The 72,089-nt window shown below is 39.8% G+C and overlaps 2 protein-coding genes across 2 annotated transcripts; both read left to right on the top strand.

Annotated features, from left to right (window-relative positions):
• Positions 1-14,089: 14,089 nt before the first annotated feature.
• pi15a (peptidase inhibitor 15a) lies at positions 14,090-22,190 on the top strand. The gene is made up of 6 exons (XM_041814396.1): positions 14,090-14,217; positions 14,350-14,656; positions 15,506-15,624; positions 18,940-19,072; positions 19,159-19,274; positions 20,997-22,190. Exons 2-6 carry the CDS (start codon positions 14,396-14,398, stop codon positions 21,130-21,132), a joined length of 765 nt encoding a protein of 254 aa, XP_041670330.1. The 5' UTR covers positions 14,090-14,217; positions 14,350-14,395; the 3' UTR covers positions 21,133-22,190.
• A 20,608-nt stretch (positions 22,191-42,798) lies between these two features.
• Positions 42,799-71,303, top strand: crispld1a (cysteine-rich secretory protein LCCL domain containing 1a). Its single transcript, XM_041814337.1, has 15 exons — positions 42,799-43,047; positions 43,573-43,932; positions 55,192-55,310; positions 58,769-58,901; positions 59,005-59,120; positions 61,290-61,390; positions 61,478-61,663; positions 62,320-62,380; positions 62,463-62,529; positions 62,688-62,818; positions 66,589-66,632; positions 66,719-66,791; positions 66,881-66,956; positions 67,070-67,203; positions 70,505-71,303. The coding sequence occupies exons 2-15, from the start codon at positions 43,675-43,677 to the stop codon at positions 70,554-70,556; spliced, it is 1,551 nt and encodes a 516-aa protein (XP_041670271.1). The 5' UTR covers positions 42,799-43,047; positions 43,573-43,674; the 3' UTR covers positions 70,557-71,303.
• The last annotated feature ends 786 nt before the right edge of the window (positions 71,304-72,089 follow it).

Raw genomic sequence — 72,089 nt, 5'->3', positions numbered from 1 at the left:
TAAAATCTAAAAAAATCTTGTTATCTGCTTTAAATGATGCATATTTTAGAAATACTGTCATACTTTGTGAAATTGATCAACATCTTCAGGTAGACTTCATCTTAATAGATGCTACATGGCAAACTGGAGACTGTTAGCTTAGCCTTGTTTAAAGTCTAAATACTAGTTTGTAATGATTTAGCCAGCTAGCTCCAGAGAGCTACAGACATCCTACATCCATATACACATGGGCACTGTCATTTATAAACACAGGTGTGCTGCCTATGATTTTTTTTAATTTTTATTTTTTAAATTTGGGTGTTCTTCATTAAGACTGAACTCCGAAAGATGTACATCCTAAACACTAAAATAACTTTCATTTTCTAGAATAAATGTCCTATTTTGAGAGAGACAATATGTTTAAAACTGGTGGTTTATTCTGGCCTCATGCTGCATCGTGTTCCTAAAATGCTTTGCATGTGTTCACAAAAAGCACAGGACAGAATATGTTGGCAATTCAAAAACAGATTTTTCTACTGACGTATGAAATTCATCTACAGAAATGAAACACTAGTTTACTGTTACCTTCACCTTATGGGGTTTGGTTTCAATGAAAAAAACACCTTTATTGAAAAGAAAAAAAAAAAACAACAGGCAACAGACGTGGACGGAGTACAGTGCCCCGCAGGATCACCACTTGTACATCCTGACTTGGGTGTGCTCAGAGGGACCAAAGATTACAGATTAAAGGTCACAAATAATGTAAAATACATTTTTTTAGGAGTTTCAAACAAAAATATGTGCCCCTGGCCTGTCCACAATCCCACCAAGAATCAGACCCCCCCCCCCCCCCCACACACACACCTGTCAGAAAATGTGTGCTGAAACAAGCTGTTCTCAGATTCTCCCCTTATGATGTCATGTGGGGAGTTAGCTCCGCCCCCAGGTTTGGTTGGCCCTCCCTGCTTGGAAGAAAGTTCCATCCTCCTCTCCTGCTTCTCCTCTTTGCTGCCACCTGAGAAGAGGGTCAGAAGAGCCACATCCATTTCCTGATAGGGGCGTGGTCAGAGGCGGGGTCACACAGCTCATTAACATTTAAAAAAGAGGGGTTTTTAGACATGCAAAAAAATCCAACACTGGAGTGTTTTTTCAGCAACAACATTCACAGGCATGTTTTGGGGACCTCTGAGACCAATACAAACTTGTCTTAAAGGGGTCAAATATGTGACCTTTAAAATGAAAAATTACAGACGGCTATGTGTACATGAGTTAAATTATGTCTGATGTCTCAGCCAGTTTGGTATCAGAATAATGGTGTCAGTCTTAAATAATTTATCTGAGAGAAAAGGATGAACAGATTCCACAGTTGTTTTACTTTTCCTCTAAGCAAAAAATGTTGAAAAAAACACGTTATAAAAGAACTAAAAGCTGAGTATACACCAAACTGTTGCATCAAATGCTGATTATGCTGAAAACATGCAGTCAGGAAAAAAAAAAAAACCTCCTGGCATAGAAATAAAAATGTGTCAGAGCTTTTGAGAAATCTATGTATAGGTTGTTTGGGGTTTTGGCAGCTCACTCCTGAGTCCCAGGTGATATTTTTTGTTACCTGCTGTCATGAAGATACATCATAAAACGTCTCAGCCCTAACTTTAGCTTCTGCTGGATTTTTCATGTTTGCCTGTCTCTCTCTCAGCTGACATCTGAACCGCTTGAGAAATGTCTGTGTGTGACCGCAGCCCCGTCTCTGTCCAGTCTTACAAGGCCCAAGCATCAAAGATGGTTGTAAATGTCTTATAGATGGGTGAGAATATCTGGGGGCAAAGGAATGTAGCATGTCAAAAATAGATACACAGGCTGAGCGACTTATTCCTGAAGAAAAGGCCCCTCCTCTATAATCCCTCAAGCTTTTCCCACACTCGTTGGGTGTTTAATTGTGTATGTTCTGCTGGCGTTATGTTTGTCAAGATTGCACTTAACAGGGGTCTAACTACACTAACGGTGCAGAACTTTAGCTTGCAAGCTAACTCGTATTCTTCTCTAATCTGCTTTTTCTGGTTTTAAATGTAGCTGAATCTGGCTTTAAGTGTCATTTACTCTGGGCTTTTTTAACTGTGTTTACTGTCTGTTTCCTTCCTGTGACTGAGGTTCGAGACAAAGTCAACTTAGCTTTCACTGCACAGCCAAACAACAGACAGCGTTGTATCTAGACAACAACAGGAGGGAAACATCCCATCTGGAGCAGATTCTCCACGGTCATGTTTGTGGAGGTCACTGTTCAGTAAAGGCTGCACAGCTTGGGGTTATACTGGGTGATCTTTCAGCAATAAGCACAGTACTTACAGTTTCTAACTGCTATAGTAGCCTCTCTCCTGACTGATTCTATTAAAAAAAAGCTTCTCTTCCAGTGATATTATGTTAGCGCCTTGCTGTACATAAAGTCAAAACACAGCAGGAATTTAATTTTGAATTAAATTGAAGCTCAGCGAGGGCGCTCTTTGATCAAAGCACTCCTGTATTTATTGACTTAATTACTGTGCTTGTCTTTGGACAAAGGTGGAATAATAATCTACTCCTGAACTTCTGACAGGGACACGGGGTTGAAGCTTTCTCACGCAGGTCTCTGCACTGTCAACAAGCCGTCGCCCTGTTGTAAGTTATCAGACTGTTAAACATACAGTATTTACTATGTGGCTGCATATTCAGCTGATACAATGCTTCACAGCTGTGTGGAAGAAAGCAGCTTGGACAGCTTGAAGCCTGAGACTGGGCTTCGAACCAAGGTAAACCACTCCTGAATGTCACTTCTTTAATTTGCACCCCTGCCAACAATAACTGGCTCATGACATCACAACTCCACAACCCCGAAGCGGCCTCAAATTACTCTCCTATCAACAATAAAATGTAATATTCAGCTTCAATCTGCTTTTGCAGTGTATTCATTTTATAATTTCCTTATTAGAATTATTTGCACTTTGATTGCAAAGAGCTTGATGGATTCTACATCCTGGGACAGTGGATATGAAGCAGACATGGGTTGGTTTAGCTTAAGGTGGAAAATAACGTAGATTTCAGGCCTGATTCCACTCCTCCAACCAAGTATAGGTCTGATTATTGGAGGATTATCTCTCCAGATGTTTCTGTGGTTAGAGGTGTAATAAGACCGATCTTTCCTTCTACTCAGAAGCAGTGTTAGTTTTTGTTGACTAAAAATGTTAGTCGAATAACTTCACAGAAGAAGAGACTAAGGCCAGCTAAAAACAGACCTTTAGTGAAAAAACTCTGGCAAAAGTAGGTTTACTTGGGGAGTAGGTGGCCTAGTGGTTAAAGGCGCTCCCCATGTACGCGGGCGGTTTGAATCCGGCCTGAGGCCCTTCACTGCATGTCTCTCCCCGACTCTTGACCTGTTTCTGACTCTATCCACTGTCCTCCTCTATCTAATAAAGGCTCAAAAATATCCAAGAATAAATCTTTTAAAAAAAAAGTGGGTTTACTTTTCATTACAGAGACTAAAACAAGACTAAAATGTTAGTGCTGGACTGTTGGACGATGAAAATACATATTTCTTCACTGTGCATCTTATCTGTGAAAGAAAAAAAAAAAAGAAACTAGAGAACATTCAGGTTTTAAATTAATATTATTTTACAAAAGAACTAAGTTAGTTTTTGACCCAAAGTAAAACTTAAAGTAAATATGTTTTTGTTTCTGACTGAAACTGGACCAATTTTCTTTGTCCACTATGACTAGCATTATTATGGAAGCCCATTTTCTCCACTGAAGACAGAAAAATATGGAGTCAGGCAATTAAAAAAAAAAAAAAAGAATCCAGAATCATAACTGTGAGATTAAAAAGACATACGTATAGCTAAAAAGTCAAAACTATGATTAAAAAGTTCATAATAATGAGATAAAAGCCGAAATGATGAAAAAGATGAATTGATGACATCAAAAATTAAAAATAATGAGCTTAAAAATTGTAATAATGATAAAAGATCACAATAATGAGATAAAGGCTGAAATTATGATTAAAAAGTCAAAATTTTGAGATAATAAAGTTAAAATTTTTGAGATAAAAAGTCAGAATTATGATAAAAGTCATAGTTATGAGCTAAAATGTTGAATTTATTGGATTAAGAATCATAATTGTGAGCTAAAAGTCAAATTATGAGATAAAAGTCATAATTACGAGCTAATTGTTTGAATTTATTAGACTAAAGTCCTAATTAAGAGCAAAAAATTCAAAATTATGAGATAAAAGTCATAATTACAGGCTAAAAATTCAAAATTATGATAAAAGTTAATTATGAGATAGTCAAACTAATAAGCTAAAAAGTCATAATTAAGGATAAAATGTCCTAACTAAGAGCTAAAAATGTGAATTTATTAGGTTTAAAGTCCTAATTACAAGCTAAATATTCAAATTATGAGATAAAAGTTAATTATGAGAGGAAACGTCAAACTCATAAGCTAAAAAGTCCAAATTAAGAGATAAAAAGTTATAATTAAGAGCTACAAATGTGAATTTATTGAATTTGAAGTCCTAATTACCAATTACGAGATTAAAAGTCAAAATTATGAGCTAAAAAGTCATAATTAAGAGCTAAAAATTCAAAATCGTGAGATTAAAAGTCAAAATAATGATAAAAATTCCAAATTATGATAAAAAATCATAATAATAAGTTAAAATCCTGAAATTATGCAATAAAAAGATTAATTTATGAGATAAAAAGTCCTTGTTATGAGATTAAAATTAAAATTATAAGCTAAAAAGTCAAAGTCAAAATGAAGTTCTGATTAATTTACTTTTACTTTTTGAGATAAAAAGTTGAAATTATGAGCTAGGAAGCCATATTTATTAGATGAAAAACAAAATTTGAGATGATTTAGTCAAATTTATGAGATAAAAAGTCGAAATTATGAAATAAAAAGATGAAATTATTATAAAAAGTCATAATTATGAGCTAAAACACAAAGGTCAGCAGAGCATACTCTCTGATAGCTAATAAGAAAGCAGCTGAATGAATAAGGAGGCACAACAAACCCGGCCATGAAATCTAGAGTTAGATGGTCGTCAGACATGGAGGGACAACTTTGTGGCAACAACACCAGTGTTTATAAAACATTTCCAATAAAGCATAGCACATCACTACTGCAGTGGATTTAGAAAGCTAACAGCTAGCCACATTTAGCTTCTTTACTCAAAAGCCACATTTATTCATGCAGGATTTCCAGTTTTGATGTTAGTTAGTATGTTGTTGTTGTGCAGTGTTGGTCAGTGTAAACAATACACTTTAGGAACAAAACTGTTAAATCTGTCATTGTTCGTTGTTGTGTGTTTGATCTCTCACATTTATTAATCATTTAAAATCTTTTACCATGTGGCAGGCTTTGAGTAAAAGACTCAAAACATTGAAAGAGGGCAATATTTATTCAGTTTTATAGCAGTTAAATTTACCAATTAGCTTTGGGCATGAAGCTGCTAATCCTGTTTCTGCCCATTTTTGGCTAACCACTGAGGTCCACATGGGTCTGTATGTGACTGAGTGAGTGAGTGATGCTACTCTCAGAGCCATACATGCAGAGTTACCGTATGGGCGGGGTTTAGTTGTACTGAAAGCCATCAGTAATGTTACCTGCACTGCAGTGAATACCTTGGATATGTCTTTAGCATTTCTGAGCAGGTTTCTGTATGAAATCAAGAATAAAAACAAACCTATAAGCTTTTCATGTTGGGAAAGAAGTCTTTTCTGCTGACCTGCTTCAACATGAGTACGTGATTGGGGGGGAAAGGGTTAATTGTTGAGTGAATGCTTGTATACAATGGCTTCTAATGGAGCGTTAGCTCAAAACTAGCCACAGTGGCAATTTGGTTAAAACTGGACGTTTCTTCATTAAAACAAACGTGGAGAGCAACACTGAAAGCCTCCCATGCCAGAAAAGGTGTTTTTGCTCTACTCCCAGTCTGCTTCGGTGCGTGTTTACCGTAGCTACGTTAGCTGCATTCGAATGTTAAGCTTTTTCCTGTAAGCAGACTTTTCATTCAGCTGTCTTGTAATTAGGTTTTGCAGGTCAGGTTTGATTTTTTGGTATCCTAACTCTTACCTTAAAGGGATACTTCAACATTTTGACAAATTCACCCATTGCCATAATCCCTGTAGTCTTAGTAATAGCTTTGTTACATTTAGTTGTCGGTGCAAGCTGTTTCTAGATCAGCGGGCCTGAGATGGGAGCTGCTCTGCCAACACAATGGAGTCATGGTAATTCTGGCTTTCCCTCATCAAACTCATCAAATACACAATCCAACAACTCCAAAACGCTCTCATGGATAAGTTGTGACCTGCACATTCACCACGCTATGAAATATTCACGGTACATTACGAGACGAAGTTGTTTAAGAGGAAAATTCAAAGCCGGAACTACACTCCAGACACGGCTGCTGGGCGGAGTGATTTCAAAAGCGGTAAAAGTGATTTACTCAAGAAAGTAGTTCCGAGTATTTGCTTGCGGGAAAGCTGGAATTACCATAAGACTCCATAGTGTTGGCAGAGCAGCTCCCATCTCAGCCCCGCCGATCTAAAAATAGCTTGCACCGAAAACTAAATGTAACAAACCTATTACTAAAACTAAAGAGATTATGGCAGTGGGCAAATTTGCCAAAATGTTGAAGTATCCCTTTAACCCTTAACCTAACGCTTACTAGAAGCTTAATCAAATATTATTTTGAAAGTTTTAGAGTGTATTTCCGTTCTGACAGAGGCAGCATCTCACAGTAGTGTCTGCAAATGGGACATCTGAGAGCTGCGGTCTGCTGCCAGACTGTCTTGCAGTTTTTTTTCTTTGGTTTCATATTTCAGCTGCTCTATAAGACGGCTAATGACAGCTATTAATCTAAACCCGTTTCCAATACATCAATATTCTCATCTCTGTCCTCTATAACTCTTAGCAAAAAGCCTATAAGTATGTTTCCTGAATAAAGCAGACTAATATTTTAAAGTTTGGGATCAATTCGAGTCATAAAAGAGCTCTTTTTCATCAATCTTTTCACATGCTGCTGATCTTAGTGACTTTCCCATGCATGGTGGATCCTGCCAGCACCATAACAATAGCCCTGGGTGGAGTGCACAGCTGAGCTGGAGTCTACAGCATGTGCTTTGATTGCTGGAATACTGGACTGAGTCAGAAGCTTTCCTGAAGAGATTGTGTTACTTATTTCTTTAGGCCTTACACTCCACTCCAGTCCTGCATCACAAACTATCCAATAACACTTTATTGCTTACACCTCAATAATTATTTTGTGTATTTGTTGCACGAAAGCACTGGACGCACAGAACAAGTCAAGACCGTCTGAATCTTTCTGCAATCATGTTTTGAGTTATTCTGCCTTGCTTGGATGCGTTCACAAACATAACTTATGCAGCACTTGCTCTGTCTGTTTATGGTCTGCAGGCTATCCCTCTCTCTTGCTTTCCCTCTCATTCTCTCTGCTGTACTGGCATCGATACTGGGCTTTGAGAGGCCTCCTGAGAGGGGGGAATCATGGAGGAAACTTGGAACAATATATTGTAGGTAAATAAATGCTCTGTCAGAAACAGCAGGCTTTTCCAAAACACACATGAGGCCCTTCAGAGCAGCATTTGCCCCAAGAAATGCCCTAATTACCCCTCTGATAATGTGATAATAATGCTCCGAGCTCTTTGGAAGTCACTGGGTTCACTGTGCAAACAAGTACCAGCACTCTGAGACTGAGGGAATATCATCTGGGGCCTTGAGGAGACTGCACGTGAAGAAACTGTGTGTGAGAGGGGAGTCGAGGGGTGCATACAGTGCAAGTACAGTACTCGTTTTAATCCAGCTTTTCTGCAGATCTAAACATTTGACTCCCTTGTTTAGTCTCATATTGGAACTGTCTATCCAAATAAAAGTGAAAATAGTATAAAATGCTGTTAAACAGGTGTATAATAAGATAATCTGATGATATGGACTATAACATGGCTATAAACACGGGGATAGGATCTCAGCATGGTGTCGATCAGATCTTTGGCTGAGAGATGGTTGCTGGCTGAATGGCCCAGCTATTGATACCAGATGAGAGGATGAGTCAAAATAGTGAGCAGATGTGATGGAGGATAGTAGTTATGGAAAAAAAGAAGCAAGATAGCTTCATACTGTATGTCAAAGTATAGAGTATAGTTAAAAGCTTACGGGGCGAAATTTAGATTTGTGTTGATTTTGGTGCCCCCTGTGGACATTGCAACCTCTGATTGTTAGTCCTGTAAATATTTAAGTAGATTTTTTCACCCTATTACCCCATTACTCTTTTTTTATACATACCTATTTTGCAACTCACAATGAATCCTTGACATGGTGTTGTATTTAAAATCAAATTTAAAGCGTACGTCTAATGTTTTCGAAATATGTATATCAAATTTCCCCGAAACAGTCGGGCTGCAGATACCACACTTTTGCAGACCACTCTGTGAGACGGCACCTTTGCCAGGATGGAAATATATTCCAAAACTTTCAAAATAATATTAGGTTAAACTTCTGGTTAGGGTTGAGGTAAAGGTTAGGATACCAAAAGTTAACAGCCAAAAACCTGACCTACAAACCCAATCACAAAATATTTAATAAAGCTAACGGAACGATCTGCTCACAGGAAAACGCTCGTCTCCCATGAGAACACGCTAACCCAGAGATAGCACAGGGTGCTGTTTTAGAGGACGTTACACGAACAATGGCTAGCTTTAGCCTTGTTAGCTTAAGCTAAAGCTAACATAGCTACACAAGCCTCATAAGCAATGATATTAAATAAGCCAATATAACTAAGTTAGCTTTAGCATCACAGGCTTCAGCAAACATAGCTAAAGCTATTGAAGCTAAGAAGATAATAGCTGAAATAGCTCACATAGCTGCTTTGTGAGCTTACCTTTAAGTACATTAGCTATGTAGCTTTGTTATCTACAGCTAACTTTAACAACAGAAGATTTAGCAACATGAGTTTTAGCAAACGTAGCTAAAGCTAATGTAGCTATGTGGATAACATCTTCAAAGGTTACATAGCTGCTTTGTGAGCTAAGCTTTAAGTAAATTAGCTATGTGGCTTTGCTATCTTCAGATAACTTTAGCAACATAAGCTTCAGCAAACATAGCTAAAGCTAATGTAGTGATGTGGATAACATCTTTGTAGCTTACCTTGTTGCTTTGTAGGCTAAGTAGATAGCATCTGAATAGTTTACATAGCTGCTTTGTGATCTTATCTTTAGCTACATTAGCTATGTAATTTTGTTTTCTACAGCCTGTTTTAGCAACATAAGCTTTAGCAAACATAGCTAAAGCTAATGTAGCTATGTGGATAACATCTTCATATGTGGCCGCGCTCCAGGTTAGGCCAAATTATTTTACTTATGTTTTGGAAAGCATTTAAAGTTATCCCAAACACACATTCACCTTAAGACACATGTGAGACAGCAAATTGGCAGTAAGTAAATCAGTCAGACAAGTTTGACGCTTGATAAGTGTGGTTTATTTGGAAGGTTTCTTTTAAAATAGTAACAAGTCAGTCTTACTTGTAGAAAAAAATATAAGATTTATTATTGACTCTCTATAAAATGCGCACTTGTTAAAACACCACAAACTGTCTTAATTAGATAAAGATTTAAACCAAACAAATCGCTGAGCTGAATATTGCAGACAAAGGGTGTATCGACTCGCTAGTGACTGGGGAGGAGACTATCTACCACACACACACACACACGCTGGTGCCCAAACCCTACACACACTCACACTGCAACCAAAAAGAAAGAAAACATGCCTAGTGAGAGAAATCAAAAAGTGCCAAAAACCACTCACACATAATTAAAGGAAAGTGAGGTGCAGGTGGTGAGGCCTATCCCCGCCGGCAGCCCCAACGCGCTCGGTGACGGACACCCCTCGGTCTGCAATACTCCGTGAACCCAGGGGAAAACAGAAGAAAAACAAAGTTAACAATAATGTACAAAGAAAGGGAAACAATCATCCTAACATAACAACAACACGCTACTCTAAGAAACCAAAACAAAACGGATTATACACTTAACCCAAATAATGCATACTAAAGATAAACACCAAAATAAACTAACAAAATAAAGTGCTAAAACAAAACCCTAAAACAAAGCCCTAAAGCAAAGCAGCAGTGGCAGTAAATCTACAAAGAGATTCATTTAAAATGTTAACAAGATGCTGCCAAATACATATCAAAATGCCCATCATATGCTGACTTAAGAAAACAGTTTATATACCTTAGAAGCGCAGCAGTAATGATTCAACCGTCCATGTCAACGCTACAGTGCAGGATCTGTGACAAAAAAAAAAAACAACCTAAGATGGTGTAAAACAATTGTGCCATGTGCATCAAGAGCCTTTGCTTACCCACACATCTCAGTCAGCCTACACTAACAGCACCACATCCAGGAATCAGCCCAGTAGCAAGGGGATCAAACAAAAGAAGCAGCCTCCCGCGTGCCAAAGCGGAGCTGCTTATATAGTAGGATACCTGTTCACAAATTGAGGAAGTGGGCGGCGCCGCCAAAGCGAAGACCTACCCATGTGACCTAAACTACAGGAGCTGAAAAGGAACAAAAAGGCCGCCGGCTACACATAGGTTACATAGCTGCTTTGTAGGCTAAGTAGGGTACATCTGATTAGCTTACATAGCTGCTTAGTGAGCTTAGCTTTAGCTACATTAGCTATATAGCTTCATTATCTACATAGCTTCATTATCTACAGTTTATTTTAGCAACATTAGCTTTGGCAAACATAGCTAAAGCTGATGTAGCTATGTGAATAGTATCTTCACAGGTTACATAGCTGCTTTGTGAGCTTAGCTTTAGCTACATTAACTATGTAGCTTTGTTATCTACAGATAACTTTAGCAACATGAGCTTCAACAACATAAGCTTAAGCAAACATAGCTAAAGCTAATGTAGCTATGTGGATAACATCTTCATAGCTTACATTGCTGCTTTGTGAGTTTAGCTTTAGCTACGTTAGCTATATAGCTTTGTTATCTACACAGCTTTGTTATCTACAGTTTATTTTAGCAACATGAACTTTAGCAACATGTGCCTAAGCTAATGTAGCTATGTGAATAGTATCTTCATAGTTACATAGTTGCTTTGAAGGCTAAGTAGGGTACATCTGATTAGCTTACATAGCTGCTTAGTGAGCTTAGTTTCAACTGCATTAGCTACCTAGCTTTGTTATCTACAGCTAACTTTAGCAACATGAGTTTCAGCAACATGACCTTTAGCAACATGAGCTTCAGCAAACGTACCTAAAGCTAATGTAGCGATATGGAAAACATCTTCGTAGCTTATATAGCTGCTTTGTAGGCTTAGTAGATAGCATCTGAATAGCTTACATCGCTGCTTTGTGAGCTTATCTTTAGCTACATTGGCTATGTAGCTTTGTTTTCTACAGCCTGTTTTAGCAACATGAGCCTTAGCAAACACAGTTAAAGCTAATGTAGCTATGTGGATAACATCTTTATAGGTTACACAGCTGCTTTGTAGGCTAAGTAGGTTACATCTGATTAGCTTACATAGCTGCTTAGTGAGCTTAGCTTCAACTGCATTAGCTGTGTAGCTTTGTTATCTACAGTTAACTTTTAGCATGACTTTTAGCAAATGTTTAGCTCACGCAGCTATTGGAGCTACATTAGCTATGCTTACTCCGTTACAATGTTTTCATGGAGGATGAGCTTGTTTCTTGTTTCCTGTTTTATTAAACGCTTTGAAATTTGGTTTTGCAGGTAAGATTTTTCCCTTTAAACTTTTGGTATCCTGTTTCCTTAACCCTTACCATAGCCCAGGGCTATTCAGTTACAAATACAGCAGGGCAAAATTTTAAAATAAAGAAATGTAGCTGGGCCGGACATGTTCGGCGCCCAGTAAGCAGCTGGTAATGTCGAATTTGGAACCACTACAGATCAATCTGATGAAAAATATTCACTTTTTATTCACAGTCTCCCTTTTGAATTTGGCAAAATGACAAAATCACCTCAAAAAGTGCATTAAAAACACAACAACAGAGCTGTAATCGAACATAACCTGAGGTAGTAGAAATGTTTCTTCACTTGAATAAAAGTAAAATAAATAGAATAAATAAAATAATATTCTCTAAATAATAGTTTTGGTCACATCTTACCCATCTTTATCTTAAACTTTATAACTTTTTACTAAATTTGCACAGTTGTAGCTACGGTTGAAAAGGACATGTTTTATACTCGGAATCTGGTGCTACTTCTGTCAGCTTTAATACAAGGCAGTGCATTGCAGGTAGACTGTTGCTAGGCTACGCAGAGTGTTGCATTTATGGTCTAAAATACTGTGGGAATTTATGAAAACTTGTGAAAGGTTGCATCTCTGGCATGACCAGACTGGGCCACTTGGGGGTTGGCTCCGGGCCGCATGTGGCCCCCGGGCCTCCAATTGAATAGGCCTGCCATAACCCTAAATGACAATTTGATCAGATTTTATTTCTAACATGTTTGGGTGTAGTCCTCTCTGACATTAATGACATTTAAGATGAAACCGTCTGTGAGGTTGGCGGTCAGAGATGAAGTGTCTGCAGCCAGACTATGTCGTTTGCTGTAGTGGTATCCCTGATAAAAGGCATTTGTCTTATTTTAGAGGTTTGCAACCCACAGTGAATCTTTGACAGGGACATTTTTATTTAGTTTTGACAGTGAGCTGTCATTTGGTCTGATGCCTCCCCCTCTGCAGCGGTGACAGACATCAGATCACCCTATAGACATAGTCTGTCCCATTACTGATCGCTTTTTATGCTTTAGCTCATAAAGAGGTGTCAGTAGTAGTTCCAGTTTGTTTCATAATCTGATCAAATCTTCTCACAGGAGCTTTAAATTCAAAATAGCTCTCAATGTACATGAAGAGAAGCAGACATACACTTACATAAGGGCTGTATAAAATATTTCTTCAGAGTAATAATGAATCAACAGTGAAACTTGGAGACAGTGAGAGAACCTGCAGGATAAGGCTGCCACCCTCAGAGCCATCTTGGTTCTATAAATTCAAATTCAGGAATCAACGAGGAAAATGTAATCCTACTTAGTGTCCTGGCATCAAGAAAATCCTTGGATCAAATCTAGGAAGTAAAAATATGCAACTAATCTGTCATGATTTATCCCTGAACTTTGACAACTTTCCACCGCAGAGGAACCTGAGGTGGAAATGAGAAAAGGCAGCAGTGGAGAGTGTGAGCTACAATGTATGGATGGAGTGAAAGGAGGAGAAAATTTCCTGAGTGATATATCCCTTCCCCTGACCCAAGCACCTGAAAAGTCCATCAATTCCAAGAAGAGGCTTTGGGAAAGCACCATTTGTGTCGGCAAGGAAAGAGGGGTTAGAAAAAAGGCTCCTGCGTCACGTTTCTTTGATTTGTTCACCAGCTGCCAATGAAAATGATGACCTGCAGGAGGGTTTTTTTTTCTCTCTCTTGGCTCTGCATGTGCTCAAGCAAAACCACAGCTGAAGCCACACACTGAACAAGTGTAATCTTTATAGTATAATAGATACAAGGAAGGAGGCTGAGAGGACACACGGACCAAGCTCTCATGCTGATTTCACTCATAAAGCTCCTGGCTTCTATCCACACATGGGTTTATTTTGTGGCTGTTCTGACCAGTGACCAATGTGGGAAGTGCAGATTTTATCACATGCATATGGAGCTGCTTTGACAGCTTAATTGTTTGGAGTGATTAATCAATTTAATTCAGACCATATTATGAAATGTGGGGCCCAAACTTGTAAAGTAAAATAGAATAAATAGTAATTTAATATGCTTCATCCTCCTTGGTGTACTTTATTAATCACATTTTATCCTTCCACATCCTGCAGCTGCTCCAAACCAAAGCAGATGTCATGATGAAATTGGACAAGGTTTTGCCGGGAAAGGGTGAGCAGAAACCAAACATGATCGTCACCCAAATCCAAGTAGTGCTTAAGGTGACAAGGAGGGGCTGTGCCTCTACCTCTGAGGCACGCGCACTTCCTGCATCGTCCGCTGCAATATATAAACCCGCAAGACAAGCTGCTCCCGGTGCACTCTCTACGTTTGCAAAGCGCAAAAAACTCATCCCTCGCAGCCCTCCCTCCTTCTCTCCCACCAAAACATTACAGAGGCTTCAGAGGTGATACAGCCACGGGAACGCAGGGGCGACGTATCGCTGCGCAAGAGAAGGTAGGACTAAAGTTGAATGAATGCAACCTTTATTTCTGCAGAGTTTTGGGAATGTACGCTGCCTCACTTTTACGCACCAGAGCGGCTCCATTTACGCTTTTCTCTTCTTCTTTTTTTTTTTCTTTTTTGCAGGTCAATCGAAAACGAGGGATATTCTGTCTGAAATTTCAAAGCAATCATGAAACCTCAGTATTTCGCGGTAGATCTAATACTTCTGTGCATATCTTGCGGAGCAAGTGCACTGGCAACGAGTATTCCCGCTGTGCCGGCCAATTTCACCAGTGCTGGCGCGGCGCACAGCCATGGAACAGACACCACAAGTGTTTCTAAAACCAGGAGGAAGCGTTATATCAGCCAGAATGACATGCTCGCTATACTTGATTACCATAACAAAGTGAGAGGGAAGGTGTTCCCGCCTGCATCGAATATGGAATACATGGTGAGTGGACGCTATCAGCTCATTTCTGCACATTTTTCCTGAAGTACACGCTATTTCTGCAGCCACGTGCTCTATTCTTGCACTATTTTTGGTAATCTGGCATGTTGTGTAGATGCACGCTGTACCACCGAGATAGCTGCATGCGTCAAGTTAAATGATTTGTTGTGTGTGACGTTAATATTGCACTAATAGATCTAAGTTAGAGAGGAAGTAAAGTGACAAATGTCTCCAAGCTTCTTGACACCTTCAGCTGTTCAGCACATTTCACAGCAACAGACCACCAAAGAAGTCACTTCTAAAGGGAGAGGGGTCATGTATGGCACTGGTAGCCTTCTGGGAGTGTAATATGGAAGTCCCCTTAAAGCTTCATGTGAGAAATACTGGCTAAAATCTGCCCAAACATGTCTCAGTCTAACTTTCAGTTTCTTCCATAGTCAGCTCTGAATGAATGATTTCCATTTGCAATTGGCTCATTTCTAGCTGCTCATGCATTAAGATACAGCAGAGGAGTCTGTTCTTAAAAATATGACAGTATAGCACACAGATAGCAGGAAGTATCACAGCCTATTTCCAGTACAAAATGAGGCTTTCTCCTATCATGCTGTTCTTAAAGCTCTCCAGCTCTCTGTCAACTCAGTTACATGGGATACTGGGCAACTAACTTTCTTCACTTATGTAACTCTTTTGATGGATGACCGTTGCCATGGTAACCGCTGTAACAGCGCTATGAGGTCAGAAAGTGCCGCCTCTTATCTGACATCTCTCCGCTGAATGAAAATCTGCGGTTGTGGCGAAGTTTTTCCATCAGTTACGTAATGACTTCACGCGTCTCTTTCTGTGTGTGTTTAGGTGTGGGACGACACTCTGGCTAAGACGGCCGAGGACTGGGCTCATGCCTGCCTGTGGGAGCACGGGCCGCCTCACCTCCTTCGCTTCCTTGGTCAGAACCTCTCTGTCAGGACAGGACGGTAAGTGACCTTTGAGCTTCCTTGCCCCCTCCCCCTCCTCCTCCCCTGACATCTGCTGCTCCTCTCAGGGACGACTCTCTCTCTCTCCCTCTCTCTCTCGCTTGCTCTCAGCAGTCATGGTCGTTGCCTTGCAGCCCCCTTCTTCTTCGCTCTCCTGAAGGTTTTTTGCACTGTGACCCGGTGACTGCTTGAGGAATGCTCCTATGACCTCTCGGATAAACACGACTTGTGTTTGCAGCCATGACCCATGAGGACAAAGGCGCATCCCTTCAGAGGGTCTTGACTTTCCATTTGGAGACACAGGGCGGCTTCACGTGTGCGAACACTTTTAGCTTTTATTGAGGGACAACATTAGACTCAGGGAGAAAATGTCTTAACCTGGCATTTCCCTGTGACCTACCAGTAATACAAGTCCGCTGTCTGCAGAAAAGAATGAAAATACGAGACAAAAATTCAAACAGTAATAGTTAATTGAGTTTATTCAGCTAAATTAATCATTAAATGAGCCTCACATACTTGTGTGTAAAATTGTAAGAAATCAGTATGAAGTTATCGTACATACAGTAGAGGTCCTTTAAAGCTCCTGTGAGGAACCTTTTGGGATTTGGCGACCCCTGCGGGCAAAGTGGTGCCTGTACATATTTACAGGACTCCTTCGCACTTAAAAACAAAATCAAATCAAAACTTTGTAAGGCCTTTGTATGACCTGAATAGAGAAAATGAATACCACTTTTTGCAGAAAAAGGTAAAAAATGAATGGCATGCAAGATTTTTCAGTACACGGGACTGGGGTTGAATTTGTTGATTTAAAACACTATTTATGAAATGTAAATCGGCGAGGGACAATGAAATTTTCTGGTCATGAACGCCAAAATTTGATGATTTTTGGCACAGTATATGGCTCTATTCAATCTGTATAGTAATATTTTCATCACACAATTTAGCAGGTTTACTTGGCTGACTTTAAACACTGCAAAAAAGAAGCATTAAATTGAATAAATTTCGACAGAAAACAAAGACAGGATAAAAATATGTCTTAGTTTAAGTTCCTTCTAACATTAAAGACCCCTCATCGGTAAAAATCTGACATATTTAAGACCATGCAAGGTCTTTCAAGGATCTGCAGGAACGCTGATTTAGGCCTTGTTCACACGGAGATGAAAACGATATATTTCTGCTTTGTTTTAAAATGATTTCCATAAACACTAACCTGGCACACCAGATGGATGTGTGAAACACATCCATCTGGTAAACCACTCATACACAGCTTTTTTGAAAGCGCAGGGGCTTTCAAAAAATAAACTCGGAGGGCAATTGGATGAACTTTCTGTCTGTCACATCTTTACAGACCAATCAGAGCAACAAAACATGTGACGTAGCCGCTACCAAGGAGTAAACTCCATGGAGAACTCCATAACGTGAACCATGGCGACTGTAGACATGTCGGTACACGACTTTTGTCATTCTTGATAAGAAAACAACTCAATGCTAATCTTTTTTCTTCTTTTAACAAAGAAATGTCATCAAGTTCTGATAAAACTGGCTCTTTAGCAGCATCCACGCTAATGTCTTCCGCCACAGTTGCACCAGCCTCTAGTCGCTACTTGCTTATGCCACGACTCCGCCGCGCCCGAAAGTACTGCCCCTGGACACTGATTGGTCCTGTCACTTTCTAACCAGGCTCAAACGGTTCAGATGGGAGTTTTGCAAGATGGATTCACCAGTGAGAAACACGGAAATGGGAGAATCCATCTGCTTTGCAAGGTTACATAAACACGGGATCGTTTCAGGAAATATCCACGTAAGCACGGAGCCACTAAAACAACTAAAAACACTGTAGGATATACGCCAAGCCTGTAAGTGGCGCTGTAAGGCTGCCACGGAAATGCACCAAAAAGAGAAGAAGATTGTGGGGCATGTGTATGAAGCTTTTGCTTTTTTCCAAGGTGGATTTAAGAACATCTGGTGTCTGCTGTTCTCGGTGGTGGTAAAGGAGCATCAGATTTTGCTGTAAAAGCCATAATGAGCTCAGTAGCTTCTGCAGCACAAACACAGCCCTGTAATCCGCCATCGTTGTTTTGACTGGACCCGCGCATGTGGCTTAAGTTGGCTATGCTATGTATGATGGAATAGTTTGAAGAAAGATGCGGTTGGCTGTCCACACAGAGAAAAAAGGATAGGCGCTTATAGATTTGTTCACTTTGGGACAAAAAGTAGCATTTACGGCCTCAATAACCACAGTTTGCGTGAATGACACCCTGATGCAACCAAAAACTTTTGCATGTACTCCTGAATTGTCTCCTCGTGGACGGGGCCTTAGATGTGTGCTATAACATAAAATCTCATCTTGCTTTTTTAAAATGTCAAGTATATAATTCAAATGGTCACTAATTTAAACATATTCAAAGTGTTCATGCAACTTACCTTAAATGAATACCTGTTTTATTTAAGGAAGAAAGCAATATTATCTTGAGAGACAACTAACAACGATTAAAGCAAGTGAGATGTGTGAGGAACAATCTACTTTATTTAACACTGTCTATAAAAAAAAAAAAAAACGGCTATTGTTAGCCTTTTTATAGCACTTTCCATCATGTGTTACCATCAGGCTAACAACCTAAGATTGGGATTATTCTTGTTGCATCTAAGAAAACAAGTCAGAGCATTACTTTGAATTTATGTGAGTTATTCCAAGTTTTACTTTTAATGTGCATCCCATTAATCACTTAATGTGATGCCTACCCTTTGACACTGGTTTTAAACACTGGTAAAAGAAGCAAAGAATCAGTATGCTAATTGTGTCTTTTGTTTTTGTACGTCATAAGGAGACATCAGTATAAATTTGGGCCTGTTTCATATCTTTTTAAAAACTCCTCGGAGGAGCTGTAAACCCTGAAATGTGCGTTAAAAATAGTGAACTGTCCACAACCACCAGGTTCAATGCAAGTCAGCATTCTGCTCTCCAGAGCATGTTTGGATATCTTACAAGTAAAATCATGACACACGAGTTCATTCAGTGTTAAGTATTCAAGTTGTTGCCTTTCTGGCTGCAAACTCTGGTTTGTGGTCAGTTTGTCAGTTGTGATGAAACTGAAGCAGATGTTTAGTTTGATGGCCCAGTCCAAAATGTGATGTCAGCATTTTTCCTTTACCAGGGCTGAACTTTTAGAAGCACTGAAAAAGAGCTGGAGAATGTAATCAAGGAGAATATATAAATCGATTGTTAGAAGGAGCAATTATGGGAATAAGTGGAAGCTGCATCAGAAGCGCTCAGTGCAATGAAGTTTACGCTGCATGCTCATGTTCTGTTCACAGATATCGATCCATTCTCCAGCTGGTGAAGCCGTGGTACGACGAGGTCAAAGATTATTCTTTTCCATACCCCCGTGACTGCAACCCTCGGTGCCCACTCAGGTGCTACGGTCCCATGTGTACCCACTACACACAGGTACACATGCTTCATCAGTACCCCATGTAATCATGTTTAATTGGTGTAACAGTGGTGTTAATATGTGCTGATCTGTCTTTTGGCAGATGGTGTGGGCAACTTCCAACAAAGTAGGCTGTGCGGTTCACACATGCCACAACATGAACGTATGGGGTGCAGTGTGGAAACGGGCGACGTATTTAGTGTGCAACTACTCACCCAAGTAAGTCAGCTCCCTTCACTCAGCCAATGTATGATTTCATTCAGAAAATCTCATCAAGTGTTACTTACATGCTGTGAGTAAGCCCTCTAATTCTCATGAACTTAGTAACCCGATGATGATAGGGCGACCACGGGCTTAATCCCGACACAGGCGGCTCTGTTCCGTGCTGAGCTGTGAAATGCCACCCGTGTCGCTGAGAGTCAGATAACCTCGATACAAGCCTGTGAACCGGTACTGCATTAGTATAGCTCTGCAGGGCCACGTAACGGATGAAAAATTCTCAAAAAATTCACAAGAATTAAAAGCTTGTTTGGACTTGTGACTGACTTGTGACCTAGGTTTCTTTAATCCAAGAGGTTTCAGACATATGTTAGTGTAATCCATTCAGAGCAGAGATGACTTGCTTTAGCTGGCTTACAATTTTCAGACCATTTATTTAATTCTTTATACTTTGCCATAACTTTAAAACACACACACTGAAGTTGATCACAAATTAGAGATTTAATTTGTAGCCTGGGGCTATTTAGTGGCTGTGCTTAATATAAGACGATTCTCATCTGCAGGTAAAGCTTACCTTGTTGTCATCAAATTGTAGATATTGAATTTATAAAATCTTCTTAAACTTAAAGAGCTCTGGCGTAAAAGGAAGGATACTGGATCAGGGGCAGGTCCAAACCTTTTTGATTGAGGTCGCCCAGCTAGGACTAGGCTTTGTCCCACTTATGCTTCTTTTACATATGAACATAGATATGTACATTTTGAAACATCCATCCATCCATTTTCTGTACAGCTTTTCCATTGGGGGTCGGGGGGGGGGGGCGCATGGACTGACAGACAACCAGGCACACTCACATTCACACCTACAGCCAACTTAGAGTCACCAGGTAATCTAATGAGCATGGTTTTGGTGGTAGGAGGAAGCCAGAGAACCTGGAGAGAATCAACGCATGCACAGGGAGAACATGCAAACTCCGCGCAGAAAGGCTCTGACCAGAAAGCAAACCAGGAGCGTTGTCATATGGCCTGGCCATACATTGGATCCGCCACTGCATCAGAAAAGCAGTGTTAATTTCATTGACTACAGTTATAACTAAAAATGTTCATCAACAGCATTTTTTTTTTCATGACAAAAACTAGACCAAGACTAACAAAAATAGATCTGTGATGACTAAAACTGACAAAAACTAAGTTTAGTTTTTGTCAAGATGACTAAAACTAGACCAAAATGTAATGTAGCTTTTGTTGGACATTCAAAATCTGTGATATTTCTCCGCTGTGGGTAAATCTGTCAGAAAACAATTTATCTGCAGCTATTCTGCCTCTCAGCTGTAGAAAGCAGGGACCTCAGGTTAGACAGGATGCAGAAAACACATTACCATGATTTGGTACCAAGAAAATAAATCCTTGGACTAAAAGTAAAGGACTGTGAGGACTTTTTATGGGCTAAAACTAGACTGAAACTGAAAGACATTTGATCTAAAAAGTAAGACTAACACTGAAAATAAAAATAGCTGCCAAAATTAACAGAAAAGATTAAGAACTTCTAAACAGCGGGTAAACTGACATTGATTAAAGAGGTTAGTCCTTTAAGGAAACATTTTCATGAGTATAAATTACCTATGCCTTGATGAACCCACATTTATCCTTTCTTTGCCAAACAGAAATGCCTCATTGTTTTATGAACAAATGTCCACTAACACCCTTTGCGTTTCTGTCTTCCAGGGGTAACTGGATCGGCGAGGCCCCCTACAAAGTAGGCGTCCCCTGCTCCGCCTGCCCTCCCAGCTACGGGGGCTCCTGCAGCAACAACATGTGCTTCCCTGCTCTTAAGACAAACTACCTGCACTGGTTCAAATAAACACAGGTTTCCTTTTTAACATAAGCTGACACCCTACAGTACCACAGAGACAGAACTTCAGTCCTTTAAGGATTTGCACAACAGTCGTGGACCACACTATTTTGTATATATGGGCTTATTTAAAGACACAAACTTGCATTTGAAGGCAGCGTACGATTTAGCATTGATGACTTGTAAATAAACTGTAAGTCTGTGTCGTTTTTACCTGAATTGCTATGAATATTTTCAGTGATTGGATATAATTTATGTGTAGAGTGGGTCCTTAAACACAGAATATATATTGTATGTGGTGCTGCATTTTCACTGTTTACTGGTGACATTATGGTAATTAAGGTCAGAACAAGATCATAGCTGCTCATACCTGCTCACTTTGGTGCTATGGGCATCACACCTTCATGTTGTGTGCTCTGCCTCCACAGGAATGTTGTGATGTTGAGATCAAAGCTTTTGACCTCACAGGCTTAAAACCTACACTGCTGGGGTCAGCGTTGTAGGAACTTTGCATGAAACTAACTTCAGCTTTTTTGCAATTTTTATTTTGCAAGTTTAGCTGGCAGGACTGCACTTAATGCAAACTTCAACTATCTGACAGATAAAAAACACCTCAATCAGACTGGGCGGTTGTGATTTAAAAGCTTTTATTTATGCCTTTGTTGTCAAAAGCCTGTGATATCTCAACATTCACACTGTTTAATCTGCACTGATATGGTTTTCTTTCATTACAAACATGATACTTGGAAGAATTTCAGATTTTTTACTCATGCTTCATACTTTAGAGAGCACATACAATAAGCTTGACCCCTGTATATTTTTTTAATCACATGTATACATGCTATATTGGTATTGTACATACCAATATATTGTCGTATTGGACAAATCCATTGTTTATATTTTGTTAAGATCACTGATGTAGTTTGGTTGTGGGATCTTGGCACTCAAGTGCACCTTAATTGTTTTTATTTGCCACAATTATTGGGAATTGTTTTTTTGTACATGTAAATAATCATTATACCTTGTCCATCCTAAAACAAGTATATTGTAAGTTATTGGTTTTTATATGAGGAAAATATTTAATTGTTATTTTTTATTGTTTTGTAAAAGGATTGTAAATACATCAAAATGATTAAAAAGTGCTGTATACAGTTCAGTTGTTCAATTTTTATTTCATAGACATTAAATTGGTGCATTTCTGTGATTGCTGTGGTTGCATGGCAAAACAAATCGAGTGACTGCACATTTTTACAAGGAAAAAGTATGTATATTTTTCTCAGATTGATAGGATGTCTCAGTATCATCAGTCACAGAGAATGTACTATCATCAGCATAAAGAGTATCCAAAAAAATGACGCCACTGATGCAGACTTCAGTCAGAAATTAGGCAGTGGACTCACTGATGAAACTTTTTTTAGAGGTCACATATTATGCAAAATACACTTTTTCAGGCTTTTCTAACAAAAATATGTGCCCCTGGTTTTTCCACAATCCCCCCAAGAATCATAAATATCCATCCCGTTCCCCCCTCTCTTTCTCCACCTTTCAGAAAATGTGTGCTGAAACAAGCCGTTCTTAGATTTTCCCCTAATGATGTCATCTGGGGAGTCAGCACCGCCCCCAGGTTTGGTTGGAAGAAAGTTCCGGCCTCCTCTCCTGATCAAGAGGAGGATCCAGGAGAGCCACATCCTTTTTCTGACAGGGGCGGAGTCAGACGGTTCATTAACATTTAAAGCCACAGACACAGAAATGGTTTGTTCTGATCAGGGCTGGGCTGAAACAGGCGTGCTGAAATTTTTTGTCAGCAACAAACTCCACAGGCATGTTTTGGGGCCCTCTGAGAACAAAATTAACTTGTCTTAAAGGGATAATATGTTACCTTGTAGAATTTTGTTTATGCCAATTTAACTGGCTTCTGTTGACAAAGCAATACCTTTTATTTCTTCATCGAATGACAGGAGTCTTTTCAAAAAATCCTATTCTAATTTTTACAGAGAAGCATTTAATTTACTGAAGGCACATGCCAAGGTACTGCCTACTATGTACTCAATACTGTATACTGCGTACAAAAACCACCCTTGGCATGCTGTTCACGCCAGACACTCGTCTGCTTGGCAGAATTTTCAGTCACAGCAAATCAGCACCAAGCTAACTCAACTACTGGGCTGTATGTAGAATTTAACAATATACTGTGCAGTACTCTCAGAAAGATTTCAGACCGCCTTCACTTTTTTAAATTTTATGTTGCCGCCTCATGTTACAGTTGAAAACATTCATTTTTATTCCTATTAATCTACGCTCAGTACCCCATAATGACAAAGTGAAAACAGATTTTTTCATTTTTGGGGGGAAATTATGAAAAAAAAAACTGTAATGTCAAATGACATAAGTGTTTAGGCCCTTTGCAAAACACTTTAATTTGGCTCAGATCCCTCTCATTTCTCTGGATCTTAGCTGAGAGGTTTCTACACTTTTTACCAGAGTCCATCTGTGGTAAATTAAATTGATTGGACATGATTTGGAAAGGTACACGTGTCTCTACTGAAGGCATCATAGTTGGTAATGCATATCAGAGCAAAAACTAAGCCATGCAGTCACAGAAAGTGCCTGCACAGCTCAGAGACAGCTGAGCTCTGCAGGCAGTTCAAAAACCCTGAAAAACAGCCCCATACCATTATCCCCCCTCCACCAAACTTCACAGTTGGCACAATGCAGCCAGGCAGAGAAGAGTGATTCATCACGCCACAGAACCTGTTTCCACTGCTAGACAGTTGGTGTGCTTTACACCACTCCATCTGATGCTTGGCGTTGGACTTGGTGAGGCTTGCATGCAGCTGCTTGGCCATGGAAACCCATTCCATGAAGATGCTGCTGCATGGTTTGTGTTTACACTGATGCCAGTAGAAGCTCAGAACTCTTCAGCTATGGAATCAGCAGAGCGTTGGTGTCATTTATGCACCGTGTGCCGAAGCAGTCGTTGACCTCCGTGCTGTGATTTTATGTGGTCTTTGCATTATTCCTGAGTTGCTGTTGTTCCTAAACACTTCCACTTTCTAATATTATCACTCGACATGATTGTGGAATATCCACCAGGTAGAAAATTTCACAAACTGTCTTATTGCAAAGGTGGTATCCATCACAGTACCACTGTTGAAGCCATTAAACTTTTCAGAATGACCCACTTTGTATCATAAATGTTTGAAAATAGTCTGCATGGCTGTTTGATTTTACACCCCTGTGGCAACAGGGCTGGTTGAAACACCTGAATTCAATAATGCACAGGTGAAGTCAAATACTTTATGCCTTGACAATAAAGCGTTCATCTAACTGCTCAGTTCCACCTATCCAGCCCTTATGTTTTTGCCACTCAAATCAGAATCTGATTCTGAACCAGAAACCCTGCCCATTTCCTATCAATCTGCCACTGATTTTTATTTTTTCCATTTAAGTGAGCTAGCTTAGCACACCCCAACCTTAGCCTATGAAAAAGCAAAAACAGGAGCACCCACCAAACATTAAAGAGAAAAATTGGTGCATGACCACAAAGGTCAAACTAGAAGCAGGAAAGGTCAGCACTCAAAATGTCCTTTTTCCATTTATTTAGTCATAACAGGCCACACCGGACGCGTTTCGACACGTAGGTCTTCTACAGCGCTGAAGAAGACCTACGCGTCCGGTGTGGCCTGTTATGCCTAAATAAATGGAAAAAGGACATTTTGAGTGCTGACCTTTCCTGCTTCAACATTAGCCTATACCAGGGGTCATCAAGTACTTTTGCATAAGGGCCAGATCTAGCCTTGAAAGAGACTCTGGGGACCGGACTTTTAAACAAACAAAAATTCAATGAATATTTTGGTCTAACATATCATTGTATTAATATTTGTATTTTCTTTCAAAACGCAGACAATTTTTAACATTGCCAGTGAGATCTATCCCTATTATCTATAATGCAGAAGGCCACAAGGCCTGTCCACATAGTTTTTTGACACTTTTTAACCCCTTTTCACTACTGCATTCAAGCATTTCTAAGTTTTTTTTACCATTCCTAACCAGTTTTTGATCATTTTTGCAACTTTTAAACCAATTTTTGCCACTTTTTGTCCATTTGACCACTGTGTAACCCCTTTCTTGCAACTTTTCTGTCAATTACTGCACCTGTGTGTTACTCTTTTTAACCCCTTTTCACTACTTTGCCAAGCTTTTTTTGTTATATTTTTTGCCACTTTAGCCCATTTTTGATCATTTTTGCCCCTTTTTGCCTGTGCCCCTCTTTCATCCATTTTTACAACTTTTCATCTATTTTGCCACTTTATAACACCTTTTCATTACTTTTTTAAGTTTTTCCATTTTTAACTAATTTTTGATACTTTCTGCCCCCTTTTGCCTCTTTACCAGTTTTTGAACATCTTTCCACCACTTTTTGCCCCTTTGTGCCACTCCACAACCAATTTTGACACTTATAACCCATTTCTGCCTCTCTCTCACACCCCTTTTAAAAAATATATACTTATAACAGCTGACAAGTGAATTTCTGTAAAACCAGATCAAATATTTAGTCATTCTAAAACTATTTTGATATTAATTGTTTTTGGGGTGGATTTAAAGCTGCAGACATTTAAAGCCTAAAGATACTCTTAAAACGCGAACATCTTGTTTTTCTCTTTTTCTGAATTGAATGATCTTCTGGGGGCCGGACAGGAAGCTTTGGGGGCCTGATATGGCCCCCGGGCCACCAGTTGATGATCAGTGGACTATGGCTTAATAATATGAAGACACAACTAGCTAGCAAAACTGAGGACTATAATGTTGAAACTTGCTTTAACTCCACAAGGTGAGGGAACCACAGATTAAAAAACAACAAACAAACCCAAAAATGAAGTGAACGATCTTCTTTCTGTCTTTCCAGCCAAGATTTCCAATAAATTTAATGTTTGAAGACCTGATTCTAATTTTACCTCACAGACTTGGAGCTAAATTCACAAACAAGACAATCAGGTGACTTATTTGTTAGACGGTCAGATGTCTTCGTTCACATGCAAACCGGGCTGCAGAAAAGTTTCCACAGTAAAAGTGCCCAATGCACTTTGGCAGGTAGGAGCACAGAGTCTCACATTGCATGAGGTTTTAAACCACTTCCTGCGCTCTATTAAAAAACCTCATCATTACAAACTGCCTTAACAGAAGAGCACACTACCTGGAAGTGACCAGCTGAGAGTTTTCAAGGAACACATTAGCATATGCTCAGGAGCCAGAGTCAAAGCCAAGCACATGATTGGTGGATGTTTAAAAGGCAGATCAGCAGGATGAAGAGTAAGAGACGCTATGATGAGTAACACACCCTGCTGCTGACATCTATCTGGGGAACCAATCACTGGCAGAGGCTGAGCGGACGGTCCTTCTATAGAGATATGAACTCAGAAACACCTGCTGGGTGTTCTCTGCACCCACAGCAATGTACATTTTCTCCTGGAATTCCTGTTGCCATATCTTTAGTGTTTCCTTTGGCTGCTTCTTATCTTCCAGGTCACTAAAGGGATTTCATTTTATCATCAGTCAAAAATTAAAAAGTCAAAATTTCTTTGTGCAAGGAAATTTACACTTTGATAGAAAGATTGATTTAAATTTATCACCCTGTCATACATGAACAGTATGCCCATCCTAAAGAGGCTCACAAGGCACCATCATTAATAGAAAAGAGCAGAAACAAAAGGCAGATACTTGACAATAATAACACAAATGCAATAAACAATCATGATTCATTTCTTCAAGGCTTTTGCTCCAAAACTGGCCAATAAATAAACACTGAAAGTAAACAACCACTCCATCCTGTCTTCATCAACACTCATAAACATTTCAGGAGTTTGATAGTTGGCTACAGAGTGAACCGCTGTAATGTAAGACAAATGCAAAACCTAATTCAGCAAAAGTCTGGACGTTATGTCACATAAAAGGTGAATTAAAACAGATCACAGTCATGTGCATATCTTCTTCAAACCCTAATCAATTGATTACAGATAAAAGAAAAGACATTTTAATGTCCAAACTGTTCTTGAAAATATACACAATTTTGAATCTAATACTTGCAACACTTTCCCAAAAAAATTGGGACAGGGGCAAGAAAAGTCTGGGAAAGCTACAGAAAGCTAAAAACAAACAAACAAACAAAAAAAAAACACCTTGGATGGTCCACAGGTAAGTAGTTAAATTTGTTACAGGTTCTTGTAACAATATAAGGTATAAAATGAGCACTATTGAAAGGCTCAGTCCCCTTTGTAAAAGACTGTGTGGGAAAATAGTAAAGCAGTTTATGAATAACATTCCTAAACATGCAGATGCACAACTGAATGTAGAGATTTCACATCTAATATCATCAAGAGCATCAGAGACCATAAGGGTAAGGCTGAAAACAAACACTGAATCTCTACCCCCTAGACAGCACTCTACTCTAAATCAGCATCATTACTACTGTCAATAACAGTGACTGAGGCACTACAAACCACTGGCATCATCCCAAAACTTTGTATCCCCATTTTTCATGCTTTCATATTTTCTTTAATCAGTGTTAATGGTCACCCTTTACATCTGTCAGTAGGTTGGATGTGGAAAAAGTGTGCTGTGATCTGACAAGTCCACATTTCGGATTGTTTTTGAAAATAATGGACTTTGAATCTGGCTAACCTTGCAAAGCAGATGGATATGCCCATTTCCTTGTTTCTCACTGGCAAATCCATCTTGCAACGCTTCCGTCTGAACCGTTTGGGCCTGCTTAGAAAGTGACAGGACCAATCAGCAACGAGGGGCAGTACTTTCTGGAGTTGTGACATAAACAAGCAGGGACAGGAGGCCGGTGCAATTATGGCAGAAGACATTAGCGTGGATGCTGCTAAAGCGCCAGTTTTATCAGAACTTGATGACATTTCTTCATTAAAAGATGAACAAAGAACAGCAGTGAGTTGTTTTCTTTTCAAAAACGTCAAAAGTCATGTACTGACGTGTCTATAGTCGCCACAGTTAGCGTTATTCCTCGGTAGCTGCGCACGCGCATCTCGGTAGCCGTTACGTCACGTGTTTTGTTGCCCTGATTGGCCTGTAAAGATGTGAGACAGAACATTCATCCAGTCACACTCCAAGTTTTTTTCAAATCCTCTGCCCTTTCCCAAATGCTTAGTACTGAAGGTTTTCCAGATGGATGTGTAAATCAAATTCATCTGGCGTGTCAGGTCAAAATCTGCCAAGCTGAATAAAACAAAAAAGGCCAACCAGACCATTATCAATACAAAGTCTAAAAGCCAGCATCTGTAATGTGTGGGGTGCCTATGGCACTAATACAACCTCACACAAGGCAAAGACCTGGGGGGGCATTGTCTGCTCTGGAGGCTCCTAAAATGATACAGAATGCTTTGTTTCAAGACAGGTCTTTTACATACATATGTCACAGAGGCAGACTTCAACTCCTTAATCCAGAGAAGATAAACATGTAGTCAACATATAGAAATGGAAATATATTTATACAGTAACTCTAACCCTTCATGACAGGAGACTATCACGTCAATCTTTATCCTCCACCTTTATGTAATCCCAGAAGCTGTCCCTTCCCCCAGCGATCACTTAGCCTACCCAGCATGCATTCATGAGATGCAGTTTCAGTCATTGCATTGACTCATTCCTTCACTTGTGGGACCTTTGATGTCTTCCAGTGTCTCAAGAACCCGGCAGGCCGTCCTTGTGCACACAATAATGATGAAGAACTCACGTCTGGATATATTAGGTATTTGAGATTTATCCCCCAATACACAAAGTCCTGGTTTTAAAGGAATTTCTAATCCGTACCAGTTACTCAAAATGTTTAGAATCTGAGTCCAGAGGGGTCTGACTAAAGAGCATTCCCAAACACAGTGAAAGAATGTTCCAGTTTCAAGTTTACATTTCCAGCATAGGCCATCATTCAGCAATTTCATTCTGCACAGTCTGGATGGTGCATAATATCTATGTAATGTCTTGTACTGTGTAAGCTTACATATCACATATCTACCACAGTTGGCCACATTTTTTTCCCATTAGGGACTTCAATCTCTTCCTCAATGTCCTTCTGCTTTTATATGATCATTGTCATTACAAAGTGTAGAGTTTGCAGTCTTATAGAAGAGTGAAGCTTTCAGTTTTTGGTGATAATTTCATACAGTTTAACACAGTATTCTCAGTAAAATCACATAATTTTGAGGTAATGCAACTCCTCATCTGCAAGTATTTCTAAAAGTTACCTTTCCGTACCAAGTTGGATCACTCTAATAATTTATTGTATGATGGAAACACTCCTTCCTCAGGGAAAATGGTGGGGAAACACTGCCATAGATTATCTTTTATGCTGTTCTATATAATATATACTGAAAAGGATTCGCATATACGGCACCAGCTTTGTGGACTAGTTCATTTTCTCATATATGAAATTTGTTCATTTTATGTAGTGTGAACTAAACCTCGAGCCTTAAGTGTGAACGTGCACAACTGGTTGTCAGTCTCTACAGTCACGTTATTATTGCTCCTGAACTTAGTTTTCACTACATGTGAGCATGCACACGAAGCGAGTGTGTGGGACATCTCAAAACAATCAAAATGACAGAAATGTGACTTTGAGAAATGCACTTTAAACGTAAAAACTGACCACTGATTGATTAACTTGCACCACAGTTTTCAACTCTGGAACAAGCCACCATGCACACATTGAGGACTTTACATTAAAGTCTCCATGGTTTTATAGCTCAAGTTTTAGGATGTAGGCTGGGATCGGGTCACTCAAATTCAAATATTTAAGTTAAATGCATAATGTATTTGGTACTGGTCATTTGTTTTTTGTTGCTGTTTTTGTATGCTAGTCTTTGGACAGGACAGTTGATAGAGTTGCAAATTAGGGAGAAAGAGTGGAGAGTGACATTTCATTCAGAGAGTTAAGCCTCCTCTCATTTGTCCTGATTTTCCTTGGTTTGAACATAGTCTATTGTTCTTTTTAGCCATGAAATCTTCACTCACTAAGAGTAGCGAAGCAGGAAGATAAACTCTTCAATTAGGTGGATATAAGATCAACAAGAGAGACAGAGAGAAACACAATCAGAGACTCACAGAGAAGAAACAGATCTCCAGCCTCAGGTTGCTACACCAATAAATCCTCTACAACTGGCTTATTCTATCAGCCGGTGCCAACGCCTTCTGAGGCCACAATGACGCATCTGTACGCTCATCCCAAGGTGCACCACTTTTCCCTAATAACACATGTGAATTACTGAGCTGTCAGATAAACTGTTATTGCTAAAACAGTTTAGTGTGAAGGTGGTGAAACGTTTATTTGCAAGGAGGATGGAGACTTTATAGGGACCACAGCATGATGATAGATTATTAACAGGGAGAGTCAGCTTCCAAAGTGTGCAAGCAGCCATCCAAATCCAATAAGGATGAGGAGTATGAGAGTTTGTAGGTTTGCTGATGTTTGCCGTACAGCAGCAGAAAAATGTCTCCTTTCTTTCTCATCTCTGTACTCCAGCCATTCTGCCCTCTCTGACTTTAAGCACCGAATGGTTCAAGACTTGGCTTGGCTTTGTCTCCAAGGAGGTATTGGAAATGGCTTCATTTTAATCCATTCTGCTTTTTCTCCTGCTTCTGTCCTGGCTATGTTTACTTTGTTCCCCTCGAAGTTCAACCATCGGAAATGCAGCCAGTGCCCGCTCCAAGGATTCCTACGACCTCAAACATCCCCAAAATTTCCAAGAGCCAAGGCTGCTTAAGGACATCCAAATGGAGCTGGAGAAAATGCTTGGAGGCAAAATTTTAAACATCACTTTTGCAACTGTCAGATATATCCCAACTTAACATAATATTAGCATTGTGTTTATATAAAAGAGGGACATTAAACTCTCTCTGGGTTTGTTGTTCTCAGCTCTGTGTTTATACCGATGGGACAGTGCTTCCTACAAACTCAAACATGTTTTTTCAAGTGAACCCATCCCTTTCCAGCTTTTAACCATCTAAAATGGCCTTTAAAAACTGTTGAGTCCAGGACAATGATGTCATTGTTTTCCTGCTGGGCTTGTGGTTAAACATTTTGTCAAACTGTATATCCTTTATGTTTTAATAATGCACAACATTATTAACACTGGGTCATACTAGCATGGCATTAGCATTCTACCTTGTTACTGAACAAAAGTCTGTTTTGACAGATGAATGTTTCCACATTAGTCTGGATCTTGAGGTTTCTGTTGAATGAAAGGAAGATTTCCTTTGCCTCTTTGGGCAAGAATGTGCGGAGTGTGATTTGACAAACGTTCTGTCTGTTACATTCATGATTGGCCAATCAGAGCAACAAGACAAAATAAGGTAGTAGACAAGCATAGCTCCAGTATTAACCTGAGTTGTACAGGCTAGTACTGTTGTAGTTCATGAAAAGCAGAGCTTGTCAGTGGCTAAAATTCATGCTGAAACCTCGGGAGACATGCTAAAGCACCTTTTCTACCAAGAGAAGCCTCCAGTGTGGCTCTTTGCTCTTGGTATAATCAAGAAATGTGGTCGAGGTCTGCTGCTTTTCGACAGCTACAACCAAGCTAATAGCTACAGCAGAAGCAGCCACTGTATAACCTTTCACAGCAGATGGATTTGCTTGTTCTGTGTTTCTCACTGGTGAATCCATCTTGCAAAGCTCCCATCTGAACAGACTGGGCCCCGTAAGAGAGTGACAGGACCAATCAGGCTTCATTAATGTAATAATAAGGAGAAGCACTTGCAAAACAACAAATAGCTTTCATTTTTATGGTCTTGGTCTCAGCTTGTCTCTGTCTCAACTCAGTCTCGATCCCCAAAAGTCTTGGTCTTTTTTCTTGATCTCGGTGCACTCTGGTCTCGGGCAAGTCTCGATCTCAGATAGTGCGGTCTTGAGTACAACACAACTGATTGGTCCAAACCATTTTTGGGTCTAGCACAAATGTAGATTGGAGCCTTGTAAGACGGCACACATGGGGTCTGGCAAATCCATGGGCTTTGTGTGGATAAATTGCTGGATTAATGCTAGATCTATGATTACAAACAAAACAATCTAGACCTGCTGCTTGTACATCTTAAGGCCACACACTACAGGATTTTAAGCCAGATTTGAGGCAAAATTTGCCACCCCTGACGATTGTGGAGGCATATCCTGAGTGGCAACTGTCACAATCGATAATTTGTCTGAAAAATCTGCATGTGTGCGGTGTCAACATTAATATTTTACTGCTCCAAATCACATCAGAGCCTCCAAGACCCCTGGATTTAAATATTGAATATCTTAATATTTCAATGAGAGCCCTATTGAGGGTTAAGGCTTCTGTGTCTAAAAATTTTTGAAGTATTTTCCTAAATATTTGAGAGTTTGAAGAACAAATCCTTTTTTGCTGATGAAGACAAAGCGATACTGCTGAAAGCTGAAGAACTGTCCAAAAAGCTGGTGTTGATTCTGTCAGCTTTATGTCAACAAAATGTTCTCTGAAAAGATGAAAAATAGAACAAGAGATGCTAATATCATTCACACAAGAATGAAATAATCAGAAACAGTAATAGAATGGGATGGGATGAAGACATGACTGATATTTCAATTACTGCTGTTTTTACACATTTGAATCCTCCAGCATTACTTGTAACTCTGAACTTGGAGAAGCTTGCTGTGTTTCTATCTTTGACATGTGCTTGGGTCAGGCCATAGCGTGTTGACACGTGTGTTTCTCAGAGACTGATGTCAGCGTCTTCAAGCATGTTTTGGGATCTCCTCAAATGTTGGCACGTACATGGTAAAAGCCTTTTGCTGCCCATAAATCTCTCAGGGATGAATGGTTAACTGCAGGGCAATGCTCCTTCTTTTGAGGTTGATGCGTTTACTTCAAACAAGGAGAAAAAAATAAAGCTTCTCAGGTACACAAATCATTTGCGGTGTCTCAGATGTCTATTTTGGTCAATAATGCTGTTTATTTAGGGCAGTGTCACCATAACATGTGGGGGGAATGTTTCACTCCTCCAAGTTTCTCTTGGTTGCATTTACATCTTTTCCCCGTGCAGAATTCAGCCACATTGACATCACTTAAGTGTGAGTGTGATGGCTTATGTTATGGTCACTTTTCTCGTCTGCTGACTTTCCCCTGGCAAAGTAAGCTCCTCTCGTGGTCAGGTAAAAGATAAATAAAGTGATTATGCCATACCTTGGCACGTATAGTCCTTTCTCTGATGAAGAGCATAAGCTCTTATGTCATAAAACTGTATAGTCTATATTCCGCTCATGTGTGACGCTAATGTAGTCTCCCCAACGTCTAGACCAAACTTGACCCTTGTGCTTCAGTCTAAGAACATAAACTGAGCTGGTCCCTGCTCTGTGTTTGCCCTCCATATCCTACCGTAGTCTTTGTCTTGGACGGGGCCACAGCAGCCTCCTCTCGGGGGCCTCACAGGGACTTCAGACAAGCAGCATCCTGCAGCAGCAAAACGTGGGCCAAAATCAATGTCCAGTCAGAGGCACGGCACCGGGAGAGTGCTGCATAATCAGATGGGCTTCACTCCGTCTCTTTGAACGCTTCTTTATACCTGATAACAACAAGATCGCATAGATTTTGGTGCTTATACAGCCAGAATTCTGAAAAATAAACATGACAGTCAAAGATAAACTGCTTGTGATATATGGGGCAAGAAAATGCATTCACAATGCAGTGAAATTATTAGTTTCAGATAGTCTGCACAATAAATCCCTGAAATAAAATCAGTATGAAGAAACAATAGTGAAGAAGAAGATTCTGATAAAATGACATAATTAGAGGCTTTATTACCCTTTCACACAACACAAAGAGAATTTACCTAGCCACAATTCCTTTAACCACTACAGTATCAGCTCATCTACATTTAAGTCCTTGTGTTTGCTCAGGATATCGCTGAAACGGACTGGTTGGTGGAAAAGAACCTCAGTGTTGGTTAATTTGCAGAAAGATTTCTTTTTTGGTTATACAACTGGTGGATTAAACATTTTGATTTGTCAACAGATAATAGTTTTGAATGCTTGTCTACATTCAGTCTCCAAACTGGTGCCCCCAGATGTGGACTTGGTCTGAAAATCAGACACTGACACCTGGTGGTCACATATTTCACAGGCTACTTTTAAAGTATAATGGAAAAAAGGAGATTGAGCTTTGCTTAAAAAATTCCCTGACAGTCCAATATAAGATATGATATGAAATATTTAAAGATTTGCATTTACTGCCCAGGAGGAATATGAAGGCTTTGAACTGGTGCAGATAATGTATGTATTAGATTCTCAATAAACTGTGAGCTCCTATAACAGCAAATCTCAGTTTTAAAATCAGGCTGATTTGAAGAACTGTAAATCTGTGTCAATTTGGACAGCTATTTTTAATTCTAGTCTCAGTCTTAGTCTTAGATCAAATGCCTTTTAGTTTTAGTCACATGTTAGTCATTTCTACCCTTTTATAGTTTTAGTCTCGTTTTATTCCATGAAGAATTCTCACATTTTAGTGTTTACTTTTAGCCCAAGCATTTATTTTCTTGTCTGCATCTGGTACTAAATCATGGTAGTGTGTTCTCTGCACTCTGCCAAACCTGGGGTCCCTGCTTTCTACAGCTGAGAGGCAGAAGAGATACAGATTCATTGTTTTTAACAGATCTATCCACAGTGGAGAAATATCATGGCTTTTAAATGTCCATTGAAAACTAAATAACATTTAAGTCTTGTTTTATTCATCTTGACGAAAACTAAACTTGCTTTTTGTCAATTTTAGTCATTACAGATCTTTTTTTGGCTAGTCTTAGTCCAGTCTTTTTCATGGAAAAAAAGGCTGTTGATGAACATTTTTAGTAGACGAAATTTAAACTGCTGTAAATAAATGTTAGATTTGATATACAGACAGTGTTAATTTTTTTTTGACTAAAACTATGCCTAAAACTATTCGTTGACAAGTTTTTTTTCCATGACAAAAACTAGACTAAAACTAACAAAAATATATCTGTGATGACTAAAACTGACTAAAAGTAAGTTTAGTTTTTGTCAGGATGACTAAAACTAGACTTAAATGTAATTTAGTTTTCAACAGACACTCCAAATCTGTGATATTTCTCCACTGTGGGTGAATCTGTCAAAATGCATCTGTAGCCATTCTGCCTCTCAGCTGTAGAAAGCAGGGACCCCAGGTTTAGCAGAGTGCAGAGAACACACTACCATGATTTGGAACCAGATTTAGGCAAGAAAATAAATGCTTGAACTAAAAGTAAAGACTAAAACGTGAGGACTTTTTATGGACTAAAACTAGACTAAAATGTTTTGAGTTTTCATTGACTAAAACTAAAAAGTGTAGAAATGACCAAAATGTGACTAAAACTAAAATGCGTTTCATTTAAAGAATGAAACTAATACTAAAATTAAAAATAGCTGTCAAAATTAACACTGTATACAGTCTTACATTTATGTGTAAATAAAGTATGGAAACATTTTAGAAATGGTTCAGAGAATACATTCATCAATCCATCTTCCCATCCATCCACTTATCCCTCCTTCCTTCTCCAACCAACCTTCTGTCTGTCTGTCCTACCAACCAACCAACCAACCAACCAAACAACCAAACAACCAACCAACCAACCAACCAACCAACCAACAATCTGCCTCTGACTGCCCTCCCTCTGTCTTTCAACCATCCTAACAATCAACTGACTGACCAACTGTCCTTCCATCCATTCGCATGCCCACGACTGACTTCCAGTTCATCCAAACAACTCTCCAGTCATCCTGCCATCCAAACATCCAACCATACATTTGTCCATATCTGACCTTCAGTCCATCCATCCAACCAACCAGCAGACCAACAGAAAAAAAAACTGTCCCTCAATCCAACCAACCAAACTAACCAACCGAACAGTTGTCCATCCATCCATCGATCTTAAAATCCCATCTTAAGCTGAAACAATCGTGGTTTAACAATAAAAAAAAAATGTCTGTGAAAATTAATGAGAAATTAGAATCAACAAAGTTAGTACTCATAAAAACACAAACAAACATAGATTATGATATATAATTATGATAGTCTACTGCTCCTTAAATATTACTACATTAGTAATTACACTTCAACAATTTGATGGAACATTTATGGCAATCGTTTTAATAGAGAGCGGGCCCTCCAACATTTTTAACACCTTAATTTGCTCACAATACTTTCTTGTACTCAAGTGCAGCTGTTTGACTTACAGTATGTCCAAACTTGGAAAGAACAAATAACACCGTTTCTAACTAAACTTGGCTAAAGTTTCCTAAAGTTTCTGAACAATGAGGCATGCCAATGTGTCGGCTGTTAAGCTGAGTGTAAATGATGCGAGAAAAGTGTTGCACTGTGAACAACTAAGACGGCCAACTAGACTGACAGAACAAAAGCCAACTTAAAAAAACAGCATGGCAGCAGGCAGAGGGCAATGCAGAGGAGGAGAGAGGGAGAGGGTGCTGGTCAACAGCATGGACTTTTATGCACCTGGGGGACCAACCAGGTGCTCTTAGGTGTTGTAAGGCGCCATCCAGCTCAGACTTGAAGAAAAGAATAATGTATGAAGATAGTAAAACCTTACTGGGGCTCTAAGAGATGGAAACAAAAGAGCAGGACATGCAAAAGCACAGAGCACTTTACAGCTTATAAATATAAAAATGAGAGGGGGAGAACAGGTAACATGAAAAATACTCAGTGGATGTGAAATATAGAAGACAAAGACCAGGCAACACTAAATCAAGGTACCTAACTACATCCAGTCATATCCTCATGTGGAAGAATGCTAATTAAAATCCTACATGATACACTTTTCCAAAAGGAAACCAATGCAAAAACACCTCAGTAGATTGTGTTCTACCGTGCAATGGCATGTCCTCACCACTAGAGGGTAGAGAGAGATAAACTAAACCACTCTGATCCTGCGGTGGATATCTGAGGCGGCCTTCTGCTGAACACTGCTGATAGTGTCACAAAAGCAGCTCTGCAGAGCGTCTGCCAAATGACCTTGATGCTCTTTTACTCCCGTTCTCACCCCGACTCCCTTCCAACGCTCTGACCTCAATCCAGCCCGACCAGAACCATTAGTGAGCAATGTGCCAGATAACAGGGGCCAACAAAAAGTGTTCTTTGTCTGTGTGTGGTTTCTCTGTTGTGTCCAGAGGCTTCTGTCACTGGAGGGTTTCTGGCACCGGCTGACGCATTTTGCTGGGGCTTCACGGGATTTCTCGTAAGACCACATGCTGAACGGAGGTGGTACCGGCTGCAGCTTGTGGGGAATGGAAAGTGTGTGAGAGAAAAAGCAAAGAGCAGAAGAGGGGAAGGGGTCTGCTCACATGATGGACAAAAACATACAGGTAGGGTGAGGGTCAATGTGAAAGAAAAAGAAAGATTAGAACAGTAAAACCATCAGAAAACAACAGATGCAATAAAAATGAAGGGATAAAGCTGCTAACACAAGAGGCAGGAGCATGAAATCATTTATATTGCTCCTCCACAGGCACAAATACTGTAAATTTACTGGGGAGCATTGTAATAAACATTAATCACAGAGTGCTGCTTCTGTTACAGATGGCTTGAACTAAATTACAAGGTTGTAAATCATAGAAATCCACCAGCAGTTGGTAAATATTTTCTTTTATCCCCACAGATTCTCTTACAGTAAGTCTTTGTGTATTTCATCCATTATGTATCATAAGTTATTTCATTTCCTGCACCATAAAATGAATTTTGAGTGTTTAAAATAATTGCATGTTTTATGTATTGACCCATATACTGCAAACACTCAGGCAGCCTGTCACTCCTTCGCTGCCTCACCTCTAACTGTCAGACAAAGTCATGCACTCGCACATTTCCACACATGTAAATGTAGAGCAACATTAAATCTACAGGAGATGAATGAGCGGTTCCCTCCAGGGAGTTGTGGGCAAAGTGAGAGCGTTACCATTTCAGCTGTGGTGGGAGAGAGAGGGGAGGAGGAGGAGGACGGCTGCTGGGACTGACCGCAGAGAGAGGGCGGCTGCTGGGGCTGCTGGGGCTGCTTGGGTTGAGTCCGAGGCCCCTGCTGCTGACCTGGGGAGCAGACAGTAAAACTCTGGGTTTGTGGAAGTTCAGAATGTGGTGGGTCTCTAATGTGAGTAGTTGTATCAGATTCTGTACAGAAGTGAGCCAGAGAGATTATAGCTCCCTGTGAACAAAGCTGAACCTCTTTAATCCTGATTTATCTTGCATCAAATCTACGCCACAGCATACGCTGTAGGTTCACATTGTTCTAAACATATGCAGAGGCCCTCCTCAAATATATAACTGTGTAATAATGATGCAGACTGCACGCCCTGTGATTGGTCCTCTGCATAGCATCGGCCTGTCTCAGGACCAACCACATACTCCTTTACTAAAAACCACCACCCCAAATTTCTGATACTTTTCAGTCAATTAATGAATGATGCATTACCTCCAACATATGACAGAACGAAAGGACAACTATAAAAAGCGTCTCATAAACTTTTTGATACTAGGGACATAGTCTCAACCTACTGAAAATTGCTTTTTGGGTGCCGACCCACCAGATGAGAACCACTGCTCTAGAGTGAGATAAATGGCTGCAGACAGCTACCAGTTCATCAAATCTATTCACCAACATCTGAAAACATCAGCTGCATTTCCTCATCCATGTCTCTCAGAGGCTGAAAAAGCACGAGCAACTTACCCCATCCTCTGCCTCAGCTGATTCAGCAGCTTCTCCTCCGATGCCTCTTCTTTTTTTTCTTCTTTGCAAAATCAACTGCTGCTCATTATGTAAAAGCTTCAACATATCTTGCATTTGCCACAGTTTCCTGTATACAAACAAGCAGAGAACGTGACAGAACTAGCAAAATGTCAGGCAGAGGGCTCGTACGTCAGCCAGCTTTTTGGCAGAGTATTGCATAAGCCACCATGGCGTGGCTACGGTACGATACGCTGATGTTGCTCTGTACATGTCTGAGGGTGTTTTCTGATGGAAATACTTTCATTTGGTTGTTAGAAATATAGTCATATATCTAACTCTAACTTTGGAAAATGTAAACAAAGGATGTTTCTGCTTTACACCTACCCTGTGGCAGTGGTGATAGGCAATGGAAGAAACTACTTAGACTCTGTCAATCTTATCACCTTATTATTTGGTTTAATAAGTCCTACATAGGCCTGCGTATCAATTTCAGCCTACTTTAAATTCAACAAAAAGTACCCAGAAAAGCTTTAAGTAAAGGCTAGGGAGCAATGAAGCTGAGGACAATTTTAACAGCCCAGGTTTTACTTTGTTTGAAGACAATAGGCAAACTCTACAACACATTTCAAAGAATGACAGTCCAGTTTCTACTCTGGTATGTGTTCCTGCTACATTTCACTGCAAAAATTCAAGATTAACCACCAAAATAGGATGATTTTAAACATAAAACAAGGATTTTCTTAGTTTTTTGGCTTGTGACTTGAGAAATCTATACCATAAAAATGCTGCATTTGCTGTTTGACTTCTTAGATTTCATTGGAAATATAGTCCTCTACATCATTGGTTCTCAACTGGTGGGTCTGGACCCAAAAGTGGGTCATGGAGCAGTTTTCAGTGGGTAGGACTAGGTGTCTGTAAAACAATGGTGGCAAAAAGTCCTGATTTCCTGATTGAACCTAACCTGACACGCCAGATGGGTTTGTTTCACACATCCATCTGGGAAACCTTCAATAAAAAACACTGGGGAAACGGCAGAGGCTTTGAAAAAATCTTGGAGTGTGACTGGATGAATGTTCTGTCAGTCACATCTCTACGGGCCAATCAGAGCAACAAAACACTCAGATGGGAGCTTAACAAGATGTATTTGCCAGTGAAAAACTAGGAAACGGGTGTATCCACCTGCTTTGCAAGGTTAGACTGAACCTGCATCGATACCTTTTATTTCAACCTGTTTTACTGCGAAATTGGGTAAATGTAAATGTTTGATCAATATTTCAACTAATTTATCTCCTTTTCTTGCAATGGATAAACTACTTTTTTCATGATAATGAAGTAATTTCTCAAGATCTCTGGAAAATTTGCAAAAATTGACACATAATGACTAGGACAGAGGGTATAAACCTTGTCAGTTTATGTCCCTTTTCCTTTTCATATCATGTATTTTGGTCCAACCATGCTCCAAAATGCAACATATTCAATTAATCAAATATTCATTGTTGAAATGTTTTTGGAAACTTGGGACGCGATTGGTCATCAGGCAGACTGGTGGGTCCTGAGGCTGAGGTTGAGAACCACTGCTCTACATCGCGTCATGTCTTGGGACTCAGTGGAAGGGCCCAGAGCCATAGATTGGGAATCAAAGCACTAAACTAACTGTTAAACGGAGATCCCCGTGCACAACCCAGGTAGTCAGGTGCCAGTCAGTAGCAGGTCCGAAGTAAACAAAAAGACACACCTGTGTATGCCCGTCTGATCATGCTGGGTAAACCTGACGGAGCTACAGGCGACCCGTGTTGTTCACTCTCAATAAACAGTAAAGTCTATCTCAGTGTATGGCGGATCATTTCTTTTTCTCTAAACTAACTGTATTTGAATAAATCCATTCATCCAACAGATTTATTAAAAGTCTCTTCAAAAGCTTCAAAAAGAGGCAGCACATTTCAAAATCCAAGCTGTGGAGGACAAAACATTATACATCACAATGTGATGTGGGCCAAATAAACCTGTGAAATGTTTTTGTTTTGTACTCCATAACTTGGATTTTGAGATGTGCTGACTTTTTTTTTTAACTTTTGGATGACTTTTGAGCTTTGGCTCAGCCCTCTAACTGATGGTCTACATCAGTTGATGATCACAGGTCTACACTGATGTGAAGTGCAACTCTCCCCTCAAACTGGGACATATAAAAAGCTTGTATTTAAAAAAAAAAAACAATCAGTTTTAACTTCTTAATGAAGATATATAATTTAAAATATCTTTCATATTGGAGATAACTTGCAGAAAAAGAATCTCTTACCTTTAATTCTCAATGTAATTGAAATTACAACTTTATATATTTTCATTCCGGGGGACCAATAATAAGCCTGGCTGTTTATTGAGGCCGATATTTGGCATTTAGCCAATTATTGGTATCATCATTTTATTTTACTAATAATCATTCAAATTAATAACTGATAAAGTGTGCTACATTGGTTCCAGTGCGTCCCCTCTGGCTTTATTTTCACTCTTCAAAATCTTACAAAATGTCCAGTACACAACACAATCTGATTGGCTGCACGTTACATGAGTAGCCAATCAGCACATCAATCTGGGTGCCACTGACACAGTGAGCGTTGCATCACTTCCTGTTTCCTGCTACCGTGCTCCTCTGAACTGTGTCTCATGCAGACAGACCTTGTTGGGTTTTTCTTACCATTTTTGATTATTTAATTTAACTTTTGTCTGATTATCTTCATTTTGTACATACCAAATATTGTTTATCAATCTCATAAACTACTAATAATTGGAATGAAAAACCATTATGGACCGACTCCTGTTGTTGATAAATGTTTTAAAAAATATAAAAGTAATAATCAAAAACCATTTTATTATTACTTTCATGGTTTTTGGAGTCCACTACTGTGAGTCAAAGTGAAAAAAAAGAAAAGTATTGACAAAATGGCAAAATCTGCCTCTGGACTTCTAAGAGTTAAGATGTGAACTTTGACAGTGACTTTCCTGTACTTATAATGAAAATGGACTTTGAATAAATAATGTTTACGACTGACCTGATATGGATTTCATATTAAATATTATCATATCAAATATATCAGGATATATCAGTATTTCTGAGCCGTGCATTCAGGTCCTGACTCTCCTGATGAGTCAGGGCCTGGTGCCAAAACACAACAAAATGAAAACACCACCAGGTAGCCATGGAAGCAAGGGGTAAACATGAGTAAATTTACCCCCAGCACATGGTCCACTTGGTTTATTATGTTTGTCAGGTAAAGCACAAGACGATTGTGTGTCTCCTGGTGTGGAAAGTCAGTCTGCACAGGGGGCAAACCCACACACAGGTCTGGTGATCAGCTGCTGTTTCCACATGTTGCTCAGCTACCAGTGAAAATGACCAGATGACAAAAGACAAAACCTGCCTGTTTCCATCTTGGAATTTGCTCTGTTTTGCAGCGGGGCAGAGGGGGAAACAGTGACGACAAGTTCAGGGTTTGGAGTTAACAGAGTAGGTTTGTGTTTTAATCCCCCAAAGGAGTCACCTGTGAGCAGTTAGCCTGAGGAGGATGGGGCCACTTATGACTGCCAGACCCCATGTAGGAGGAAGAGCTGGTTTAAATTAATGTATTTTTCACCAAAGCTGGTTAGCAGGTACACAAAGAGAGGAGACGGCATGCTGGAGATGCAGCACCGTGACCAAACTTCAGCCAAATTAAAACAGTCTACTGTTTATTACATTAATAAAGACGTGTAGTGACGTTTATACTTACTCAGCACAACAATGAAGGGGTGAAAACTCCGCTTTCTCCAACTTGTAAACACGCGCAACCCCGCACGCGCACAGAGGTCTTGGCAACCCAACTGGGCCAACCTTTTTCAGGAAGGCGTGTTCAGGGGCGGCACTCTCCAAGCGCTGCAAAGTTGAGGATAAAATGTGGATAAGTGATGCTTTAGCAGCTTTAGTGCATGAATGTCGAAAGTCGAAAGAGCTATTTTATTCTCCCTTACTCTTTAAAACCTCAGCGGAGTGAATGCAGCACATCACGTCTTTGATTTAAGTCACATCACAGTCGTCACCTGAAACTCACTTTTAAAGGCGGATTTTTGTTAATCTCCTCTTACTGCGGAAGCTTCCTCACACTGACATCTCGGATCTCTCCAAGCGGGCTGCATTCCAATTCATTAAAGGTAAATTATATCTAGAGTCTGCATAAATCTTAACACTTCGTTCCTGTTTCAGTATGCATTACTCCACATTTTCCATTAGGTTTTGGCACGTTAAATCATTCTGTCAGCATTGCAGCATGCATAGCAGAAAGTTGAACTGAATGAAGCCAAAATGTAACGTTTTATGAATGCATTAGCTGCTTCTTTTATGTGCACCTAACCCTATTTTGCAGCCTAATTTCTTTAAAAATGCATGCTTCTTTTTAATGACTCCCTTCCTCCTTTTTTTTTTCCTTTTACAAGGAGTGGACAATTGGTGGAATTTTAAATGAGGTTCAATGCTGGAGGAGTTTTCTTTTTCCAGTCATCCTCAGTTGTTTCTTAACCTCAGTGAACCCTGTGAGGTTACCTGTGGCCAAGTGTCTGCAAACCAATGCTCTGTCCTTCCCAAGTTCAATATTGACTCAAGTCATTGAGCAAATTTGATACAAAATTCCAGCCTTCCGATAATCCTGTTTTTCTCTCTCTTTCCGACGCCTTTGCCAGCTCACGCTGCAGAAGAAGAAGAGGAAAAGTGTCTCTGCTGTGCTGTTTGTGCTCCCAGTTTTGACCCCAAAAGAGGATCGTCTACCTGCAGCTCTTCCCAGGATGAGGTCTTGGACCCTGCCGAGGGGCATGCTCCTACCCCTGCTTCTGCTCCACACCGCCAACTCCATGGTGATGCTCCCAAACTCCACAGCCCTGGAGCAGATTTTGGAGAAGTATCATGACGAGAAGGGGGACTGGTGGGAGGCCAAGCAGAGGGGGAAGAGAGCAATCACGGACAGTGACGCTCAGCTCATCCTGGATCTTCATAACAAGCTCCGAGGCCAGGTTTACCCTCCTGCTTCCAACATGGAGTACATGGTAGGTGAAAGAAGGACTCTCTCTTTTTGTCTCTGCCCCTATTTTGACCCCACTTAGAGCCTTACACACTCACGGACCTTGTAGCTTTAGAGAACTGACCCAGTCACCAGACCGGCTGGCACTTGTCCCACTTGGCTCCCACACAAACAGCAAGCATGCATGTAAGCGCCTTCACACATGGCCCCTCGCTGTAAACCCACACTCACAAAAGTCTGCACCCATGTGACATTGATTGTTTTGCCAGAAGAGAAGAATTCCACCAACTTGCCAACGATCACATTACTACTGTGCTTTTTTTACACATGCTAAGAGATTTGTTTGACTTTATCCTTCGCCCATCATGTGTGTGTACAACGCCAGATCACTTTTCACCGTGCAATTAAAACCAGAGCATGGCACCAGCGCCTGTTTTACCAGCTGTCTATCCACCACTAAACACGCACACATTCTGAAATTCTGTGCTTTGCAGATTTGGAGCGCTTCCAAACACACAACATGTGTAGTTACTGCCTGACCGCCTCAGTGCATTGCCACCAACAGCACTAAGGAGGTTAAAAATCAATACAGTGTGCAGAAGGTAATGAGGTTTTATCGTCTTTCATCTCCGCTTAAAGAGCTCCAGAACAAAAGGCAGCATTATTCCATGTTAGAGGCAAATAAACAGTTCCTGCTTGGGGCAATTGCTGGACTATGTAATTGTATAATTGAGAGGTTGGACTTGAGGACCCCTTATGTGCGTGTGCGTGAAAGCTCTACTCTGCCTGCCAGGCTTCTGGCTGAGGCATACTCTAGTGGAGAAATGCTGAGCCAGCAGCAGCAGTGCACAGCTCCCCTTCTACTGTCTCCTGTTACATTGGGGGCTGTTTTTTTTTTTTTTTTTTTAGCTGCAGGGGCACCCAGGGGTGAAATTTGGAGAGGCATGCAACAAGAGGAGGTGAGGTGAGGGAAAGAGTGCAAGAGCTAGAAATGAAAATAGTAGGGAAATAAAATTAGAGGTGTAAAAAGCAATAAAGGAGAATTGTGTATAGAGTGGAGAGGCAAAGCAGGAGAAATAAAAAAAAAAAGCAAGTGACATTTTCCGGTGTTGAAAAATGAAGCCTATGCTAAAGTGCAAAACCTGCAGGTCCGTATGAGAATGGCTCCAAACACCCAGGTGATCCCAGCAGGTTCCTTATTAACATGCCCAGTTTTACAGGCATGTACATAAACATCTGTAACGCCAGGTAAAAATGTTTATTTTCTCTTTCTAGTGTAGCCTTTCCCAGACTTCAGTATGCTGCTGTCCAATTTGAGAGCTTAAATTCTTCTGGGCCCACCAAAACCCTCGCACAACCACAATATGATCCTCAAATTAACCATCATATTTTTATGTCATAAACAGAGAATTTTAATGCCAGTTCTTGGCTTTTAGAGACATTACCCGGAAAATGTTTTTGGATCACAAAAACATTTAATGAGCCACAGCCATTTATTCAGTTTTGATCAGGCACATGCATAGTCACCTATGTCTTAATATTAATATTTAATATTTATCTCTGTAAACATAAAGCAAACTCTTTCCAGTTAAACAGCAACACTGGTGCCATGCATCAGACAAAATAAATGCTAAAAAGGTGACGTGTTAAAACTTCTGGCTGTGTATGGTTACTTCTTAGCCTCCCATTTAATCAAGTATTTTATGATCATTTAAAACAATATTTAACATGACTTGTTTTCATTCACCTTCCTGACCTTTTGCCCCCCCGCAGTACCTCTGAAGCCCACCGGAGGGCCTTGGCCCACACTTTGGAAAGCACTGCTCTGGCTTATTTCTTCATCGGTAAAATCTTAGAGAGGTTGAATTTTTAACAACTAATCCATTTTAAGGCTTTGGGTTGTCTGGGTGAACCCGGGAAGACTAGGCATGGCCATGCTTACAACTAATGGGTCCTTCTAAACAAATAATTTTAAAAAAACAAAATTTATTAGTCTCCAAGGTTGAGATTCAAGGCACTTGGATCATATTGCAAATGAAATATATATATAAATAGAAGAGATGGTTTTAAGACATACAGTTTATGAATGGCTCTATTCAAAAAATTAAAATCGTTAATAGGCAATTTAGAATATAGGTCTCAGTTAGAGTAACTCTGTGACTATTGAGTGGTCATCAGAGTGACTCTGTGACTGTTGAGTGATCATCAGAGTGACTCTGTGACTGTTGAGTGGTCATCAGAGTGACTCTGTGACTGTTGAGTGATCATCAGAGTGACTCTGTGACTGTTAAGTGGTCATCAGAGTGACTCTGTGACTGTTGAGTGGTCATCAGAGTGACTCTGTGACTGTTGAGTGGTCATCACTTTAACTCTGTGACTGTTGAGTTGTCATCAGAGTGACTCTGTGACTGTTGAGTGGTCATCAGAGTGACTCTGTGACCGTTGAGTGGTCATCACTTAAACTCTGTGACTGTTGAGTGGTCATCACTTTAACTCTGTGACTGTTGAGTGGTCATCAGAGTGACTCTGTGACTGTTGAGTGGTCATCACTTTAACTCTGTGACTGTTGAGTGGTCATCAGAGTGACTGTGACTGTTAAGTGGTCATCACTTTAACTCTGTGACTGTTGAGTGGTCATCAGAGTGACTCTGTGACTGTTGAGTGGTCATCACTTTAACTCTGTGACTGTTGAGTGGTCATCAGAGTGACTCTGTGACTGTTGAGTGGTCATCAGAGTGACTCTGTGACTGTTGAGTGGTCATCAGATTGACTCTGTGACTGTTGAATGGTCATTAGCGTAACTTTTGATGACCACTGTTTACAAGTTATAAATAATCATAATGAATAACAATGAGCAATGCTGAGTTGAGTGAAAGCTTGGCAGCATCATAGCCATGCTTAAGCCATTATTGTCTTCTGAACCAGACTCTAAACCTGTTTATTTCTGCTGTAACAAGGCTAAACTTGACATTGTCAATTGGAATTTGTTGACTTTTTGCTGTCAGCCTCAAGGGGACATTTAAGGAAGTGCATTTTCTATACTTAGTCTTATATTTCAATACCAGAGTTGTTCTTTAGCCCCTACATAAGCTGAAGTGTAAGTTCTAAAAATATCAGTATTTTAGGCAGAAACTCTCAGGTAACTTCTTAGGTGCATTTTGATTTTTTTCAGAAAGGGTTCTGTATTTCTTTGATTTTTCTCCTGTCTGCAATGTACTGCTGTCACCTTTCAAAAGCCTCACAGCCTCAATGTACTGGAAGACTTCATGGACATGCTCCCCTGCTTTCCTGCACACTCAACACAAACACACAAAATGTCTTTGCCCAAACACATAGCGATTTGCCCATCAGCTCTGTTATTGTGTGCCATTGTATTAAACTATAACCCGACTGACCCTCTGCAGTAATCATCACTGAAAGTCTGAGATAACATCAATTCAAATCCTTCCTCTCGTCATCTGTTTCCTTCCCTTGCCTCCTCCCTCCCTCTCTTTCTCTCTCTGCCTCCCTCTCTCTTATCCCTGTGGCTCCGTTCTCATTCTGTCATTATCCAACATAGAGGCCCCACAAAATTCCCTGGATAAGCATTCGCACTCTGTAGCGATCCACAAAATCTTCAATACACCTTCAGTAGGAGCGGACAGCGCTTCTGCCTCTCACTCAGATGTTGACCCACAGGTATAAACAGAGAAGTGTCAGTGTTTGAAGCGCTGCAAGACAAACAGATGGCATCTTGGGAGGAAGGGCCTCCACCTGCTTGATGTTTAACTTGGCTTTGGTGGACTGCAATCAGGACCGAGGTGGTGATGTTAGTCCTTGCAAGTTGAAGTGACACTTTTCCAATAAGGATAAAACGTCAGAATAGAGCTGCAAGTGAAGCCCATTTTTGGGGTTTTGGGCTGGAAATAAATTATTTAGAGAGTTTTGATGTAATCAAAAACTAGTTCAGATGAAAGCTTCTAAAAGTCATTTTTGGGGTCCGCAAACATATTTCATCCCAGCTTTTTCCTTGCAGATTAACTCAAAATTCACAGGAAAGTGCATCTGTGGTTCTCTCAGATTAGCCAGATCCACCCAGATAACCTATAAAAACACAGGATTCTCACTTGCTTCTCGTGCTTGTGACATTGCTCTAAATCCAAGGCCACACACCAGTGAGGCCCAAAGGATAACCTTATTCTGAAATAGCATAAATGCCACCAAAATGTCACAGACCTGGACTCTCTCTAGGCCCCCCCTGCACTGCCTGCTTCTTGTCCAAGAATATCGCCAACAGGAGAGCCAACTAGGTGTACCCTTGAGGGAGCCAAGTGCCCACACACAAACCGCTTGATGCAATGCCAGGAATGTAAACAGGTCTCGCTCTAAATGCACTCACAAGGAATAGCTTGCAACAACACCTCTAATGAACACTTCAGAGATGAGGCAAGATCAACAGCATGAAATTACTCTGTTCTAGAGTTGTACCCAATAATCTGAGGCTTGATGCCTTGCTTGATGTCCTCTTGACTTGTCATTGACAAAACCTTTGGTTCCAGAAGTGAGGATGTGCCGTGGATATGCTGCCATCAGATCTGAATCTTACAGTTCTGCACCAGGTCTACTGGGACTGTCCTTTTGCCCTTCTTGTTTGAATCTGCTGCTTTAGGGTCATTCCAGTCACCCTTCTGAGCCTCCAGTCTTTGGGCATACCTTGGTTTTTCACTCCTCTGCACTGCATCTTAAACTCTTTTGGTCTGTTGATGGATCTCTATCTAATCTGGGGTCATCTGTCCCATGAAGCCCTGTACAAGTCTTCACCCTTATCTTGCATTTCCATATCCAGTGTCCATTTAGTCTTGCTTGAAGTGATGGGAATTGCATTTTTTTAAAGATCCTGGTTATTTAGCATAAGTAATACAAAAGCTGGTCGTACAGCTCCCAGTCAGCTCTGTATTTGGAACAATCTTGAAATTTGTTTTATCTATCAACAGCAACAAAAAACAAATAAAATAAAAAGAAAGGACTTGGCTCCCAAGCAGAACCATGTCAAACAAGCTGGCTCAGAGAACCAGCTCATCCATGAATGACACATCACTATGGCTTTTACATTTCAGTCTGACCAGGACCCCACAAGGTTTATTTGATTAATAGTTTAACATTTTCTTTAGAAGTATTTTCATGATGAAATGAGGGAGAGAAAGCATTTATGTATCTCCATTATCACTGCTGTTGCAGCAGAAGTAAGGATGTTCTAGACCAGTGATGATCAACTGGTGGCCCAGGGGCCACATCAGGCCCCCCATATCTGCCCATCCGGTCCCCAGAACATGGTCAAATTCAAAATATGTGCAGAGGAAAAATTCTAGAGGAAAAAAGTTGCAGTATTTTGGGGATGTTTTTTAATTTATATTTCATTTTCTTAATAAACTCCCAACAGCTATTAGAACAACTCCAAAAACAACTGAGACGGCATAAATTTAATCAGGAATGACTTGATCTTTTATTGTTAGAAATCCACCTGTTAGTCATTACTGGCAATAGTGTATCTTAAACATACATTTATCAGTCTAGTCTTGATAAAAATGGGAATGAACAACAAAAATATAAAAAAGGACAAAAAGTATAAAAACATAAAATTGGGAAAGAAATGTCACAATAAAATGGGAATCAAGAATGAAAACGTTAAAAAATGAAAATAGAATAAAAAAATATAAAACTTCATGTGAAAAACAAAAATATGAAAATGGGAATAGGGCACGAAAATATATCAATAAAGATGGAAAAAGGGAATAAAAATATGAAAATGGAATTAAAGGATAAAAACATATAGTAAACAATACAAATATAAAAACAGAAAATGGATTAAAATGGGAATTAATAAAAACATTAAAATGGGAATAAAGAATGAAAATATAAAAACTGGGAAAAAGAATAAAAATTCAGAAATGGGAATAAAGAATAAGGATATAAAAATGGGGGAAAAGAAAATAAATATAATTATGGGAATAAAAATTTAAAATCTGTATTTTTCAGCTGATTCTTGATTTTTTAAAAACTGCTGTTTTCTATGGAAACTTTCAGCTAAGGTGTTTTGGGAGTGCAATTTTCCTGCTTGGGTTTTTTGCTTATCACTACACAGCATATTAGCATCAAACCAAGTGACAGACAACAGGACAGCCACAGAAATATTTAGATAAAATATCTCAGTCACCCTGTGGCTGTGATGGAAGTACTGATCTCACTGATGGAGCCCAAAAAATCTGTACATTTAAAAGAAAATTAAAAAATATATAAAATATATAAATTAGACTATTATGAAAATTTCTTTCGTTTATTTGAAAGTTCGGCTCCCAAAGTGCCTGTTCACGAAAAAGCTGGCCCTCGTACAAATGTAGTTGATGACCCCTGCTCTAGACCCTTGGTTCCCCAACCTGGGTTCTGGGATCCCCTTGAGGTAGCACCAGAGATTTCAGGGGGGGCGCAATGATCTGTCTGCTCTAAGGTTATTAAAATTAGGTTCACTCAGACTACGTTAAATCATGATAAAACCCATACGATTGCTTCATACCTAGGTCTTTTGCTAATAACACTTGTGGTTTGGACTATTGTGCTTGGCTTTAAATGATAAAACAATTCAAATTTATGCATATTTTTGACAGCTATATATTAATGGGGGCTTGTGGCTTTTCTTAGATATGTGCTCAATGGAAAAAAGGTTGGGAACCACTGCTGTAGACCAATCAGTGGCTGGCAATGAGTCTAGTTCTACTCTTTAGGGTTGGACAAGTATGTCTGGTATAACAAAAGGGAAGGGGGCCAAAGGGTAGGATGGTACAGATAGCTTAATTCTGTACATTTCCCAACTTCTGACAATGAAATTGCAAATAATTTGTGTTTTCATCAAGTGGTCCTGTCCAGTTCAGTTTGCTTCATAAGATTATCCTTCTTCCTTCTTGTCAGGTGCTTTTTTCACCTTCTCTTCTTATTTTCAACCTCCTTTTCACCAATTCCCATAACTTTCCCTCCTGCTTTTTCAGTATTTCCCAGCAAGCACCATTGATTTTGAGCAGGAAACCCAAACGTGTGAAGGAAGTACCCTTTAAGAATGCAACCAGATGACCAAGGAAGAGAGACGGTGGTGCAAATGAAGTGTTAAGCGAAATACACAATGCTGCGTGCACAGTGCTGAAAGACTTCAGCAGGGAAGGTGTTTTTCTTTACGGGGCCCCAGCTGAAGTGCAGCAAGGGTGGATGGGTGGTGCGGGTCCTTGGTTACGAGGCCTCTCCTGCTGGGATAACTGTGCAAACAACAGCAGGTTTGACAAGACGGCTGTTCTCTGTAACTTATTCAACATCTGAGAAAAATGTGCTTGGGTCGACACTTCCTGGGTCTGCTTTTCCCGTTAGCTTAAAAACAGTGGATGGTTGCTTCTTGTATTTATTCTTATTTTCTTGAAGAGCATCACAAATCCTGATTTTGTGATAGAAACCTTAAACAGCCAATTTTTTCCTCCAAGACACTTAAGCTAGAGTTTCCTTCACCTACCTTTGGAAATCTTCTGTAGTTGTGGCCTCAGCTAAATGTTTTCCAACCAATAAACCTCCATTAATGGCCAAAAACAATGTGTTGACCTCGTTTAAGTGCGGAACGTCTTACGTGCTGTGGTTTGCAGATCGTTTGGCAGTTACCACAGCCCAGTGCAATGTGTTTCAGTCTGCTTATCAGTGCACACATTGATTCGTGCAAGGAGGTCACTTGTCAAGAAAATCGAAGGGGAAAATGACTTGGATGGAAGTCAAGGTTATAACTGAACTGCTTGCTTCTGCATTCTTCCAGCGCTGAGGCTGAAATTTCCTCCCAAGTCAGTGTTTCAGCATCACAGGGATAACCAGGGATTACAGAACAGATACGACAATACTGACATACCGAGGCCAACGGAGGTAAATTCTGTGCAGGGGTAGTATTTCAGGTAAACAAATTCACCACTTCCTGGCTCTGTCAGTCATCATTTGTCCTTATTGTGCAAGACAGACCACAGGCAGCAACAGCTGAGGCTGCTGTAACACTGATACTCCCCCTCTTTTGCAGGTGTAGTGATAAATGAAAAATCTACTCCACACCTCCTAACGTTTATTTGTCCCGTAAGCTAGTAGTCCAACACGTTTACAAGGATTTGTGTCAAAAATTGATCTAAAACACTGGGTAATCATTAAAGAATCAGCCCATGTTACGTCTCTTCAGCCAACAGGATTCCCAGAAAGCAGTGAAGTTAATTTGCAGAGCTGCCAGACATCCTGTTGTTAGGTAGGTGTGTTTCAAGAGTAATGCAGAAAACAGCGGTCCTTCCTGGTGGGACTGAAAGTGGGTGACGGACGATGGAGGAGGAGGCATTCATGGAAGTGGGCTGATTATTTTAGTGTCTGCTATTGGATGAAAGTTCAGCCATGGCAGAGCTATGACTTCCAGGTTCCACTGTGTTAAACGTGCAAACATCTAACACCTCCGCTGGTATACTAATGCACATGTGACCCATGCACACGCAGACTTTAACTAATTGACTTCCTCGCAGAAAGCTGTGACATTACACTGAAGGTGAAATTGAAGGTGTGCAATTAAAGCAACATATAGTGTCCTTCGAAGGTATTACAGCTGGTGTTATTCTAGCATTTTTTTTTATGGCAGAATGTAGGTCAGCAGAGAGGAAGGACACTCTGCATTCCCAGAAAACCCCAGAATGGGAATATGATCCTTTAGTATCCAACGAGAGCCAAACTTAACTGCGAGGGCAACTCAGAGAGAGGTAACAAAAGCTTGCACCCAGACATCTCACCCAAGACATATGGAAGGTATTACTTAAAGGGGAAAAAGCTTTTGCATTTTTTGAATAACACCCAATCCCACGGGAAAACCCATCTGGGTAAAGTCAGCTGAGCAGCAAGAAGAGAGGGGAAAAACTCCTTATAAAGCAGCAGCAGCAGCACATCAATATAGTTTAGAGATAAGTACCCCTTCCTAAACATAACAGCTGTAATCCATAGCCCAGATCATAACACATGATAGGTAATCCATGTTCACTTCATATTAGTGGCAGCTGAACAAACCTTAGCCATTCCATGACCTGATATTGCTACAGTGCAGATAAAAAGTACTGGAAGTTTTAACCTTTTATTGATTTTATAAAGCAATCATGGTCAATATAATTTGGCTTTTGTCAACAAAAAAAAATACAAAAGAAACCCTCTTTAACGTCAAAGTGAAAACAGATTTCTGCAAAGTAATGCTGACTTAATAAAAACTGCAACAGAAAACAAGTGGCTGCATGAATATTGATGCACCTTTGGCTTCAATCACAGCACTGAGTCTGTGTGGCTAGGTCTCGATTAGGCTTTAACATCTGGACACTGCAATTTTACCACTTTCTTCTTTGCAAAACTGCCCAAGCTCTGTCAGGTTGCACAGGGATCTGGTGTGAACGGCCCTTTTCAAGTCTAGCTATGAATTGTCTGTAACAGTGGTTCTCAACTGGTCCAGCCTCAGGACTGACAAATATCTTAGATGGCAAATCACAACCCGAGTTGTCCCAAAATCTTTCAACAATGCACATTTAGTAAATAAAAATGTTACACTGAAGATCTTGAATGGAACAGAGTTAATGTCAGGAAAAAGAGACAGGGCAAAACTGGCATGTTTTACACCCCTCTACCCCCAGGATAATTCTGTAAATTTCAGCCAATTTTCCAGAGATCTTGAGACGTTACTAAATTAACATAGTAAAAGTAGCTCTTTTATCAAATCAAATCAAATCAAACTTTATTTATATAGCACTTTTCATACAATACAATTTAGCACAAAGTGCTTTACAAACAGACAATTGAATTAAAAGAAGGTAACAGGAAGTATGACCCAAACCCACTCCGCCCAGCCCCCTGACCCACCCACCCCGCAATCCATACACAATACTGGCAAAATGCATCATAAGTAAAAGACACTAGTAGAACAGGGAGATTTATGTACCCAGTGCGCACTGAGGAAACAGAATCTTGAAGATTTAAAATGAGTAAAGACTGGAGGTTAGGTTAAAGTGTAAAATTAAAAATTCATGGCAAGAAAAGAAGATAAACGAGTTGAAATATTGATAAAACATTTAAATTAACCCATTATCACAATAAAACAGCATAAAATAAACAGTATAATTGCATGTTCTTCATAGAATTTTTCCACCATCTTTTGTCCTGACCCACATTCGAGACCCACTGAAAACTGCTCCACGACCACTTTTGGGTCCTGACCCACCAGTTGAGAAACACTGGTCTATTAGACTGAGGCCTGGGTTTTAACTGCAATTGGAGAACATTCACCTTGTTGTATGTGTAGCTTCTGCTGTACACTTCGGGTCATTGTCCGTCTGTAAAATAATTCTTCTCCCCAGCCGTAGTTCTCTAACAGACTGGATAAGATTGGCCTCCAGCATTTTCCTATATTCTGCCGCATTGATTTTACCCTTTACCTTTATGAGCATTTTAGGGCCAGCTGCAGAGAAGAATCCCAACAGCATGATGCTGCCACATTTGTGGTGATGTGCAATATGATGCACAAATCTTGTCTGATGGCCAAAACGCTCCATTTAGGTGTCATCAGGCCACTTGACCATGGAGTCTCCCACATAAATTTTGGTGAAGAGCCCGGCTGACAGTTTTGTCTGCAGAATCTCTCCCATCTCAGCTGCTGAAGCTTGTAGCTCCTTCAGAGTAGTCATAAGTAGCCTCTCTCACTAGCTTCCTTCTTCCACAGTCACTCAGTTTTACATCCATATTTCTTCCATTTCTTGATGAAGGATTTAACTGACACCGGGGGTTGTCACTGCCTTGGATTATTTTTTGTATCCATCCCCTGACTTATACTTTTCAATAACATTTTAGCTGAAGTGTTCTTTTGTCTCCATGGTGTAATGGTAGCCAGGAATACTGATGAACCAGTGATTGAACCTTCCAGACACAGGTGTGTTTATGCTACTGTCATTTGAGACACATTCACCTTTATGCAATCAATTATTTTAAATGTCATATTTTCAATTTAATTTGTAGAAATCTGTTTTATTTGAACAATAAAATGTTTTTTTGTCCTTTTTTAATCAATTAAAGCCAAATTATATCAGCCATGATTGATTTACAAAATCAATAAAGGGCTAAAACATCCAAGGGGTTAATACTTTGTACAGGGACTGCACATCCAGAGGCAACTTTATAGCTATTGTTTTACAAAATCTAATTTAAAAAAACGTCTTCCTTGTTTGTTGTGCAGGTGTGGGACACTGAGCTGGAGCGAACGGCAGAAGAGTGGGCAGAGACGTGTTTGTGGGAGCATGGGCCTGCTGGTCTGCTGCCACAGATCGGACAGAACCTGGGAGCACACTGGGGAAGGTAAAAAAAACTATCGAAAATAAATGAGCTCTGTTTATTTAAATATAACGGTAAAATATTTTCTATTAGCCTTAAGTAGATCATCTTAAAAGAACACCACTTTACATAAGAGGCCCTTGTTCTTCAGCCAATCATATCACTCGACAGTCAAGATGTCTGCTTGATTCTAATCAGATTAACGAGCAACACCTGGTGCCAAATCAGTGTCAGCCCTTGTTGCTGTAATTTATCCACTAGTGTTTTGGTTGCCAGCTAGAAGCTCAATGACAGTAGCAGATAGATTTACATTCTGCTGTTGGCAGGGGGAGCTAAGTACAGATGGTAACTACATGGTGTTTTATTACCTTCTGTGTAAATTACTTGTCATGTATGCTGAACTGAATAAACAGTTGATTTCTTGGTTAAGTAAAGGGGATAAGACATGCACATTTTGAATACTTCCCAAAGACTCTTAGGCATCCTTTTACACTGGGACTGACTTTAGAAAGTGCACCCACAAGAGAGCACAGTCCTGCATAGACCTTCACTTCTCCTTCACTGCCAACCAGCTGTAGTTTAGTTGTTGTCTGGTCTCAGCCCAGCTGTTCTGTAGTTGTCGGTCCCTGTGCCCAGGCAAGGAAGCGTCTTATGTGTGTTTTAACCAACTCACACAATCTTTTCTCAAGAAGTTCTGCCAATTTCCAAAGGCATTATTGTGTTTTGGATGGTGATGGATTAGTCAGATTGCATGTCTGTCACTAGGCAGATCCACCTTGCAAAGCTTAAATCTGAAACATGTGTGCCTGGTCTGGGAATGGACAGACCAATCAGTGTCATTTAAGGAAGAAGAAGAAGAAGTAGGTAGGTACTCTGATTGTCCAGTCATCTTCTTAGATATTTTTCAAAGGGTCTACCCTTCCCAAACACAGACTATGGGCTGTTGCCCAGATGGATGAGAGACATTCCTCTGAAATGAATGTGTGGTACAGTCTATCTGACATGTCAGGTCAGTGTTTTGTTTTGCTGATCTGGCTTGTAGACTGCACTGCTTGGCTCTTCCTCTGGTTGTATTGAGATGTAACGTTTTCCACAGAATGATAGGGACGGCCTTCCTGTATGTTTAATTTTTTCCTTTATGCTTTGTTTGAAATATTCATCATCAGTATGTTGTATAAAGACACTCAAATAAAATCCCGCACCTTTTGAAATGAGAACAAATTTAATTCATTTTTCATGTTACACCTCAATTGGTCCCTTCATGGGAGGGAAGCACCAGTGGATGTCCACCTTGCTTGGACAGGGGGTGAAACATTTTTTTCTAAAAAGATTAAAATGGTCAGCAAAAACACTTTGATGGCTGTAAAAATTTCTGGGTGGTACCTTAAACCTGCGTTGTTTCTAAAGGCCAGTAGTGGGAAACTCTTCCTCTCTCAAGCTTCCATTCAATATGATGTTTTTTTAAATTACTGTCTCATTTAGAGAAAAATTGGTTAGGGCAGGCATGGCTACCTAAGACTAGTAAGTCTTTACCAGGCTGGCCAGTCAAGGATAGAGAGGTAAGATGACTTTATTACACTTTCCCAAAAACAGCCCTGAAACTGAGAAGAGTCTGGCTGTAGACTTCGTATTTCTGACGGCTACTCTCACAGACCGTTTATCTGAGATGCCCTATATCTCAGACAGGAAGCGCCGTATTTGCCATAAATTCAACTTTATTCATAAACAAAGTCTGGCAGTTATGTTCATGAAAAATCACATTGTAAATATTTCATAAATGAAATAGAGAAAAAGGTCAGAGGTCTAATGTGGGATTAATTTATGTATAGACCCATTTTAAAAGTAGGTATGCAAACAGTGGTTTGCTTTAGCTTTAACTTTAGCTGGAGCTAACACAGCTATGCTAGATAGGTCATTATCATTGCTGCATAAGCCAATGTAGCAAAGTTAGCTTTAGCAATTTGAGCTATAGCAAAGACAGCTAAAGCTAATGTGGCTATGTAGACAGTGTACGTATATAGTTTACATAGCTGCTTTGTGAGCTTAGCTTTAGCTACATAGCTATGCAGCTTTAGCAATGGGAGCTTTAGTAATGATAGCCAAAGCTAATGTGGCTATGTAGACAATTTACCTACATAATTTACATAGTTGCTTTGTGAGCTTAGCTTTAGCTACATTTGCTACATTGCTATGTAGCTTTAGCAATGGGAGCTTTAGCAAAGATAGCCAAAGCTAATGTGGCTATGTAGACAATTTAGCTACATAGTTTTCACAGTTGCTTTCTGAGCTTAGCTTTAGCTACATAAGCTACATAGCTATGTAGCTTTAGCAATGGGAGCTTTAGCAACATATCTAAAGCTAACTTAGCTTAGCAGATCATGTAGATATGTAGCTTACATGACTATTTTGTGAGCTCAGCCTCAGCTATATTAGCTACATTGGTTAACTCATTGGTTTGGTAGCTCTGTTATCTATGTAGCTGAGACAGTTTACAGAGCTACATAAGCTATGCTGCATTAGAATGTTCTTGGCTGTTTACTCAGCTTTATTAAACATTTTGTGATTAGGTCAGGTTTTCAGCTTTTACCATTTGTTATCATAACCCTCATCTTAACCCTTACCCTTACAAATACTGGAAGTTTAACCTGATTTCATATTGAATGTTTTTGCATGTATTTCCATTCTGAGACATCTCAAATTTACAGTCTGTGAGATTGGCCATCAGAGACATACAGTCTGCAGCTAGGCTGTCTGGACGAAATTTCCAAAATTCAGTATAACAAAGTAAAGGCTAAAGTTACAGAGGCATTTATTTCATCATGAAGCTCTGCCATCACCTTAAGTCATTCATAATGATTTTTAATGGCTTGATTTACTGTACAGTGTCCCTGTCCGTCATCTTTCATTGCGTTTTGGAGTTGCAGAAAAACTAAGGTGCATGGCACAACGAGAGCTCCACATACTCACAGTGCACAAACATTCAATGCTGTGTTCTTGCCTCTGTTACTACCTCTGAAGCCGGCACAGAGGGAGGGCCTCTTTATCCCCCTGTTATGATCCTGTGACGGTCATATTGGAGCTGAAACATCACAGGGGAATAAGTATCATGCCCTCAAATGGCATTAAGCCAATTTTGTCAGGATATGTGTAAATTTATAGCCACAACTCCTATGTCCAAACACTTGTTTATCTTCGATTTTTTGATTTTGAAGAGGCACCATTTTAATAGAAAACTGCCGTTGGGGTTTTCATTACAAAACCCACAAACATTCAGATGTTTAAACCACATACAGTGTAAATATAACACGGAAAGGTCACCAACTGTTTGGAATTATTTAATGCAGATGGTTTCTTAAAAGAGGCCTTGTGGTAAGAACAAAGCCTTTTGCATAATACCAACTCCTACACCAACAGAGACACAAGACAGGAGAGATGTTGTTTGGAACATTTTCATCCCAGGTATGCTTTACTCATCTCTCCAGGTATCGCCCTCCTACGTTCCATGTGCAGGCGTGGTACGATGAAGTGAAAGACTTCACCTTCCCTTACCCTCAGGAGTGTAACCCTTACTGCCCCTTCAGATGCTCCGGCCCAGTTTGTACTCATTACACACAGGTAGGTACCATCACAGCAGGAGTTATTAAGACCCTTTTAAAATGTTTATCCATGACTGATTTAAAACATTCTGGTCAGTTTTTCATGTCGTTTTCTTTTGCAGCTGGTTTGGGCCACCAGCAGCCGGATCGGCTGTGCTGTCAACTTGTGCTACAACATGAACGTGTGGGGGCAGATTTGGGCCAAAGCTGTTTATCTTGTCTGCAATTATTCACCCAAGTAAGCAGACAACAAATGCACTGCATCATTTTGATGTTAAAAAATACAATTTTATTTCCTAAAAAGTTGGGACCGCATGTGAAATGCTAATAAAAAGAGAGCATGATCATATTCAGAACATTTAAACCTTACCTTTGATTGAAAATAGCATAAAAAATTATCAGAGCAGAGAAAATTTGGGAAATTCATATGCCCATTTCAAATTTGATTTCAGCAACACATTTCAAAAAGTAGGGACAAGGTCCTAGTAGAACTTTTCTTTTGTTTCTATGCGATGTAAATGATTTAAGAACAAAAGGTTATAATGTGGCTTTCACACTAGGGGCCTGGTCCCAGATCCGAGTGCACTTGAGGCCACAGTCCAGTTCATTTGGGAAGTGTGAATGCAAACGAACCACGCCCAGGCCCACTTGGGGAGGTGGTCTCGGGCGCGGTTCAAGTGGACTCTGGCACGGTATGGATGAGATGTGAATGCAACCGCACTCGGATACGGGACAGAGCGTTGAAATAGCTTTATGACATCATCTTAAAAGCTAAACTTCTTTAAACAGTGCGGCAGTTTGTTCATATTTTTCCTCAATAAAGGGCGGAAATCATCAGAATGCAGTCAATAAATGGTCTGTTGTGACTCACCTTACAGATGAACACAGGTTGGAGTCAGTGAGAGGAGGTGCAAAGGCAGTAAAAAGTCTCCTGTCACCTCAAAAACTGCTGTATCTTTGCAGCGCGAGCCCATTTAATCCTCTGAGTTGCACGTAGATGTGCAGATACGAAGAGCGAAGTTGCTGGCATCTTAAAAGTGATTTTAAATCATCCGTGGATGCAGGATGGACTTTTTGCCAGGTGAAAACAAAAACAATCATCTTCTTCTTTCTCCTCCTTTGCAGAGTTGTAAACCAGCTATGTGCATACTGTCACCTGCTGTTTCAGACTGAGTAAATACACAAGTGCGCCCAGGCACGGTTCGATATTGCTAGTGTGAAAGCAAGCCTACGGGGGAAGGGGGAGGAATCACGCCGCAGCGTGGTTCGAATCAACTGGGCCTAGTGTGAAAGCACCCTAAGAGCTATTAACTCAAATTCAGTCTCTATCTCCTTGTACATCTTGTTCTCTGCTCAAAAATTGTTGTTGGGAATTTCCACCAGATGCATGCTGGGCAAAAATCTCAGGAAGGAATTGTATTCTAATTTTTCTTTGCAAAATCTTAATCTGAGACTAAAAACTCAACGGCTTGCTGACAAATTGTCTTTAGATGTGAGAGGATCTCAGGTGTCAGCCTGAGAGTTTTAGCAAAGTCCTCTGGTGTAAGGCCGCCCTGAACTGTTAAAATGTGTTTTATTTGCTGATGACGTGACTCTCTACTGTCTGGTAAAAACCTAGAACCTCTTCTGACTACAGTGGATTATGAATTGAACAATTTGAAAACTTGCTCTGACATTATGATGTTGTTGCTGACTTTGAAAAACAACAAAATGTTCTTTGTCAACTGGCAGCATCCTGCTCTCATTGTGTGTATCTAACACAATTTAGCAGTAAGCCTAACTCCTTTTGAAAACATGCGCAGAGTCAGGATGTAGCATCCATAGCTCCAATTTATTGCTTCGTGAATATTTTTCCAAAACAGAGAAAAACTGTAAAACACAAAGAGAAAACTACCCTTAGCATAGTGCAAAATATGGCCAAAGTTAGCTTAGATACACAGAAAATATGGATGAAGTATTAACTGTTTAGTGATCAATCCACTACCATTTAAATCTCTAATCATCAACAAATTTCACATTTCTTATAATCATCCTGCACAAATACAGCATGGATAACATACTGCTCATTTATATAAGGTAAAACTTACAGACGGTGATGTCAAAGGCATGAACAAAAAGGCAGATGGCAGCGGAAGAACTGTGGCCCATGTGCTTACTGAGAGCAAAAACAATATAGCTGGCTTCTGTCACAACTTCCTCTCTAATTGGGCCCTTCAAAATAAAAGACGATGAAAAGTGCTAAATGCTATCTAACTACAAAGCAATTATACAGAACATATTAAAGAATCAGGTTTTTATGTACAATCATCATAACGTCCCATCTGTAAAGGAGTTAAGATGATCAATTTGACATTATCAAGTCATTTTTGTGTTGAACAAGCCTTGCTCTGTTATATGAACATCACAGGGGAAACTGGTGGGGCTATGCACCTTACAAACATGGGACTCCATGCTCTGCTTGCCCTCCCAGCTATGGAGGAGGCTGCAAGGACAACCTCTGCTACAAAGGTATGAACGGCCAAAATAGAGCAAGGTAGAATGAAAAGAAAACATGAAAAAAGAACCATAACCCTGTCTTTGTGATTTTACCTGAAGATGACAGCTCCTACCCCCCTAAAGAGGAAACGGAAGAAAACAACTTCATCGAGCCAGAGGCCCCCCGTACTCCGCAGAAGCCCCGGCCAAGGGCCCCCAAGCCTGAGCCTCCTCCTGCCCCGGCCCCCACCCAGCCCCCCACAGAGGACCTGCAGAAGAATGAAGTGGTCAACACACAGCAGATGTGTAAGCTGCCATTTAACTGTTTATTCTGGGTCTAGTTTCTTTTCTGAAAGGTGGGTCCTGGATCAGGTTGTCAGGTTGGGAAGTGTACAAAGTCATAAGGACAGGATAAGAAGTTATTCATACAGAAATGGGTCAAACCAGATCACTTGTGAAAAGCTGTCTCCTCAGTGGTAATGGATTAAAATGAGATATTTTCCCTGCATTATCTTACATTTCCCTGATTTTCTGTTCCCTTTCTCTGCCGGCGTCCTGATTAATGCTGACAGATTGTAAAGTGTTCTTAATATTGCAAGTCACTCTTTGCAGCGAGGAAGGAGGGCTCTATTTTAGCTCGATGCCTTAAGTGTGTGTTTGTTTTTGGCTGGCTGAGAGTGGGTTGGGGGGGTGCTCACTGTGGTTTTTAAATGGCTTCCTCCCTGCAGTGTAAGGGGCCTGTGCTTGTAAGCTGAGACACTTCCTCTAGTACTGCTGACCACCCTGAACCATGTCGCAGGAATTCTCCGCTTTGGTTCTCGAAACAGCATGACAACAAAAGTCTTCTGGGTTTTCACTCGACTCAGGCTTTAAGACAAGAAGTCATGTGCATCAGAGCTGCTGATTAATGCGTGTTGGCTCCTGTTCAAGCACTGAATAGTTTTTATGTTTATGTTTTGCAGCCCAGCTTGTGACCTGTGACACGAAGCTTCGAGATCAGTGTAAAGGAACTCCATGTAATAGGTATATGTTAGAGCAAATATGATAACAACTTTTTAAACAATCATAAAGCACTTTTTAACTTATGTTTTATATGAATCTTCAGATACGAGTGTCCAGCTGGGTGCCTAGATGCTCCAGGAAAAGTGGTTGGCACAGTGTACTATGAAATGGTGAGTCCATAACTTCAGTTATGTTGGCTGCTGGTTAATAGAAGATACTAATTTGAGCTTTATGCCATCACAATAAGCTTGTATTATAAAGGTACAACTCTGTCAGACAGGAGAGTACTGATGTAAACTGGGTTGTAAGGTAAATGATTTGTTTGCAGCAATCCAGTGTGTGCAGAGCTGGTCTACACGCAGGTGTCATAGATAATGATGGAGGATGGATGGATGTAACAAGAGAAGGCAGGAAGGACTTTTTCATCAAATCCAGCAAGAATGGAGTCCAGTCCCTTGGGTAAGACAGCTTTAACATGAGTTCGCACTAGTGACAATCACAAGATAACTGATACAGTGATGATGATGATTAGGGTGTTGCACGTGTTGCACACTTGGACAACAGGGACTTCCAAGCATGCATGTTTAACCCTTTAAAACCTGAGTTTCTGGACTCTTTTCTTATTTTAACCATAAAAGACCCAGAAAATGTCTTGTGAGTACATGCTTTTGCCCATTTTTCCACAATTCTTAGAACTTTTGATATATGGCAGTTATTTACATTTTACTGCATGTTGGGACTTCCAGTTTGTACGTAGATGAGACTGTAGACAGCTAAAACGAGGAGCTCCTGGCCGAATAAGTTTAAAAGACAGAGAAAACCCTTATAATCATAACTCGACAATGGAAAAATAATTAACATGGATAAAACACATTTTACTGCATGTTAAGAGTGTTTTAACAGTTTAGAATGAAAAAACACAAAAAACTGGGGAACTTTATGCCAAAATCTGAGTGAGAAAAGGGGAAATTACAGTAATAACCACATGCTGGCTGTGAAGCACAGTTTCTCAGCTTTCAGAAACTGTTTGAATTTTTCCGATAACACAAACAGTCATGCAATTATGGTCATGCAAAGTGTGCTTCAACAGCGCATCGCCAGCGGCGTGCAAGTTGTAAAAGGGTCAATAAACTTTTACTGTAAATACAAGAACACAAGCACATCAGCTTATCTTGGCCTCATACTAGCGGGAATCTTGATCTACTGCACAACATGTGCACTTCAAACTTGCTCACTAACACATGCTGCTAATAAATATCTGTATATTTCATCATTCACACACACTAGAACATTCTGCACACTCACTCAGTGCATATTAAAGCAGGAAAAGTCTGATAAACTACAAGCATCTTCCCGGGCAAAACACGTCCAGTATGACACTTAAAGACTATCAAATAAGTTGCAAACTTCGACATAATGTTAGCACATCAGCTTAGCTTGGCATCATCTTGGTTTGCAAGTGTGCATCAGCAAGACCACTCAGCTGCCCCAAACAGTGCCTGTGTAACCTTCACTCGCTTTTACAACAAATAATCCTGCTAAAACTCTACCAGTGCCATTGTGCATGAATATAACAGGTTGAAACTGAACTACAAAATATACACATTAATAGAAAAATAAATACATTAAAGGGGGTGTTCCTTGCGTCCCTTTAAATGCACAAAAGTGTCTCTTAACATGCTTCACATTCCTATGGGTCCCAGACAAAGCTTGAGAATCTTAAAGTTGATTTTTATGTGATAAAAGTCGAGTCGACTCTGACTAATCACTGATGAAATCATGAATGAATCTACAGGCGAGGGGGACAGTTTAAATTAACCAACAATATATTTTACAAATCATAATCATATACTCCCAACAACAGGCAGCCTACAAACTTTTTTTTGGTGTGAGTGCAAACAAAAAGACATTAATATGGTATAAAACATTAACCTGACATGCCAGATGGATGGTAAACCTTCCATAGACAGTGTTTGAGAAAGGGCAGAGCCTTTGAAAAAAACTCTGAGGGTGACTGGATGAACGTTTTGTCTGTTATATCTTTACGGGCCAATCAGAGCAACAAAACACATGACATAGCTGCTACCGAGGAGTAAACTCCATAGAGAACTGCATAATGTGAACCATGGTGACTGTAGACATGTCAGTACATGACTTTTGTCGTTTTTGAAAAGAAAACAACTCACTGCTGTTCTTTGTTCTTTTTTGTCGTCAACTTCTGATAAAACTGGTGCTTTAGCAGCATCCACGCTAACGTCTTCCGCCATAATTGCACTGGCCTCTTGTCACTGCTTGTTTATGTCCTGAACTGCCGCGCCCAAAAGTACTGCCCCTCATCCCTGATTGGTCCTGTCACTTTCTATCCAGCCCTAACGGTTCAGATGGGAGCTTTGCAAGATGGATTCACCAGTGAGAAACACAGAAACGGACGAATCCATCTGCTTTGCAAGGTTAATATAACATAGACTTTACAAAAAAAAAGGTTAGGACTTCCAAAAAATACAAGAGTCGGCAAAATTTGTGCCAGAAAAGTAATGAAAATGGGTTAAAAAGCGGCAAACATAGATGAAAAGTGGCAAAAATGGATAAAAGAGTGGCGCAAAGGGATAAAACATGCAGGAAAAGTGGTTGAAAAAGGGTTAAAGAATGGCAAAAGTTGGGCTAAAGCAGTGTTAATTTTGGCAGCTATTTTTAATTTTAGTCTTAGTTTTAGTCTTTCGATGAAATGTCTTTTAATTTTTGTTACATTTTAGTAATTTCTACCCTTTTTAGTTTTTGTCTACTTTAGTTGACGAAAAAACTCAAAACATTTTAGTCTAGTTTTAGTCCATAAAAGTCCTCACATTTTAGCCTTTACTTTTAGTCCAAGCATTTATTTTCTTGTCTAAATCCGTTTCCAAATCATAATAGTGCGTTCTATGCTCCCTGTCTAACCTGGGGTCCCTGCTTTCTACAGGTGAGAGACAGAAAAGCTATAGATGCATTGTTTTTTGACAGATTTACCCACAGAAGTATCACAGATTTTAAATGTCCAATGAAAACTACATTATATTTTGGTCTAGTTTAAGTCATCTTGAAAAAAAAAAAAACTTAGTTTTTGTCAGTTTTAGTCATCACAGATCTATTTTTGTTAGTTTTAGTCTAGTTTTGGTCATGGAAAAAAAGGCTGTCAATGAACATTTTAGTCATAATTTTAGTCGACGAAAATAACACTGGGCTAAAGAGGCAAAAAGTGGCAAAAACTATAGCAAAAATAGCTTAGCAAAGTAGTGAAAAGGGGTTAAAGAGTGGCACACTGGGGCAGTAGTTGGCAGGAAAGATGTAAGAAAGGGGTTAAACAGTGGCCAAATGGGCAAAAAGTGGCAGAAAGTGAATTAAAAGTTGCAAAAATGGTCATAAATGGGTTGAGAAGGAAGACAAATGTTGCAGAAATGCTTGAATGAAGTAGCGAATAGGGGTTAAAAAGTGTCAAAAATGAGTTAATACTGGTGCTAAATCACAACAGGGGAGGGCCCATTCTCTGGGCTTGTCAGGGGTCCATCCAACTCTGTAGGCAGGCCTGTCTCCTTGTAGACTGTTGCATTATAGATAATAGGGATAGAGCTCACCAGCAATGCCCGCGTTTTGAAAGAAACACTACTATAATAATATGTTAATCAGACAAAAATATTTAATTATTTTTAGTTTTTTTTTACTCTGGCCCCCAGAGTCTCTGTCAAGACTAAATCTGGGCCTTGTGCAAATGTACTTGATGACCTCTGCTGTACATGATGCGTGGCTCCAAAGTCAAACAGACTTATATCACTAAAGAATAAAAAATGCCCTTAGAAGATGGGATAATATGCTGGTTCGGCACTTACTGTGTCTAAAAAGATGAAGTTTAGAATAACGGCTTCATTCACACTTTGTTGTCAGCATCACCCCCCAGCATGATTCAATCATTTCATTTCTTGTCCCCTTCTTTTGCATTATTTTCTTCTTCACTTCCCATCTCATTACCCTCAATCGTGCCAGAAACATCTTTCATGAGGCGAGGAACATGAGGACATGGCTCATGACTTACAGTGCATTTACATTTTCTAAAATATTGATATCTGGCACCAGCTATTGATTAGCATATTGATGTTTTCCCCGACCCTAGTTGTTACCGATGATGTTTAGCAAGATCAGTCCAACGTACTTAAAGTCAAAAGATTGCAGAATAATCACAGTTTTTTTCCCCTTAACAGAAAATACCAGAGTGCTAATTCCTTCACAGTCTCCAGAGTGGCAGGTTAGTTAATAGTAAATGTGTCACATTTTAGAATGACTTATTATGACCTTATGATTGTTTACTCTCACTGTGGTTATTTATTTCAGTTAAAGCCATCACATGTGAAACCACAGTGGCACAGCTGTGTCCATTCGAGAGGCCGGCCAAACATTGTCCAAGGTTTGAATCTCACTGTGTATGTCCTTTTAAAGCTGGAGAAATCTGTTTGACCTTGTCTCAATCATGTTTGAATGTTTTTTTCTTTCCAGGCTTTACTGCCCAAGAAACTGCTTAGAAGAGAATCCTCACATATCTAGAGTGATTGGTACCAGAATATACTCTGATGTAAGTCTTTTTAATTAAATAACTGACTGAAATAACCCAGGGAATATATTTTCATGATTTCCTTTCACTTAAAAGCATGCCTCACATTAGTATCTGGCTGCTCACCTCTGTAGAAGTCCAGTATATGCCGAGCAGCGGTGCACGCTGGAGTGATCAGGAATGGCGTGGGCGGATACATCGATGTGATGCCTGTGGACAAGCGGAAACACTATGTTTCCTCACACCAAAACGGCATTTCCTCTGAAAGGTATGAATTCGTAACCTACATGTTGCAAAGCTGAATCTAGTGTCTGTTAAAATAATGTCATGTGCGTTTTTGCACTGAATACAAGAATCTTTTGGGGATTGACAGTGCAAAGAAATTTAAAAATTTATATTTAAACCCCAGATTTAACAGCACCTAAGACAGTGATACTTTAGGAACTGTTCCTCTGTAAAGCATACCAAACAAATTAATTTCTATAATTCAGAATAACTCAATGAATTTGGTATAAAGAATATGGTGTATAGTGCGCTCTACAGGAACCACTTGTCTATAGAAAGTACTGGTCCTCTGTATGCAATTCTCTTAAAGCTTATTTGTAAAGTGTAGGGGTTAATTTTCTGCAGCTCACAGAGGAGGAATGAGAAATCAATGGCTCTCATGTAGAAAAATGTACCCACTCCTCTCCTTCCCTTGTGAATGTAATCTTCTCAGGATGCAGGCAGTTTGTTACAATCACATGCAGTAAGCATGGGAGGGTGATTACCACTAGTCTAATTTATAACCATTAATTGTTGCAGAAGAAAATGACTGCTTCTTAATGAAGTTCTAAAGCTGTCAGAGGTGCAGGTGCTGGAGGAGAGATGCCTGTTTATGGTTTATTCTTAAAGCATTTCTTAAAATTATGTTACCTCAGACACAAAAAACAAGTATAGGCATAAGAAATGCACGTAAAATATGCAAATATTTTTATAGGATCATGGATCTTTGTGCAGTTAAGGCTACAAATGTCTAATTAACTAGTCATCCATCCATCCATCTACTCATGTCCAGCTTATCCAGGGTCAGGTTGAGGCTAAGCAATACATCCTGGACGTCCCTCTCCCAAGCAGTGTTTCCTAACTCCTTCTGGGGGGTTTTGATTCATTCGCAGTCTACATGGGATATCCCGCTATCAAGGTCCTGGTCTGACTTCTACTATATAGTGTTATTGAAATTCTTAACATCTCACTGACCCCCCTTTGTGGTTATATGAAAGACTCTTGAAACCTCAACCATATTAGGAAAAAAATATTGTGTAAGACTTTTAAAGGTCACATATTATGCAAAATACACTTTTTCAGGTTTTTCTAGCAAAGATATGCGCCTGGCCTGTCCATAATCGCCCCAAGAATCTCTTTCTCCACCTTTCAGAAAATGAAAACAAGCTGTTCTCAGATTTTCCCCTCATGATGTCATGTGGGGAGTTAGCCCCGCCTCCAGGTTCGGTTGACTCTCCCCGCTTGGAAGAAACTTCCACCCTCCTCTCCTGATCCTCCCCTGGGATGGGGGTGGAGTCAGACAGCTCATTAACATTTAAAGCCACAGACACAGAAACACAGAAACTTTTTAGACATGCAAAATTCAATACTGGAGTGTTTTTTCAGCAACAGGCATGTTTTGGGGACCTCTGATTAACTTGTCTTTAAAGGGTAAAATATGTGACCTTTAATTATTGTGTTAAGGCACTGGACCTGATAAGTTCAAACATAAGCCTTGTCTCTGAACAGGAATTTATGAGAAAAGTATCTTTCCAAAATCCTCAAAAAAAATCTTCTAAAGAAAATTCAACAACAATGTTTGTAAAATTACTTAAACATATTTTTGAAGTATTTTGTAGTAATTGTTCCCAAATCTTTCATTGGACCTTTATCAGACCCCCTCCACTTTCGAGGCAGTTCAGCAAATTCCCAAGAATTTAAAAAAAAAAAAAAAAACATTCCTCAAAATCCCATGAAAATGACAGAAACATCCCCAAAGAAATTGGCTAAAATTTCCCCAAAAATTCTTTAAAATTTCTATCAATCTTATATACAAGAATATTAACCTTATTTTCATGAAAATATTTGAAAAAATTCCAATCAGATTCCTCTAAAATTTGTAAATAAATATGCCAACATTTTCCAAACAAATTTCCCCAAAGATTTACATCTTTTTTCACAAATTCCCAGGAAAATTAGGGGGAAAAATCAAATTAAATTTCCTTCAAATTTCAAAGAAAACTTAAAATAAAAAAGAAAATAAGTGAAAAAAATTCCCCAAAACATCCAAACAGCATTTTTCCCAACAAATTGCTTAAACTTTAGTGGACATTCTTGACAATTATGTAAAAAGATCTAATCTCCTATAATGTCAGAATTGACTTTGTTGCTGGAAAGCCAAAATGTAATGTCCTCATGTGTAGATACAGGGTCTTAGGAGGTTAAAACCACTATTCTTATAGTATTCATGTACAGAGTATCATAATTTACCAACACGTTTAGACACGTTTAGGCAGAATAATAGCGTTAAACACAGTACTAACAAGCACAAGCAAGTAGAACGCTGCATCATCAGCATATAGGCGTATTTCGGCTTGCATTTTCCCACTGATTTTCCATTTTTACTCCGAAGAGGAGGGGGAAGTACACAGCTCTGCTTGGCGACACCAGCCAACACAGAGGAGGAAGGAAGAGACATCTTTGGTTTGTACGGTAGCGGCTGGAATGTTAAGAAGCTTAAACGAGGCATTGAAATACTTACCAGATTCAAAACTGTTAAAGTTTTAAACTTTTGTCTCAAGGGTGTCTGTAGATCCTCTGAATAAGGAAGACTAAAGGGGTATGGCTTTTGATAGCAGTTTGGACTGAAAAAGAAAATTGAGAACTAAAAGAGCTCGGGATTTGTTATGAAAAACTTTGTTGATGCTTACAAAGAGGGAGTATGTTGAATCCGGGCCGTACCACTTTTCATTCAACAGCATTAAGGTTCTGGGTCTGTACCAGCCTCTCTTTAAAGCCTAGGTGACCTACAAACTGTATGGTCTGTTTGAGTTTTTTAACAGACACTAAACTTTAAATTGTTCCGTCTGAAGAATGGCTATTGTTAACTTGACCTGTGTTGAGGACAAATACAGAGTCTCCTTCTCCCTCTCTGTCCTCTCTCTCCTTGTCTCTCTCCTCCACATTTATCTTTGTCACTCTGCTGAGAAGCCTGACGTCTGCTAGTATCTACCAATCATTTATCTGTCTCCTTTAAGTTCACAGCATGTCTGTCATTGGATTAACACATGAAGTCCCCTGTGTTTGTGTATAAAACGGGTGGTTTATCTATTTTCTCAAGGAACTTCTCTTCCTTCTATCTGTTTGTGACCTATCTGTCATCAGAGTGTCAGACAGCACAGACATGGACGTTTCACTGAGAAACTAGCTCTATCTGTTTGTGTCTACGCTATCGTCTCCTTGCAAAAAAAAGCTTGTTCTCTACCTGACACATGCTGCACCCATCCAGACTGAGTCCTTCTTGTTTCTTGTCTCTCTCCTTCCAGCCTTCAGAACCCTCCTGGAGGGAAGGCGTTCCGGGTGTTCGCCGTGATTTGAGTGCCCCTGAGGGCGGCTTCACCAAACAGAAAAGCGCACTCGGGGCTCTTGAAAAAGCGGTAATCAAGCCCTGTTGTCAAACTCAATGACTGAAATGTTTCTGGCTTTGCTACACTCTGGGGGTTAGAGGTCGTCTCCATGACTGCGAAAAACCCAGCAGCAAAAACTTGGCATCTACACTAAGGGGATATGTCAGCACTCACTTGGATGGAGGTTTCATTTTGCTGCATTTTTAGTAAACTGTAAATATTTTATTGTACATATGTGTTAATATTACATCAGTGTTTGTCGTTGTGCTATTGCCTTGCCTTTTTAGCTACTAGCTTTGTATGAATACTATAGATATCTCCAGGTTGTAACAAAATACAACCCCATTCAAAAAAGTTGGGGTACTGTGTAAAATGTAAGTAATACAAATGAATGGTCAGCAAAATTAACCCATGTTTTATTAGTTGAACATGAACAAAATATCTAATGTTGAAACTGAGACATTTTACAGTTTCATGAAAAATATTACCCCATTTTAAATTTGAAGGCAGCAACACATCTCAAAAAAGTATGGATGAGGGCAACAAAAGGCTGGAAAAGTAAGTCGTACCAATGAAAAACAGTCGGAGGAGCATTCTGCAACCAATTAGGTTCACTGGCAACATGGCAGATGCATTGTTTTTTGACAGATTTACCCACAGTGGAAAACTATCACGGATTTTGAAAAAGTAAATTACATTTTAGTCTGGTTTTAGTCATCTTAATGAAAACTTTGTTTTTGTCAGTGTTAGTCATCACAGATCTATTTTTGTTAGTCTTTAAGTCTAGTTTTTGTCATGGAAAAAAATGCTGTCTACCACATTTTTAGTCATAATTTTAGTTGACAAAATTAACACTGTTAGTTAGAATCCTACACCGGACAAGAATGGGACAACATTCCTCTCCCAAAGCTCCAGCAACTGGTCTCATGGCTTCCTAGATGTTTACAGACTGTTGTTAAAGAAGAGGGGATGCTACGCAGTGGTAAACATGGTCCTGTCCCTACTTTTTGGACATGTGTTGCTGCCATCAGATTCAAAATGAGCTTGTATTTTTCCTGAAACAGTTTCTACATCTGATGTATTATTTCTGCTCTATTGTAAATCAAATATGGGTTAATGAGATTTTGAAATAATTGCATTCTGTTTTCATTTACAGTTTACACAGCACATAAACTTTTTTTATATTTGGGGTTGTATTTTGTCGTACACGTTTGTTAATACTATCACAGTGTTTGTCTTTGTGCCATTGCCTTGCCTTTTTAGCGCCTATATTTGTATGAATACTATAGATATCTCTAGGTTATAACATAATATTTGGCACTTAAGGATGAATATCAACTTTATTGTACTAAGTCTGGCACATTTTTACTGGTGCTTTTGAGAGGTTTATGGACATATTTTGTACTTTTTAATGATTGGGGAACAAATCGTAATGCATTTATTTTTATATGATTACGCTTGATATTATGATTTATAAACCATGCTGCTATGTTTTTTATTGTTA

The sequence above is a fragment of the Cheilinus undulatus genome, linkage group 19 (genome assembly GCF_018320785.1).
Source record: "Cheilinus undulatus linkage group 19, ASM1832078v1, whole genome shotgun sequence".
NCBI lineage: Eukaryota > Metazoa > Chordata > Actinopteri > Labriformes > Labridae > Cheilinus > Cheilinus undulatus.
This window is presented reverse-complemented; position numbering and strand designations above follow the sequence as displayed.

Excerpts from the sequence above, each read along its gene's own strand:
- pi15a (XM_041814396.1), top strand. The coding sequence starts at position 14,396 with ATGAAACCTCAGTATTTCGCGGTAGATCTAATACTTCTGTGCATATCT. Across the intron at positions 14,657-15,505 it reads CATCGAATATGGAATACATG|GTGTGGGACGACACTCTGGC; the intron begins GTGAGTGGACGC and ends GTGTGTGTTTAG. Across the intron at positions 19,073-19,158 it reads TGTGTACCCACTACACACAG|ATGGTGTGGGCAACTTCCAA; the intron begins GTACACATGCTT and ends GTCTTTTGGCAG.
- crispld1a (XM_041814337.1), top strand. The coding sequence starts at position 43,675 with ATGAGGTCTTGGACCCTGCCGAGGGGCATGCTCCTACCCCTGCTTCTG. Across the intron at positions 62,530-62,687 it reads GCACAGTGTACTATGAAATG|CAATCCAGTGTGTGCAGAGC; the intron begins GTGAGTCCATAA and ends ATTTGTTTGCAG. Across the intron at positions 66,792-66,880 it reads CCGGCCAAACATTGTCCAAG|GCTTTACTGCCCAAGAAACT; the intron begins GTTTGAATCTCA and ends TTTTCTTTCCAG.